This window comes from Sorghum bicolor, chromosome 8 (assembly GCF_000003195.3).
Source record: "Sorghum bicolor cultivar BTx623 chromosome 8, Sorghum_bicolor_NCBIv3, whole genome shotgun sequence".
In the NCBI taxonomy this organism is placed as follows: Eukaryota; Viridiplantae; Streptophyta; class Magnoliopsida; order Poales; family Poaceae; genus Sorghum; species Sorghum bicolor.
The window spans coordinates 51,618,606-51,690,694 of NC_012877.2; the positions used below are offsets into that span (position 1 = coordinate 51,618,606).

At 44.6% G+C, this 72,089-nt stretch overlaps 4 protein-coding genes and 1 long non-coding RNA gene across 11 annotated transcripts; 1 reads left to right on the plus strand and 4 right to left on the minus strand.

Annotated features, from left to right (window-relative positions):
* LOC110437601 (uncharacterized mitochondrial protein AtMg00810-like) lies at positions 17,513-17,890 on the minus strand. Its single transcript, XM_021466080.1, has one exon. It carries the CDS (start codon positions 17,888-17,890, stop codon positions 17,513-17,515), a length of 378 nt encoding a protein of 125 aa, XP_021321755.1.
* Positions 20,475-21,433, minus strand: LOC110437602. Its single transcript, XM_021466081.1, has 2 exons — positions 21,226-21,433; positions 20,475-21,106 (listed from the first exon to the last, which is right to left on the minus strand). The coding sequence occupies exons 1-2, from the start codon at positions 21,431-21,433 to the stop codon at positions 20,475-20,477; spliced, it is 840 nt and encodes a 279-aa protein (XP_021321756.1).
* LOC110429570 lies at positions 23,691-28,232 on the plus strand. 7 transcript variants are annotated; one of them, XR_002446662.1, is made up of 8 exons: positions 23,874-24,029; positions 24,151-24,258; positions 24,615-24,735; positions 25,716-26,033; positions 26,228-26,268; positions 26,351-26,408; positions 26,628-26,775; positions 27,704-28,232. It is a non-coding gene; the product is annotated as an uncharacterized LOC110429570 (long non-coding RNA). The 7 variants fall into 7 exon arrangements; XR_002446668.1 differs by having other exon boundaries at positions 26,359-26,408; XR_002446663.1 differs by having other exon boundaries at positions 24,615-24,729.
* Positions 39,818-41,858, minus strand: LOC8067205 (polyol transporter 5). Its single transcript, XM_002443214.2, has 3 exons — positions 41,634-41,858; positions 41,207-41,553; positions 39,818-41,106 (listed from the first exon to the last, which is right to left on the minus strand). The coding sequence occupies exons 1-3, from the start codon at positions 41,773-41,775 to the stop codon at positions 40,147-40,149; spliced, it is 1,449 nt and encodes a 482-aa protein (XP_002443259.1). The 5' UTR covers positions 41,776-41,858; the 3' UTR covers positions 39,818-40,146.
* LOC8067206 (probable stress-associated endoplasmic reticulum protein) lies at positions 45,434-48,367 on the minus strand. Its single transcript, XM_002443215.2, has 3 exons — positions 48,198-48,367; positions 46,553-46,709; positions 45,434-45,727 (listed from the first exon to the last, which is right to left on the minus strand). The coding sequence occupies exons 1-3, from the start codon at positions 48,198-48,200 to the stop codon at positions 45,681-45,683; spliced, it is 207 nt and encodes a 68-aa protein (XP_002443260.1). The 5' UTR covers positions 48,201-48,367; the 3' UTR covers positions 45,434-45,680.

Sequence of the window (72,089 nt, forward strand, 5' to 3'; positions counted from 1 at the left end):
TCTTTCTCTCGGGAGATCTCCACCGACCTATTGGATCCAGAATAACGTAGTACCACATCGCCTATCGACCCAAAAACGCATAGAAGGGGAGGACTATATAAGGAGACCCCCCTGGCCCCTGGAGAAGACATGAAGAAATCATCATAGAGATTGAGGGGTGCCCTCGAAGGAAAACTTCTTCTCTAATTAATATTTCTTTTTAGGCTTACCAACCAATGTAAAGTAGAAATAGATCTTCTAGTTTCTACTAGACTGAGAGAGATAGAGTGGAGGTGTAGATTGGAGGAAGCCCGGCCTGTCGGTGTCTACTCCAAGCTTGTACCTGCGGGATCAAGTTCTCCTAACCCGAAGCTTGCTCCTAGGATTCTTCAGTATTTCGACTTCTAAATTCTAGTAAGTTCTTGTTTTATTGTTCTTATGGTTTATGAGTTTACTTTAATCTCTTCGCGTAGAGTTTAGAGTAATCATTGCTGGCGTAAACATGGTGTTTAGGCTGGGGTACTCATAGATATTCCCTGACTAACTGGACCGTGGTAGTAGTGAGGAACGTGACAATTCCGAGTTACCTTTGCAGATCACATCTCGTTAGCAGGAAGGATAGGGTTTATAGGTGCGGGTTGAACATCCTTTGTGGTGTCTAGATTCCGTTAGCCTCCCCATTAGAACAGTAGATCATCCTTACCAAGGTTAGAAGGAGACTACGGTTGCAGTCTTCTCTATTTATTACTCACATCGAAAGACATTCTTTGTAGCCTAAAGGGATAGTAGCAATAGATTTGGTTAGTCAGATGCACCCTTTCTCCCAGTGGTAAAAATATAAATACGATAACTCTGGATAACCTCCCGGGTGAAATGCTCACCGATATCCGTGCGCTTGCGGATCGTTTCCTTATTGCGTTACCAAATATCAACACTCAGCATCTGGTGATCGAGCGTCTTTGCGGACCTCTCTGCGCACGGGTCCGGTGAGTACCGGACGCGACCGGTGCTCACTTGACCACGTCCGGTGGTCTGCAGGTGACCGTTAGAGATCGACGCGCAAAAGTGAAAAGGGGGACACGTGGCCATTTTCTCTGCACCGGTCGCAGGGCTTGAGCGTCCGGTGGCTCCCTGCAGCGCGTCAGGTGACCCATGTTTTGCCCAGTGAAGGAGCCAACAGCTCTATTTGTTTGAGGGGCTTATAAATACATGTTGGCCAGATTGGGGCTCACTCTCTTAGCATTCTAGCATACTTGACATCCTTGTGAGCCTAAGCAAACACCTCCCACTCATCTCCTTCATAGATTAAACATCTTTGTGAGATTGGGAGTGATTCCAAGTGCATTTGTTTGAGTGATTGCATCTAGTGGCACTTGGAGATCGTTTTAGCTGTGGTTTTCTTGTTACTCTTGGTGGTTGTCGCCACCTAGACGGCTTGGAGCAGCAGAGGAGCATTGGCACGAGTTGGTGATTGTTCGTGGCCATCTCCCGGTGATTGTGAGGGATTTTGTGCCTACCCCGGCGAAGAGCCAAAGGCAACTCTAGTGGATTGCGTATGTCATTGAGCTACCTCACTTGTGGGTAGGTTCTTGCGGTGTTCTAGTGAGGACGAGGTTTGTGCTACACCTCTTAGCCGTCGAACCACCAAGTGTTTGATCGACACAATGGGGACATAGCGTGCCGGCAAGCACGTGAACCTCGGGAGAAAAATCGGTGTTTCAATTGTGTTTGATTGGCATTCTCCCGGTACTTGATTGTTTATATTGGTGATTGGTTCATCCCCTACGCGGCGGTATAAATATCTCATCCTATCCTTTACTTACCGCAAAGTAGTGTGATTAGTTTAGTTGCTTACTTTGCCTTGTGTAGCATAGTTCACTAGTGTAGCTTGTAGTGACATAGCTCTTGTGTGCCTAGTGATCATATCAACTAGAATTGTTGGATAGGTGGCTTGCAAACACCCCATTAGAGCTAGAGCAAAAAGCTTCGCTTTGTTATCTACTAACCTCTTGCTCTAGTGAGTTTGTAGAATTTTTTAAATAGGCTATTCACCCCACCTTCTAGCCATATTAGGACCTTTCAACAAGCTCTTAACATATCTCCTTAACAATTCAATTTTGTTGATTCCTTTTCTATCATGATTGTGCCACTCTTAGATTTTGCATGAATGAACTTGCTCTTCTGGTTCTCTTAACATTTTGTAGGCCAAACAATGGAGTTCTACATTTTCTGCCAACAACACTTCAAATGGTGCCATCTTAAGACTTTTTCTGGTAGGTGTTATTATAGGAACATTCTACATATGGTAAGATCTTATCTTAGCTTGTTCCATATTGCAACGCACAAGCTCTTAACACATCTTGGATCTGATTCGTTCTTTCTGTCTTCCCATCTGCCTGTGATTAATAAGCTGAACTGAAATTCAGCTTGGTATCTACTGATTAGTGAATTATCAAAATTGTTGAGCAAAAAGCATTATCTTCCTCTTATCGCTTCTTGGTTAGAGAACTTTGTGCAATTTTATTTATCTTTATGTTTCCTTCTTTGTTTCTAAACATCTAATTTTGTTCTGCTGTAATTTTTTCGCCTTTGGTAATTAAGGTTATGTTTGGATCCACAGGATTAACAACTAGTTAACTAATTTTTAATCCCTAAAGATCCAAATTAAATAAGCAGACTAATTGCTAGTACAATAGACGATGGACTAACTATTAGTCAATTAGTCCATACATATAAGAGCTAATAGGACTAGTTATTAGTCCTAGTGGCTCTAAAATTGTCCTGAATATGTCTTTAAAAAAGGGTTAAACAGCAGCACGCGAGCGCGCCACCTGAGTACATGTGCATTCACGAATGGCACACATGATTTCGATCGGCCACACACCGCCGAGAGGCTGTGTCTGTGTGAGGCACTGCTTGCCGTCAACACATGCCTGCCGCCTGCCGCCGACCCTGTCGATATAGATCCGAATGACAGTGCTGAGCTGGTGCCGGTGACTGCATGCATCTACATCTTTGGCCATGCATGGGGCCTTTGTACGTTGAGGTGGCCTTCGGCCTCCACATCAATCTGTTGAAGCATCCATGGTGCCGGATATTTCATAATAAATTTAATAAAACTAATTTGATATTATTATACATGTTGATATATTTTTCTATAAATTTGATCAACATTAGAGAAGTTTGACCTGGGACAAATTCAAGATGAACTAATAAGAGTCTTGTTATCTACTATATTCGCATCTGCCCCAATTTGCCAAAATTTAGGAAATAAAATTTACGTGAGTAGTGTTTGGTTTATGACAAACCAAAAGGTGAGGTTAATTACCAAAACAATCCAAATAGTCAGCTAAATAAATACTATGCAGCAGGGACCACATTTTTAGATCAATGTCCTTAATTAGCACATGAAAACTATGCCAAGCCCTATTTTTTTTCCTTTGCAATGAAGTTAAAGTCCGTAGCTGAAGATAATGATGACCTTAATTTTCCTTTCAGACTCTTGGGACACAAAAAAAAATGCCCATGTGAGGTTATTGATTCTTGGGAAGTTCAAGGACTAGCCACCAGCTCCGATCTGACGATGCGATGTGAACATTGAAATATATTCCGTGTGGTAGTCTAATCCATCATGTCCGAGTAGATCGATTGTACGACATCTAGCGCAGCTTTTGGCGAAGGAAAAAGCTGCTCAATCGTACCAATGTCTTGCACGAGGCTTTGGGCTGGTTTAGTTTCTAAAATTTTTTTAGATTTTCGATCATATCGAATCTTTGGACGCATACATGAAGCATTAAATATCAACAAAAACAAAAATTAATTGCACAGTTTAGCTGTAATTTGCGAGACGAATCTTTTGAGCCCAGTTAGTCTATATTTTTGACAATAATTGTCAAATACAAACGAAAGTGTTACAGTAGCCAAAGCCAAAAATTTTGTGAACTAAACAAGACTTTTGTCTAATTGTCTTTGCATCGATCTTGCTCGAATCATGACGACGGAGCAAATGGCTGGTGGCATCTCCGTCTTAGCTTATCAACTGAATGTGTCAAGTCTCTTCTTATAACAAATCAATCAATAATAATTTCTAATAATAAAATTGGACACAATGTCGTGCCGCTTTTTGTTCACTAAAAGGAACATGGGTGGACGATTGTGTTGTCTGCCTCTCTCTATTCTCACAATATAATTAATAATTGGTAGATCCAGAGGAGAAAATGCATCTAGGTTGGCTTTGCTACTGCGGGTATTCCTTCCTGTGCCGTATCGGTCATCCTCATCCTACTGCATCTTGGCTAGTTTTGCTACTGCGGATATTCCTTCATGTGCCGGTACTCTCAAGTGCATTATGGCGAGCCCCTCTGTTGGAATCTCATGGCATGCTTAGTGAGAACCTTTGCTAATCTTGCCTCACCTGGCCAGCTTCTCCCAACAAAGAAAAGATAACGTTCACTACTACAGAATGAGGCATTGGTTGATGCCTAAAATGGCCAAAAACCTCGGCCATTTTGCGGCCCGGGGTTAAAGACCCCTTTAACACCGGTTCGTAACACGAACCGGTGCTAAAGGGTCCTGCCCAACGGCTACTGACAGGTGCTGTCGGGGCAGAGACCCTTTAGCACCGGTTCGTATTACAAACCGGTGCTAAAGGGGTCCCTTTAGCACCGGCCAGAGCCCCGGGCCGAGGCAAACCCTTTAGCACCGGTTTGTGTTACAAACCGGTGCTAAAAGGTAACCCTTTAGCACCGGTTGTTGCTCTGAACCGGTGCTAAAGGTCCGGTTTATAGGCCGGCTCCCTCCTCCCCTCTGCCCATTTGAAACCGAGAGCACCATTGTTGTTCTTGGAGCTTCTTCTTGCTTGTTCTTCATTTGTTCTTCATCTCCAACGCCCATCGTTGATCTTCTTCGACTCCGTCATCGTCTCTTCGCGCTTAGAGGTGACTAACTTCAGCCTTTCTTATCTTTTTCATGTTGTTTTTGGCTTGTGATGTTCCCATCATTTTTTAGCTCAAATCCACTTTGTTATTTTGAATCATTCACATGAATTAGTATCCATATATATATATATCATATTTCATGGTTGACCTAGTTTTAATATATTTTGCAAGAATGAATTATAGTATATTTTTATGATCATAGAAAGTAGGATAGTTCAAATTAATTGGTTTGTTAATATCACTTGATTTATTTTTATTACTACATATAATGTCCATTGTATCATACATGTTTACTAGTAAATGTGGAATTTATAATTGTTTTAAAATTGAGTATGGATAGTAGATGGCAACCGTGACCGGGTCTTCCGTCTCTCAACGGGTTCAAAAGCGATACCGTCCGGAACTCCCTCTCATTACTTGTGGCAAGTGTGGGCAGAAGATTTTGATGGAGTACAAAGTGTCGAAAGAGGGAGTAAACAAGGGTCGTATATTCTACAAGTGTCCAGATCGTAATGTGAGTTATTTCCAGACATTTGCTTATATATGTGCATATTTTTTTAAATGATATTAATTAAACTTTTGATTCTCTCTTTTAATTTCAGTGGGACGGTACCGGCGGATGTACAGGTTGGTACTGGGAGGAAGAATACATTGAACACATTAAGAAATCTTTTGCACAGGTGGTTGAGGCTGAAGGTGGTGAGGCAGTGAGCCGACGAAAGAAGTTCAATGAAGTTGATCAAGCGAATGATCTATCTATTATAGTTGGGATCGGACGCGAACTAATTATGTTGCTTAAGTGCATTTTAGTTTTATTTTTTTTAATGCTAGTTGCGATTGTATTTGTTGTAGCCAAGCTTTTCTAAATTAATCAACTATGTATCTTAGACATGTTGTGCAATAAGATGAGAAACTATATGTGTGCATGGTTTTCATAATATATATGTTATCTTTAATGCAGATGGTAACACGTAATTGGATGTATAATGCCGATCGGCGCTCCGAAGAGTTCATTAATGGCGTGCACTATTTCTTAAGTGTGGCCGAGTCAAATAAGAGGGACGGTTTCATGTGCTGTCCATGTGCCGTGTGCAAGAATTTGACGGAATATTCTAACTCAAGAACTCTTCATTCACACTTATTAAAGTCTGGTTTCGTACCAAACTATATTTGTTGGACCAAACATGGAGAAAGCGGGATTATAATGGATGAAGGTGAAGAAGAAGAAGAAGAAGAAGAATTGGACCATGCCAATATTATTGCTCAGTACGGTGGCTTCAATGATGTTGCAATGGGGGGAGATAATGAAGAAGAGGTGGCGGCAGAAGATGATCGGGGCGATGATGCTTTTGGTGATGCCATCCGTGATGCACAAAGAGAATGTGAAAGTGATAAAGAGAAAGCCAAGTTCGAGCGCATGCTAGAGGACCACAGGAAATCGCTATATCCCACCGCTGAAGAGGGGCAAAAAAAGCTGGGTACCACACTAGAATTGCTGCAATGGAAGGCAAAGAATGGTACATCTGACAAGGCATTTGGGCAGTTATTGAAGATCATAAAAAAGATGCTTCCGAAAGGCAACGAATTGCCCACCACTACGTATGAAGCAAAACAGGTTGTCTGCCCTTTGGGATTAGAAATCCAGAAGATACACGCATGTCCTAATGACTGCATCCTCTACCGTGGGGAGGAATACGAGAATTTGGATGCATGTCCAGTATGTAAGGCATCACGGTATAAGATTAGACGAGATGATCCTGGCGATGTTGAGGGTGAAGAACGTCATAGGAAGAAAATTCCAGCCAAGGTTATGTGGTATGCTCCTATAATACCACGATTAAAACGTCTGTTCAGAAATAAGGACAATGCAAAGTTGTTGCGGTGGCATAAAGAAGACCGTAAGATAGACAATATGCTGAGACACCCTGCCGATGGATCCCAGTGGAGAGCGATAGACAGAGAATTCTCAGATTTTGCAAATGATGCTAGAAACTTGCGGTTCGCCTTAAGTACAGATGGTATGAATCCTTTCGGTGAGCAGAGCAGTAGTCACAACACTTGGCCAGTTACTCTATGTATCTACAACCTTCCTCCATGGCTATGCATGAAGCGGAAGTTTATTATGATGCCGGTGCTTATCCAAGGACCGAAGCAACCTGGCAATGACATAGATGTCTACCTTAGGCCATTAGTTGAGGAACTTCAACTTTTATGGAGCAAACCAGGAGTTCGCGTGTGGGATGAGTACAAACAAGAGCACTTTGACCTACGAGCATTGTTGTTTGTAACAATCAATGATTGGCCAGCTCTGAGTAATCTTTCAGGCCAGTCAAACAAGGGATATAATGCATGCACACATTGTTATGAAGACCTTGACTGTGTATTTTTGAAAAAATGTCGAAAGGTCGTGTACCTTGGCCACCGTCGGTTTCTTCCTGTGAACCACCCAGTACGAAAGAAAGGCAAGCATTTTAAAGGCAAGGCAGACCACCGGACCAAACCTCTCAATCGAACCGGGGATGATGTACTTGAAATGGTCAAGGATATAAAAGTGGTATTTGGAAAGGGACGAGGCAGCGAACCTATTCCCAAGGATGCTAAGGGACACGTACCCATGTGGAAGAAGAAATGCATATTTTGGGAGCTACCTTACTGGAATGTCCTAGAGGTCCGCAACGCGATCGACGTGATGCACCTGACAAAGAATCTTTGTGTGAACTTGCTCGGATTCATGGGTGTCTACGGGAAGTCTAAGGATTCACTTGAAGCACGACAAGACTTGCAGCGCATGAAAGAACGAGACAACCTGCATCCAGAAAAGACAGATGATGGACGTCATTACTTAAGCCCTGCTAGCTACACTCTGAGCAAAGAAGAGAAGGAAAGCATGTTTGAATGTCTTAGCAGCATCAAGGTCCCATCTGGATTCTCCTCCAATATCAAGGGAATAATTAATGTGCCAGAAAAGAAATTCCTGAACTTGAAGTCCCATGACTGTCACGTTCTAATGACGCAATTGCTGCCGGTCGTTTTAAGAGGAATTCTACCTCCACACGTACGTCTAGCCACCGTAAAGCTATGTGCATTCCTCAATGCAATTTCTCAGAAGGCAATCAATCCAGAGCAACTAGCTACTCTGCAGAATGATGTCGTTCAATGTCTCGTCAGCTTTGAGTTGGTGTTCCCTCCATCCTTCTTCGATATCATGACACACCTCCTAGTTCATCTGGTCAAAGAGATTCGTATTCTCGGTCCTGTGTTCCTACACAACATGTTCCCCTTCGAGAGATTCATGGGTGTCCTAAAGAAATATGTCCATAGTCGTTCCCGGCCAGAAGGAAGCATTGCCAAGGGCTACGGAACAGAGGAGGTCATAGAGTTCTGTGTTGACTTTATTCCAGACCTTGACCCAATTGGCATTCCTGAATCTCGACACGAGGGCAGACTCAGCGGAAAGGGAACACTTGGGAAGAAAACATATATTGGTACGGGAAACGATTACTTCAATAAAGCACACTACACAGTTCTCCAGAACTCCTCATTGGTGGAACCATATGTTGAGGTACACAAAGATTACCTACGGTCCCAGTGGCCCGGGAAGAATGAAGCTTGGATAATGCGTCAGCACATGGAAACTTTTGGCGATTGGTTGCGCAAAAAATGTCAAGGTGATGAAAACATTGATGAGCAGCTTTATTTGTTGGCCAGGCAACCATCATGGCATGTCCTCACATACAAAGGGTACGAGATAAATGGTAACACATTTTACACAGTTGGCCAAGATAAAAGGAGCACCAACCAAAATAGTGGTGTACGCGTGGATGCCACGGATCCAAATGGGAACAGGCAAACATATTATGGACGCATAGAAGACATATGGGAACTAGTCTATGCAGCTAATTTTAAAGTTCCTTTGTTCCGGTGCCAATGGGTGAAGATGACCGGAGGTGGGGTAACAGTCGACAAGGAGTATGGGATGACAACCGTGGACCTTAACAATAGTGGGTTCAAAGACGAACCATTCGTCCTTGCTGCAGATGTGAGTCAGGTGTTCTATGTCAAAGATATGTCTACGAAACCAAAGAGAGGAAAAAATGATGACCACTCAATCATCAATGAGCCAAAGAGCCACATTGTCCTTTCTGGGAAAAGAAACATTGTCGGAATTGAAGACAAGTCAGACATGTCAGGCGATTACGAAAGGGATGATCGAATTCCGCCCTTCATAGTCAACAAAGACCCAAGCATTCTGTTAAACAATGAAGATACTCCATGGTTACGGCAGGATCATAACCAAGGGTCATACGTCAAGAAGAAGTTCACTGTTGTGTCGGCTTGACTGTTCCATTTGGGACAATCTAGGGTTCGGTCAAAGGGTGTGTTTGTAAAAACCAATGCTTTGACTTTGGTCAAACTTGGTCAAATAGCCCATTTGATGACTTGAAATGAAAAAAGTTTGAATACAAAGTTGTTAGAGATCATCAAAATCTATATTTTATATATTGTCCATTTTTCCATTTGGATAATTTTGAGCCAATTCTAGTTACATTTCTATAAAATCCAAGACGGGTTTCGGTCAAACTTGGTCAAATGACAAACTAAATTACTTCAAATGAAAATATTTTGAATACCAAGTTGTTAGATATCTTCAAGATCTAAACTTTTTATATACACAACTTTTCCATTTGAGAAAATCTAAGTTAACAATACCCACCAATTCTAAGTTCTCACACAAACTATATGAAACTATATGTGTCAATTGTGGATTTTCAACTACACCTTCCCAAAACTTTGTCAAATGCAAAAATGGTCTATATATGAAATGTAGATTTTGATGAGTGGAACAATATTGGTATTCATGACTTTTCCATTCGAGACCATGTAGGGTTCCGAAACCGCTGCGTGGCTATGAGTTCCATGAAAATTCAAAATTCAGTGGTTCAAACTTTTCCAAATGAAAAGTTGACCATTAGACAAAATGTAGAACTTGATGAGTGTAGCAAACTTTGTATTCATGACTGTTCCATTTTGGACAATCTAGGGTTCGGTCAAAGGGTGTGTTCATCAAGATATATATTTTTATATGATTTTTTATTTGATGAAAATTATACCCAAGTAGCATTCCTAGTAATAAATAACAAAAATAAAAAGTTTTACGTCAATATGTTGTGAAAATAAATTTCCAGTTCATTGGATATAGTTTTTGTAAATTTATTGGCATAATATATTTTTGCATTAACAAAATACTAAACATTTCTTACAAAATCATTGTAAATTATAAAAATACAATAAGATATTTAAGTTTAAAAATTTTCATGTGTACATTAAAACAAATTACAATATATGTCACTATTTAAAAAACATTATGCAAAATATTTAATTTACTATACAATTTATAATATAAACTGTATATATAAAACAATTGAAAAACTCTAAACTAAAAAAATGGGCCTTTAGCACCGGCCCATAGTGGGAACCGGTGCTAAAGGGTCCTGAAAATTTCAGGACCCCGCCCGAGCCCGCCTAGGACCCTTTAGCACCGGTCCGTGGCTGGAACCGGTGCTAAAGGGTCTGCCTCTATATATGTGCGCAGGAGCCCTGGATCTGAACAGTTCCTTCGTCTTCGTCGAGCCGAGCCCTTCGTCTTCGCCGCCGCCGTTCGTTCGTCGAGCAGAGCGACGCCGCCGCCGTCCACCACCGTCTCCAGCGCCGCCGTCGACCACCGTCGACCACCGTCTGCGCTGCCGCCGCGCGCCGCCGTCCGGCCCCACGTATACACTGCACGCTCTCTCCTAATTAAACCAAGATTATATATATATATATATATATATATATATATATATATATATATATATATATATATATATATATATATATATATATATATATATATGGCACTACTAGTACTGCTGCGCAGTTTTTATATATATATATATGGGACTCTACAATTTATTTAGTGATTTGCATGTATATATATATATATACACTAAAAATAATAATAAAATGCTAGTATATTAAGTATATATATACATAAAAATTATAGAGTATACATGTGATAGTAATGTGAATGCTAGCTAGTATATGTAATAGTTTTAGTATATTATTCTAGCTAACTGCTATAGTATACATGTGTAATGTTTTGAATTGTTATAAATTATAGTATATTTGTAGTATATTAATATTATTCTTGTATTATTTTGTAGTATTATATTTTAGTAAATACTTTATGAATTAGATTTAGATTATTCTAGTCTATTACTTGGCTTAATATATTCTAGTAGTGTTTACCTACCAAATTTATTCTAGTAGTGTTTTGTATATATTATTGTTTGTACTATATTATTCTAGTATTGTTTTTTAGTATATTATTCTAGTGTATTACTTGGCTTAAAAGATTCTAGTATTAATTTTTAGAGCACTCCATTCTAGCTAGTATACATTGTAGTGTTTTGAATTGTTATAAATTATAGTATATTTGTAGTATATTAATATTATTCTTGTATTATTTTGTAGTATTATATTTTAGTATATACTTTATGAATTCTAGTCTATTACTTGGCTTAATATATTCTAATAGTGTTTACCCACCAAATTCTAGTCTAGTAGGGTTTTGTATATATTATTGTTTGTACTATATATTATTCTAGTATTGTTTTTTATTCTAATGTATTACTTGGCTTAAAAGATCCTAGTATTATTTTTAGAGCACTCCAACACTTTCATTTGTAGTAGTATTAGTGTATTGCTTATCTTATATAGAATATATATATATGTATGGTTGCAGACATAGAAATGGCTGATCGTCCTCATGATGATCCTGATTATATGGAAGATGCCATTCAAAATATGATCGACGACGGTAGTCAGTACTTTGCTGATTACCACGACATCATGCAAGGTAATCCTACTGAGCAACAAGAGGGCAATGCCCCTGAGCAACAACTTGTCGTGCAACAAGAAGAAAATACTGGCGAGGTATGTAAATGTAAACATATATAAATAATGCATCTCTTACATTAGGTTTTAGACTTATTACTTGGTTATTAATTTAGTATTTTTGTTTATATATGTACGTGTAGCCTTCTGGATCGACCTCTACGGGGAGAAGCGTACCTCCACGAGGACCAAAGAAGCCGTTGGAGGGCCGCTATGTAATCTCTGAGTTTGAGATAGCTACAGGCAGACCACTTGGTGAGCATGCAAATAAATATGTTAATCACTGTGGATATCTTGTGAGAGATCAAATACCGATCAGTTGTCGTGAATGGAGAGAGAAGCGAGGTGCTCCTGAGATCAGTTTTGTCTCTGATCGTGACAAGGAGTTAGTTTGGAAAGCCGTCACAGACGTTTTCACCTTCGACACCAACGATGAAGAGTTGAAGGTGCGAATTTATGACTGGACTATGAAGAAGATGGCAGTACTCTTCCAGAATTGGAAGAAGTCTTTGTACAATAAATATGTCAAGAAAAACGAGACTCCAGATTTCAACCTCAAGCAATATGTAAAGCTGAGGGCCTTCTGGGATGACTTTGTGCAGTACAAAACATCAGAAGAGGGCGAGGAACGAGCCAATAGAAACAAAGAGAATGCCAGTAAAAAGGCATACCACCATCATATGGGATCAGGTGGTTATAAGAGTGCTGCTCCCAAGTGGGACCGAATGGAACAGGAGATGCTTGCTAGGGGGGTCACACCCGAGACAATAGCAAAGAATTGGAGCGAGCGCTCCAAGCATTGGTTCTACGGTCATGGGGGAAGCGTGGACCCAGACACCGGGACGCTAGTTTGGGGCCAAGAAATCTCTAGAGCAGCAGAGAGACTAGTCCGTGCACGTGAGGCGGTTCAGTCTGGTGAGTTCAGGCCTAACAGGGAGAAGGATGAACTCACCTATGCGCTTGAAAATCCTGAGCACGGTGGGCGTACGAGAGGCTATGGGGCAGTTCCGTGGCTGCAATCATTCCAAGCCGATCAAGATACCTACAGAAGCCGCCAGAGAAAGAAGGATGAGGAGGCAGAGCGGATCCGCCGCCTGGAAGCTTTTGTTCTGCAGTCACAAGAGCGCGAGAAAGCTCGTGAAGAATGGATGCAGGCAGAGATTCAAAGGCAAGTGCAAGCAGCACTTAGTCAAATGACGAAAGGGCAAGGTACATCACAGCCTGAGGTCAATGTTAGCCCCCCAGGCCAGTTGAAAAGCAGCTGCGCATCCACGGAAGTACCAACCATTCAGGATGACACGAAGCTACACTTCCCCGTGGATGATGTCACAGAGGCTTTTACTACCTGTGAGCTGCATGTACCAGATGGGAATGCCACCAAAAAGGTGGCTATCGCTGTTGTCAACCCTATCGACCGAACGGGCACTCCAAGAATCCATAATCGACCAGTACCTGGTGGATATGCTAGCGTCTCGGTTGATAGGGTTGAGAAAGGTTGTGGCAATGTGCCACTAGACATAGAAGGGGGAGACGGAGAGAAGACCTTAGGTGAAGCTGAGAAGAAATTTATTTGTTGGCGCAAGCGCTTCATAATTATTCCTCAGCATAGGTTTGTGTGTGATTTTACTTCTATATTATTTATTATGTATTGAAATTTAAAAAAAGTTTACTCACAAAACTTGTAATTGTTTTCTTTGCAGGGACTCCTCCAACCTAAGTCCAGTTCTCTCCCCAGCGCATCATAGTGCTGCGGGCGGTGACAATGCTGGATCTCCTCCAACACCTGCGGCGGCCACACCGACCCCGCCACCGCCTCCACCACGGTCTCCACCTCCTCCACCGAGGTCTCCAACTCCTCCACCGCGTTCTCCAACTCCTCCACCGCGTTCTCCAACGCCAAAAAGATCGGCCCCACCCCCTCCACCGCCTGCACCGCCCTCTCCAAAGAGTGCACGGTCGGTCCCCTCGCCTCCAAAGCGAGGTAGTAAGAAGCGGTCCGTCCAAGAAGGACCGAAGTCATCGGTCCCACCTCCAAAGAAGGCTGCCTCAGCAAAGAGAGCTAAGACGCCAGAAAAATTACCTTACGAAAAGAGTGAAGAGGAGGTAATTGCTACATCTAAAGCTGAGGTCCAACAATTTTTTGATAAAATAAAGGAGGAAAGGAAAAAACGGCTTAACCCAGAAAAGTCGTACTTTTATGTGAAGCCATCGGAACTGAGGCAGAAGGTGGCGGACCATCAAAAGAAGCAACGCGAAGCTCAGAAAAAGCCAGCACTTTCGGACTATGAGCGGTCTCTGGTCAAGTCTTCACAGCCTACTAAGAAGAGAGTAGGAAAGGGGGTCCCACAGCTCGGAGAAGTATCAAAACCGGTGCCCCCTTTGATTGTGCCAAATCAATACGGCTCAAATGAAGACTTGATGCCAAAGAAATCCTTAGCGTTGTCTGAGCTAGACTCGCTTGAGAGTTACTTTGGACAGAGCGGTTTAAATATAGAAGAAATTACCGCCATTCTTGGATGTCATACATTTGAAAAAGCCGAGGTAGTTGATCAATGGAGGGCAAGATATGAACCGGGCAGGAGTCTATTCGACCCTAAGCGTTTACACGAGCTCGGCACACAAATGTTTGCAATAAACAAATGGTGCATTGAGGCGTCTAAAAGGGGAGAGAATTGGATTTCTGTTCGTATTAGACAACATCACTACTTCCGTGGAGATGACCTCATATACGTGCAGTTCGAAGAATTGCACCAATTATGCCACCTCGACGCTCTTGACAAATCTCTTGTCAGCTGCTTTTGTCTGTAAGTATTTTTCCTTTTTATTATACTTCTAACTTCTTTAATTACATGTATATAATCCTTACACACTTAGGATTTGTATGTATATATGCAGGCACCAAATGAGAGAGCTCAGAATGAGAAATGACAATAGTATTGGGTTCGTTGACCCTTATATTGTTTTCAAGGCTCCGCAGGCAGTGTGGACAGCAGATTATGAGACAGAAATCTGCACCAATCTTATGAGGTTCTTTGTAAACCAAAAAGAAAAACAAAAAATACTCTTCCCCTTCAACTTCGAGTGAGTTATATAGTTATTAAGTGCATGCATATTTTATTTTACATTATAGGACTGACCCTATATATGTGTGTGTAAACAGCTTTCACTGGATACTCATGGTCATTGAAATTCCCAAGAACCGATTGATAATCTTTGACTCAATGAGAAAACCACAAGAAAATTATCAACAAATGGTAAACATTATTCAAAGGTACGTAATGTCGATCTCAGCTACAAAAATATCATAATATGACTCTGTAATTATTAGTTCACGATCCACAATGGCTGTGTATAGGGTTTGGGAAAGATTCATTGACCGTGAACATCTCAGTGGATGTAAAGCGCCGCTTAACATAATACATCCACAAGTAAGTTCTACTAGCTAACAAACTTTCGCTAACTTTTAGCCTTCTTATTGTCGTGGTTATGAATATTTATATATATATATACATCGTACAGTGGTGTTTAAGACAAGAAGGAGGGAACAATCTATGTGCATATTACGTGTGCAAATTCATGATGGCACAAGTCAATCAAACACCCACAGAGACGCTCAGAGTACGTTACATGTCTCTTTTCATTATCTCCTGAATTATATTGAATAACTTAGATAACTAATACCTTTTTTATTTATTTCAAATTAAAGACGGAATGGCTGAGGGAAAAGGTCCTACAACAAGACCGAATCAAAGCTATCCAAGAGACGATAGCAGGATTTCTCCGCGACCAAGTGATCAATCCAAACGGCGAGTTTCACTTCAACGGCAACGAAACTCTTATACCAAACAACGATGATCATTTGTATCGTTTGTAGACATTGGGAGAACAAACTCTATGTATATATGTGTTACGAATTTTGTACATATAAAACTATATATATATAAAGCTTTTTACATATCTATTTAATTTTTGATGTGGTCTATTCATTTTATTATAGGCAAAGCTTAACTATTAAGCTTAGCCTATAATTTTCATTTATATATGCTTAATATGCGTGTAATATAAATATATTATTGTATCAGCAAAACATGTATTGAAAAACCTATTATTATATATTATATATAAACAATAAACAGAACCGAAGAAGTGAACTAAAAAAAAGAAAAAGAAACCCTTTAACACCGGTTGGTAACACCAACCGGTGTTAAAGGGTCCTGCAACGTGGCAGCCCTGGCAGGACCCTTTGTTAAAGGGGGGGCCTTTAGCACCGGTTGGCCGAACCGGGACTAAAGGGTGGGCCTTTAGTCCCGGAAGGGCAGCACCGGCTCGGGAACCGGGGCAACAGGCCCTTCCCGACCGGTGCTAATGCCCGATCATGCAGCAGTGGTTGCTGACACGGGCGAGCCAATTTTCTCCTGCTCTGGCAAAGAAATTCTTATTGGGGTGAGCTAGGTTGTCAGGTACAGCAAGAGTTTATGAACCTACCAAACAGTTGTCCTTGCCCAATAAAGCAAGTTGAGAAAAACTTCAAGGAACTAAGCCGCCCCTAAATTAATGCAGGGAATGCTTCTACTCATGAGTAGTACACTCACTCTATCTCAAATTATAGGTTCTTTTGACTTTTTTTTGGTACATAGATTTTATGTTATGCTTACGCATACGTTATATTATATCTAGATGTATTGTACAATTGATGTATCAATGAATATCAATAGCAAATATAAGTCTACCCGTATCACTCTTAATTGGATTAACTAGATATAGTATATCAGCCGATGTGGACTAAAATCAACTTAGGAGACAAAATTTTATGATGCCAAATATTAAAGTTGGTGACTTTTTTATTTAATCACGTCTCCTATAGTTCTGACGCCTGAACAGTTTTGTCCTGGGCTTTCCATATAAAAAAGTTATGATTTGTTTATTATGATTTGTGCTAATACATTTGAACAATGGAATGGAGATATGATGGAGCATATCCCTTATTTAATATATCTAAAAACATTTAATGTCCCAAGTATTTTTTTAGTTCACAATTTGGAAAACCTTAGAAAAACTTTTTAAACACCGTTGACGTGGTATATACCAAAGTCCTAGCTCTAAATATGTTTTTTTAAACGAATCAGACAGGAGTGTAGAGAACGAAAGTAGGAGCCAACAGAACTGATTCATTGGCTAGCTGACCGTGCAGGGCGCCATAACTGACTCAGCTAGGTGATCGTGGTCACCGTATACATGTAGACGTGCTAGTTTATCTAAACATAGTCTTCACACACCCCCGCAGTCTGTTGCTTAGTATTTACAACGCAAAGACTGGATCTAAAAGCTTCAAATGTTGATGTAGGAAGACCCATAGTAAGCACGTCAGCATATTGTTCACCTGTTGGAACATGAAGAACTCGTATCTCGCCAGCCTAAACACGTTCTCTGACAAAGTGTATGTCGAGCTCAATATGTTTTGTGCGTTTGTGATGCACTAGATTGGCTGACATGTACACTGCCAAGATGTTGTCGAAGAACGCAAGGGTGGCTTTGTCGATGCTGCAGTAGAGTTCGCCGAGAAGTTGCCGGAGCCAAATGCATTCGGCTGCGGTGTTCGCCAGGGCGTGATATTCAACTTCCGCGCTTGAACGTGACACCGTGGGCTGTCGCTTCGATGACTAGGAGACAAGAGTGTCACCGAGGAAGACACAAAACCCGGAGGTCGATCGTCGTGTCTCAGGACAGCCCGCCCAGTCCGCGTCTGAGTACACGGTAATGTTGAAGTTGGATGAAGCGCGCAGGAGCAAGCCGTGCGACGTCGTGCCGCGGACGTAGCGAAGAATGCACTTGAGGAGCGCAAGATGAGGCTCGCACGGATCATGCATATGCAAACATACCTGCTGCACAGCGAAGGCAATGTCCGGGCGTGTCACAGTCAAGTACTGAAGTGCACCGGCCAGATGGCGGTAGCTTGTAGCATCTTCAATCTCCGCGCCGGTGGCATCGAGTTTGCCCTTAGCGTCGATAGGTGTTGCGGCCGCCTTGCACGAAGCCATGCCTGCACGTTCTAGGCGTAGCGTGCTTGAGAGAGGTAGAAGCCCTCCTTGGTGCGTCGCACGTCGATGCCGAGGAAGAATTTGAGATCACCCATGTCCTTGACAGCGAACTCAGCGTGGAGGTTGTTGACGATGTCCTGGATGAGTGCCATAGAGGAACCGGTGATGACGATGTCGTCCACATACAGAAGAAGGTAGACGATGTCGCTGCCACGGCAGAGCGTGAACAACAATGAGTCAGAGCGGGTTGAAGTGAAGCCGAGAGTTCGAATGAACGCAGCGAACCGCTCAAACCAGGCTCGGGGTGCTTGTCGAAGACCGTAGAGCGATCTGTCTAAAAGACAGACGGCGTTGGGTCGTGCAGCGTCGACAAACCCGGTGGGTTGCTGACAGAAGATCTGTTCCTTCAGATGCCTAGGGAGGAATGCGTTGGATACATCGAGTTGCTTCGTAGACCAGTTCCTTGATGCTGCGATTGCGAGCACAGTGCGGATGTGGCGGGCTTGACGACAGGGGTGAATGTCTCACCGAAGTCGACGCCCGCACGCTGTGTGAAGCCGTGGACCACCCACCTAGCCTTGTAGCGCTCGAGTGTTCCATCTGGTTTGAGTTTATGCCGAAACACCCATTTGTCGGTCACGATGTGCGCATTGGGTGGACGATCCACCAGTCGCCATGTTCGGTTTTTTTGAAGGGCTTCGAACTCGGTAGCCATGGCGGCATGCCAGTTGGGGTCTTTGAGAGCACCACGAACAGATTTAGGGATTGGTGAGGCAGTGCTAGAGATAGGTGGCGATGTCAGGGTCATGGCGTTGCGTGGATTTGGTTTGAAGGTCCCGACTCGGGATCGAGTGACCATATGGTGTCCCTGTCTTGCGGGTGGAGTTGGGTGTGTGTTTCGGGTGATGGTAAAGGAAATTCGGAAGGTGCTGATCTAGGTTCGGTGCTGGGTGTGGGGTGAGGCGTAGCAGAGGTAGTGGGCACATGTGAGGTGGAGGCGCGGTGTTGGCGGATGATGCACTAACTGATGAATCGGATTCAGAGGCGTGAGAGCCTGAATGATGACAGGCGAATCCGCTGAGTCCGGTACTGTAGCCAGTCTCGCTGTTGCCGGTGTAGTCTGAAATTGATCAGAAGAGAAGGGGAAGGTGGCTTCGTTGAACACAACATGCCTAGAGGTGATGACGCGTCGGTTGTTTAGATCAAGACACCTATAGCCACGATGATCTGCTGGGTATCCGAGGAGGGCGCAAGGAGCAGAACGTGCGCTTAGTTTGTGTGGGGTAGTGGCTGTTTGGTTGGGGTAGCATAGGCACCCAAACACGCGAAGCTGACTGAGATCAGGAGCACGGCCAAGCAGGCACTGATATGGTGTGATTGAGCCGCTGGATTGATAGGGTCGACGGTTAATGAGATGGGTGGCAGTGTTGAGAGCTTCTACCCAGAAGGTTCGGGGCATGCCTACATTGAGGAGAAGACTATGGACACAGTCGTTCAGCGTCCGAATAATGCGCTTGGCCTTTCCGTTTTGCGAGGATGTGTATGGACAGGAGAGGCGAAGCGTGGTGCCATGGGCAGCAAGATGTGTGCGCATGGCCAGGTTGTCGAATTCACGGCCGTTGTCAGTTTGAAGGGCAAGTGTATTGGCAACTGAAATTGAGTGTAGACATAGGCGTGAAAGGCAACAATACAAGAATGAACTTCTGATTTTGCTCGCAAAGGGAATGTCCATGCATAATGGGAATAATCATCTAGTAAAACTAGATAATATTTGAAAACGAAAAAACTAGACAACGGAGATGTCCATACATGGAAGAAGAAAAGGACAGCCGAACATGCTTGCCCAGCTGGCATGCGTCACAAGTGTTATTCTGGGACTTTGTAAACTGAAGATCAAGAACAGCCAAGGTCTTGTGGAAGTTGTGACACCCGGGATGGCCTAAGCGCTGGTGCCACAGATCCATGGTGGGTGCAGTGGTCACCAGAGCCTGAGGTGTGGTGGGCGTCAATGGGTACAACTCGCCATTGCTGTTACATCGGAGAATCTCCGCCCGCATGAGGAGATCCTTAACAGAGAAACCAAAGGGATCAAACTCGATAGAAATGTTATTATCGCGAGTAAGGGAGCGAACAGAGATTAGATTTTTAACGAGGTTTGGGGAAACCAGAATATTGTTGAGGTGGAGGGGTGAATTGGTTGTGGCAATGTGAGCACGCGCACGGTGAGTGGTCGGGAGCGATGCGCCATTGCCAATAGTGATTGGTGTGGGGGAATAGACTGGTTTAAGATGGGAGAGATTACCGGTGCTTGAGGACATATGTGACGAGGCCCTCGTGTCGAAGTACCATTCGGCACTCTGAGGTGGTTGAGCGCCGGAGTTCACCAGGGCGACGAGCATGGCCTGGTGATTCCAAACATCTGGAGGAGCGGAGCTGGAGGCGGCGCCGATGTGCTGGGTGTTGCTGGGCAGTCGAGGAGCGAAGTACGCCTGATTGGCCTGGGTTCCAGGCCGGGGACCGAGAACACCAGAGGCCGGGACACGGAATGGCATTTGCCATGCTTGCACCATGCCCGTCCATGGGTTCATTCCGATTGTCCAGGCCGGAGGGCGGGGGCATTGTTGTTGTACCCACAGCGTCCACGGCCACGCTTTTTGCCACCGCAATTGTTGTCATTGTTGCGAGGTGGTGCGCCTGAACCATGGGAGGAAGTCCGCGAGCCTGGGTTGTTGGAGCCGCCGTCACCCGCTGCTGGAGTGGTGGAACGAGGGGCGCTGCTGTTGCCGCCGCCGTTACTGGATCCGTTCGATCCGGATCTGCTGGAGGCCATGAGCGTGTGTTGCCCGGCGATCTTGTCGTGTTCAGCATCAAATTTTTCCTCCAGCAACATATATGAACGTGTAGAAAGGAAGGTATGGGGAGGTTGCTTGGAGGTAATCGCTGGCACAGCGTGACGATACTTGGAAGACAGGCCGCGAAGCATATTAAGCACTTGAGAGGTTTCACGAACCGGTTGACCGACGTCGCGCAGTGCGTCGGCAAGGCGCTTGAGCTTTCCGGTGTAGGTGGTGATGTCCATGTCGCCCTGGACGATGGACCGGAACTCCGCGTCAAGGTAGACGGCGTGATGGAGTTCGTTGTCACGGAACTGATCATGGATCGCGTTCCAGATGGTATGCGCCCACGCCCGCGGCGCACGCACAATCGCGCGGAGTCCTTGGAGATCGAGTTGTAGAGCCAGCCGATGATTCACTGATCGGCCATGACCCAATCGGGATCACGGCGGTTGGCGGTGGTGGGAACGTCGGTGAGATGAGCGGTGAGGCCTTACTTGCCAATGACGGCGTCGGAGAAGCACCGCCATTCGGCGTAGTTTGACTCTTGAAGATCTAGCTCGACCGGAACGTGATGACGAATGTTCACGGTTTGGAGGACAGTCGAGGGAGGAGGTGGTACGACGATCTCGGTGTAGGAGGCGCCGTCGATGGAGGAGGGAGAGGCGGCGTCGTCGACATCGCCATCGAACAGGGGGTTGAGGTCCATGACGGCGTAGGTTGGCTGTTGTGCAGCGGAAGAGGAGATGAGCGCCGGCAGTAGTGGCAGCGGGTTGAGGAGAAGGATGGAGACCTAAACTGCTCATACCATGTAGAGAACGAAAGTAGGAGCCAACAGAACTGATTCATTGGCTAGAACAGCTCATATACACAAGTTTACATGATTTATCTAAACATAGTCTTCAACAAGGAGAGCTAACGTTATAGTGGATATATAATAGAATAATTTATCTGGGATTGTTTTCCTATCCATGCACGATGCACACAGGAGGCGGGTGACGAACGGAAGAGGTGTAGAGCGGGGGGTGGGGGGGGGGGCTGCTAGAGTACGGCTGTTCTACAGGAGTCATCGCAGATGTTTCCCGCCTAAGGCCTTGTTAGTTCTCGAAAAAATTTCGGATTTTGGCACTATAGCATTTTTGTTTTTATTTGACAAATATTATCTAATCATGGATTAACTAGACTTAAAAGATTCATCTCATGATTTACAGGCAAACTGTGTAATTATTTTTTATTTTTGTCTATACCTAATGCTTCATGCATGTGCTCCAAGATTTGATGTGACGGGAAATCTTAAAAAAAATTTGGTTTTCGGGGTGAACTAAACAAGGCCTAAATTTCTGCTCCCATACTAAGGCCTTGTTTAGTTTTAAATTCTTTTTGCAAAATAGACACTATAGTATTTTTGTTTGTATTTAACAAATATTGTCTAATTATAGATTAACTAGACTCAAAAGATTCATCACGCAAATTACATGTAAATTGTGTAACTAGTTAAATTTTTATCTATATTTAATGCTCTATGCATGTGTCGTAAGATTCGATGTGATGTGGAATTTAAAAATTTTATAATTTATAAAATTTTTTGGAACTAAACAAGGCCTAACCAAAAAGTGTCATGAGAAAAGTGGAGACCAGGGCTCAACACATGTATAGCATCCAGGAGTGGACACAGCTCAACAGTCAACATGCAGCAGTGCGTGGAGGACTGTTTCATTGATTTGCGTGCGAAACTAATTAAAAGAAACTCATAACTACCAAACCGAGTATCTAAATAAAATTCTGATTGCACAATTATATTTCTTATAATAAATGCTTCAAAACAAGATTCCACATGAATATATTTAGATAAATTTTAGTTCTGAACATTAATTTTACAAAGATAGAACATTTTTTATTAGGCAGAAACAATGTTCTAGGTTCAGAGAATAATGTTCTACCTTTGTAAAACAATGTTCTCCTTTTTAAAAATAGTATTCTAGTTTTTAGGATAAAGAAATAGTATTAAATATACATAAAAATAAGAATATAACATAAACAAATAATATAAAATCTGGAGCACAATATAGGAAAAAAAATAAAAAACACCTAACAGAAAACAATTTAAAAGAACATCATGTTGTGTTGCCATGGCCCATGGACAACATTGCACATCCTTTGTTCCAGAAATTAATTAGCATAGGGCATGCATGCACAAACTAGAAAAAAATCATAACTACTAAACCAAATATTCAACTTAAATTCTGATTACATCATCATATTTTTTGCAATGAAACATTTAAAATAAGATCCCACATGAATATATTTATGTAAATTTTTATTAATGAACATTATCTTATTCTCAAAAGAGAAAACAAGAAATAGGTAAAGCTTCTAGTAATGTGTTCACATGGATAACTTGTTCCAACAGTACTGCTTTATTTCAGTGACCTATTCATTTGTGTTAAGCTTAACTCGTTCATTTGATTACTTAATGTTTTTTCTATACTGAGATGCCCAGATTATGTGTTCTCTATGGAGCGCAGTACCACCTACATTGATGTTCAGGTTCCTGAATGACAAGGCAACAACATCTACCGACTTTGACCGACTCCACTCTAGTCTTCATAATTTTCGGGTGTGTAAAAAGGTGAGCACTTTGACAGTAAACAAGGCTACTTTATACTTGGATGTGCTTGTTTTAAAATTAATTTCTCCCCTAAACTATCTGACAGCTTCCAGGAGAAGAAGCGGGTGCCACGTCCCCCTAAAATCCTATGACCGTTGGATTTTCCGTTTAACGTCCCAGATCTTTTGAATTGGATTTTACCGGAAGCGGCTCCTCCTGATTCTCTTTAAACTTTTTCTCAGCTTCTCTCTACCTTGTTTGGCTTCTCCTCCGAATCCGGTCAGCTAAATATAACAACTAGCTTCTGCTTCTCTTTCTCGACTCTTCTGCTTCCTGAATCCCGACTCTTCTCACCCCCGTCTGCTATCTCTCTCCGGCACTCTCCCGAGAAGGCGGATGCAGGCCGCCAGCCGCGGCGGCGCGGGACGAGCGCCCTCCCCCGACACAGCGGTGTGGAGCCGTCGCGGCGGCGCTAGGGCGAGCGCGCCCCCCGGCGGCGGCGCGGGGCGAGCGCCTCCCCTTCCCCGGCGCGGTGACGCAGCGGCGCCCCACAGGCGAGTGCGCCCTGGCCCCAGGTGCGGCCTCTCTCCCTTCCTTCTCCTCTCCTTACTTCATTGGCTCCGGAGTCGAGCGCAGCGCCGGCGTGCTCCCTAGCGGTGGCTGTCGCCGGCGACGGAACGGCGCGACCGGACCCTAGGTACGCCAACCCCTTCTCTTCTCTGCTTGTTGTAGCCGAGCACCCAGACCCTAACTTTCCTCAATCTCTTATATTTCTGTGCCTCCATTCACCCTCGGATTTTGTTTTGCTCATACTGTAGGTTTTGTATATTCATGCTTATTTATTCTACCCAAATCTGGAGATGGAGCTCAAGGCACAAGCACAGCCTAGGCCATATCAACGAGCGTCAGTAAGATTTTTGGCAACGGTAAATTCATCCTACAGGCATCATGTCAAATCAATTTTGAAATAATCATTACTCCGTTAAAAGAGCTATACATGTCGAGAAAAGCTTCCACTAAAGAATTTTTGAATAATTAGCATTGAATTGAAAATTTGATGTATTTGATTGCACATGGCAGCTACGTGACCATGTTCATAATGAAAATAGATGCCTCTTGTACGAAATGGTCTTACATTGTCTTGTTTATATGGCATCCTATATTGTGCTATTGAGTGTTTATGAATTCCTAACTGAAGCTAATACAATTTTTTAACTGCTAGCAAAATAGGTTTTTGCTAAGGATGTATTTACTAAAGTAAGCATTTTTTTGGCTCTTGCAGGGACTACAAAATTTGATGATGCTTGCATGCTACGATCTGCAGGATGAGCAAAGTCTGTAGTTGGCGCTTGTATTGCAGATTCAGGTCTCTGGACTTCTCCAATCAAGAGCAACAGGTCAGGGTATGTCCGATTTCACTTTTCCTCTGTGCTCACTTATGCAGCTAAATATTTGTACTGTAGGTTGTTTATAGATTATAAACATTACCATGCTACTTCACATTGATGAAGTTGTTTCCTTTTAGTTTTTTTCTATCTATGTTCTCCTTTTCCAATCATAGATGAGGATTTTGCCATCCCATAAATGATAATATGGTCATGATGCGTCATGCTCATAGTCTCATATGTGAGGTCTCAGGTTCTCATTCTATATGAAACAAATGATTGATGTGTCGTATGACTGCTCCTCCGTGAGGCTTCAGGCTCTCATTTTGTACATAGTTTACCTTTATGGCTTCCCTTATCAAATGACTGCCAATTTGATCGCGGCATATTTTTTCCTTGGCAATCTTCTATGGAGTCGGCATAAAGATTTGTTTTGTCCTACTACCGAATAAGAATATCATGAATTGTTTAAATTTAGTTTAGTAGTTGTTTTTACTAGTGAGGATTACTATATGTTCTAGAGCCTTCTTCCCCTGTCAGGGATACATATTCTCAGATCATTAGAGTATCAGGTTGTACAACTACCTCTCTACACTTCACAGAACTAAAGTCATTTTCAATTTTCTATGTTATTGATTCTTCAGATCCACACATAGATGACTCTTCAGATTCCTCTTTTCCTAGTGGGACAATTATTAGAAAAACGTGAATATGTCATTTTTCTCCCATACAGTGCATTTTTCCTAACCAGTATACAGAGAAGGTGTTCTCGTGTTGACTGCCTCGGTGGCCTATATAACTTAGGTAGCATTATTTATTATTCGTGTCAACTCTGTCTTTGAGAAGTTCATTTCTTTTACCGTGAGTCAATGTGACAATGCAGCATTTCAATGCAAATCACTGAGGCTTTATGTGCTAGGAAAGAAAGGATATGAGATGTCTGTTATGCTAAATTATCGGGATTGGTCTTGCTGATGTCATTTATTGTGAATTGCAAGGTCACTCCATACTTGGATAGCTTGGAGCCAGGAATTCTCAGCTAAAATGGTGTGTAATGCTTGAGTGAACTCCATGTCCTCTCCAAACCTATCACCAATGAGGGCTCCGGTGTGAGTGGTCTTCATCTATGGGACAGCAAATGAGGGGATTAAAATGGCGAGGACAATAGTGATGAGCGCCTAATTCACTTCAGATGTAAAGCACCAAATCTTCTTTAACCTAGAACATCGTTGCCCAAGCCTAGAATGCCTCCCCTGTCATCGAACATCTGGCTCAACTTCCGTTCAGCGCCTACTACATCCGCATTCGTGCCTCTGGTGAGCAGTCACATTTAATTTCATTGCCCTTCTACGATTTGGATATGTTTGTGTTTCATTTTCTTACGAATTATAGTTTGTTTGGTTGATGTTTGGTTTCAATCTCTTCGATCAAAGGTTTATGTGTATTTTCGATTATTGGACTCCCATTAGTGACTTCTCATTTTTGTCATCTTAATACTGATTTGGTTCAGGTGTTCCTGTTGTAAATGAGTAGAATTCTGCTTTTCTCAAGGTACTGATGCATCCTATAGTCGTTGTGCCCCCTTAATATCCACTGAATCCTAGGATTATCCATTTTGATATTTATTTGCAAGGGACAAAGTTTTATCATGACGACTGCATGCATCCAAGATGGTGTGGCTAGGGAATGAGGTAAGCACAAAACCATCTCCCTTATGCTAAATAAATTCCATCCTGAAATATCATTGCATTTCTTGGTATCCAGGAATCTTCATAGATCAGTTGGTGTAAAGAAAACAATCATTTTTGGCCTTCTGCTATTTTAGAGTTCTAAATATAGATGGATTCCTTTACTGCAATTCCATCTAAATTATCACTACAAATATGGCACTAAGATTCTAGGTATCCCAGTTATTTACAGTGGTGGCAGAGACGGAGATTGAGAGTGGGTATGTGCACTACCACATCGAGCAGTGGCAAACAGGAAACATCTGCTGAGGGAATCACAAGGGTTGTAGGTGGAATGAAGTACACAAAATGCTGACATCTCTATTTATGGGTAAGTTGGTTGCTCCTGCCTTGGATGTATGAATGCCTTCTTATAGTGAGACATGCAATCTATTTTAATATTATAGACACATATTTACATAAATAGGGGAATGAGCAAGCAAATTTCCAAACACCACTTTACTTTAAAAAAAGATTTCCTAGAATTTAAACTGCAGAGTTACTAGGCTGAAATTTTCCCAAATCATATTAACGTTTCATGTTCCTGTTTGTAAATACAAGAATTTAAACTAAACAATATAAGCCAGATGATATGTCTAGCAACTTTTTTGTGTATTCTTGCCTGCTACTGCTTCAGTCTAGCACCAAATAATAATATATTTTTTCACTCTAAGGTCGCATCTTACTATTCTAGCAAGGTACCACTTAGATACTATAGCATTGTAATTAGTGTTTTAATAAAAAAATGGATCTGTTGCTAGAAAACTTTTGTTGGTGACTGTTGGAAACGGTGGTGAATTTTAATAGTTTCAGTGTTACTGTTGTTGGTCACGGTTGTGGAAAAAGATGATGAATAATTTAATTCTGCTATTTTTTTATCATGATTCAAGTGAGGAACTCATAACATTACTCCCTCTATTCCCTTCAGGTTGTGGTTCATGACAGTGTACAATAATGGCATTGTTAAATGTGTTTACGAACATGACTTTTTTATAAAAAGAAATTGTTGACTACAGTAAATAATACCTAAAACTATGCTTTCATGACATTGGATTTGTTAAGGTTTTAAATAGTCTTGTTATGCGTTGGTTATTACAAACGCCACACATTTTACCTATATGTATTGCTTTCAAACCTCGTGTCCCATTTTTTCTATTTTTATAGAGTCATCCATCCTTTTTTACACTCTACAATAATTGCTGAAAAATAATGATGGGTGCTAACTATCCTAAAGTGACTAACAATGTCTCCATGTTCAGGCACATCGATGGCGTAAACATGAACAGACCAAAAATAGAAGCAACAATGTTCATGCTTGAAAGCCAAAGTAAAGATGTTGGTTCAACAGATAGTTGTGGGTAACTTATAATGTTTAGTTTTAAATCTAGGAAAACATCTTTAATGAGGGTTGTTAACTATATTTGTAGTTATGTTGACAAGTGCCTAGGTGAGATCATTTCCATTGCAAAATGCCAGAAATGGCACAACATGCTTGGAGGCGATCTTTTGTTTGCCCTTAAGGGCATATACCCTCACCCTCTTCACCATTAGATTCGCATTGAGAAGTGTGCAAATATACATCTCAATACAGATTCGCATTGAGATATTTACACCTCAATGCGAATTCAATAGTGGAGAGAGAGAGAGAGGGCACATGCCCTCAAGGGCACATTTAACTTTACCCAGCATGTTTGGCAGTAACGAAACAAGGATTTCTATGGTGGTCCTAACCAATTCTAACTTATGCAATTCAGTACTATCCATATTCAAAACATGAGGTATGGTTCAGAGTATTTGCCAAGAAATTCAGTATACAAACATAAATGTATCAAAAGCACTATATTTGACAACAGTAGCAATGTTGATTGGTCAGATCAAAGAGATGGTGTGTGGTGGCCCAAAAGAGTTATTTAGAGTTCACCAATTCAGTAATGACAAATAGTTGATCATACTTTTTCCATAACGTATGTATTATGTATGTTGGCACAAAAGCAAGCTTGTTCGCTTGGCAGAAAAGCCATGATAGAAAGTACTATTTTTGCTGATTTGTTATGAGAGAAAAATACTGATAAAATGACTTGAAAAATTCGGCAGATAAGCTCAAGCGAATGAGATATGTACATCCATTTTGCTATGCATCCAATAACGTGTCTAGATACATAGAAAAATAGATTAACCAAAAAAAGTTAGAGTGACTTATAATTTAAAATGGAGAGAGTACTACTTACATACATAGTTACAAACAGAAAAATATGTTAATAATATTCTTGAGAGAAATGTGTATTGAGATATCATATACCTTGCATTTGAATTCTAACTTCCACCCGATTCTAAGTTCTGTCCACATATCTCTTTGCATAGCGGCCAATAGCAATTAGTACTCAATTCATCCTCATTTATAATACGTTTGACTTTGTTGAAACCAAATTTGACCACTTATCTTATTTAAAAATTTATGCAAAATATTACTTTTTTGTCATGGCTTGATTTATTAATAAAAGTTCTTCGAGAATGACTTAAATTTTGCTATCTTTGCATAATCTTTTTGAATAAAACGAGTGATTAAATTTAGAGTCAAAAAACTCAAATGTGTTATAGTTTAGGATGGAGGGAGTATTTCAGTTTAAAGCTCAGTGCTCACCACGGAATAAGGCAGATACGAGGATGCGCAGCGCCAGAGACTGAGTATAAGGAGAAATCGACGTGGTGGGCGGCCGTATTGCACTGTGGCATCCGAAACCCTAACACGGGTGGCATGGAAGGGGTGGAATCCGGCAAAAATGATGCCCTAGATGCCAGCGCGGACGGCGGAGGACGGGGCTGCGGCTGACGCGGGAGGCGCTGAGAACAGTAGGCAAGAGCGAGACCGGGGGGGAGGGCGACCAGAAATCTTCCCGTCCGAACGTTTGGAGGGGAGACGTCGTCTGATGATTCCCGCGTTTGCCACGTAAATACGTTTCCTTTTTATTTTCTTTTGTTTTTTGTTTTTTGTTTTTTCTTTCCTTTTCTTTTCTTCTTATTTTCTTTCTTTCTACGTTTCTTTTCTTTTTCCCTTTTGAAAGGATCAAGATGCCCAAGAGGGGGGTGAATTGGGCTTCTCTAAAAATTTAAGCAACCTATAAGCTCCAATTCAACCCCTTGTGCCTAGTGTGACTTAGAGAGCTACCGGATAAAAAGTTTTGCAACCTAGTTCCAATCCTATTCTAGCATGGCAATTCTAAGAATGTAAAAACACAAAGTAAATGCTAGAAAGTAAAGGAGTAGTGGAAGAAAGTGCTCGGTGATGTTTTGCCGAGGTATCGGAGAGTCGCCACTCTCCACTAGTCCTCGTTGGAGCACCCGCGCAAGGGTCTTGCTCCCCCTTGGTCCGCGCAAGGACCAAGTGCTCTCTATGGGCTGATTCTTCGAAACTCCGTCTCGGTGAATCGCCCAAAACCGCTTACAAGCTTGACACGAGCCACCCACAAGAACTCCGGGTGATCTTCGTGCCTCCAATCACCACCGAACCGTCTAGGTGATGGCGATCACCAAGAGTAACAAGCAAAGAACTCTCACTTGACCCAAACAAGGCACTAGAGAGTGGTGGATGCACACTTGACTCTTGGAACTCACTAGAGGAGGATTCTCTCAAGAATTCACTCAAATCTCAATCCTCTCTAGGCTCTTTGCAACTCTCTTGCTCCACAACAAGTTTCTCTGATGTTCAAATGGGCAAGAGTGCTCTCATGGACGAGGTGGAGGAGTATAAATACTATCCACGAAGTCTAAAGGTCGGCCAACCGTTTTCCACTGAAAACGGGGTCACTGGACGCACGTTATGTTGCACCGGACGCACTGCACCGAGCGTCCGGTGTGACATAACGGCTACCTGCGCTTTTCTCTGACAGGTCACCGGACGCTAACTCGCAGCGTCCGGTGCACCGTCCGGTGCTCGGGGAAACTTTACATGTTCCCTGCGCATGGGACCGGACGCTACCCGGCGCGTCCGGTGCTAGCGTCCGGTGCTCAGGGGAACTTTGCAAGCTCCCTGGGTAAGGGACCGGACGCTGCCCGGTGCGTCCGGTGCCAGCGTCCGGTGCCTAACCCTAAGCACCAAACAGCTCCAACGGCTAAGGACCTCACCGGACGCACTCACAGAGCGTCCGGTGCCCCTTTGGGCACCCAAACCTCGTCGAAACGCGATCGCTCCAACACGAAGTTAGTTCCTCTCGATCTAAGGACTATCTCTGAGCTGCCTAGTGCTAGGTTTACCAAGTGTGCACCACACCTAAACCTAAAGCCTTGCCTAAGTCAAGCTACTAGATCAAAGCCCCTCTTAATAGTACGGTCAAAGAAAAACAAGGTCCTAAACTACTCTAAGTGCCCTTCTTCACCATGTGGCACTTAGACCTAGTCTAGTCTTGACGATGTCCATCCATCCTTTGAAAACCGAAACGATTTCCACTATTAAGTAGGCATGTACGTCCCTGTCCATCGAGTACCTATATACCATGACCTTACCTATGACTTTGCCTCTGCAAAACACACGTTAGTCACAGTAATCAATAATGTCATTAATCACCGAAATCACTAGGGGCCTAGATGCTCTTTCAATCTCCCCCTTTTTGGTGATTGATGACAACCTCGAGTATGAAAAGAGTTGAGGTTTTCAAAGTGACTTGGTTTCAATAAGCATATTACAATAAGAATAAAAGGATTAGTAATGCTTATATCAACCAAGTCCAATACCCTGCATCCAAATATGTGAGTGGTATACGACAGGATATAAACACTAGGCTCATAAGTACATCGGAGTAGAAACGCGGAAACAAAAGGTAATATGAGCCAAAACACATGACATTAAGAAATCCCATAAAGCACAAATCATGTCTCATAACCATAGTATCTCACACAAGTGCAATGCAAAAAGGTAAACATGATGCATGATAAAAAGCACACATAAAGAGTATCTCAAAAGAATAAACTCCCTCTCTAGCTCCCCCTAAGTCCCTAACTCTCTCATACGGGGGGTTGCTCAACATAGACAAGCTCATTAATATAACCATTTAAAAAGGCACTTTTCACATCCATTTGAAATAACTTGATATCATGACTAGATGCATATGCAAGTAGGATACGGATTGCTTCAAGTCTTGCCACCGGTGCAAAAGTTTCACCGAAGTCAAGACCTTCCACTTGTGGAAAGCCTTTTGCCACAAGTCTTGCCTTGTTGCGCACCACTTTGCCTTGATCATCCTTCTTGTTCCGGAAGACCCACTTTGTTCCAATCACTCTTGCATCTTTGGGTCGCTCTTCAAGTGTCCATACTTGATTGCGAGAGAAGTTGTTCAACTCCTCTTGCATGGCCATGATCCAATCCGCATCACGAAGAGCTTCCTCTATAGTCTTTGGTTCATCTTCAAGAGACACAAAAGCGTGATGTTCAATAAATAAAGCATGTCTAGAACGAGTAGTTACACCACGTGATGGACTCCCGATGATGAGATCTTGAGAGTGATCTTGGAGGAGATGTGATGTTCTTCTTGGTGTCACTTGAGGGGTTGGTTGGGGAGCATCAACATCTTGTGCTTGTGCCACCGCTTGCTCATGAGTGACTTGGGTGTCTTCATGAGCATCTCTCACATCCTTGTCTTCATCTTGTGGACCTTGTGAGGTGGATGGTGGCTCAATGACTTGCACATCATCATCATCTTCTTTAGGCTTGATGTCTCCCACCGGGATGTTCTTCATGGCATCCCTCAATGGTTCACCACCTACATCATCAAGATTATCACTTGCTCCTTGGGAGCCATTAGTTTCATCAAATTCAACATCAAATGTTTCTTCAACCATGTTTGTGGCATGGTTAAAGACCCTATATGCTTTGGACTTTGATGAATAGCCAACCAAGTAGCCAATGTCACATCTTCTTTGGAACTTTCCCAAGTGTTGGCGCTTCTTGTAGATGTAGCACTTGCACCCAAACACTCTAAAGAATGAGACATCGGGCTTCTTCCCATTGAGCAACTCATATGGTGTCTTATCTAGGAACTTGTGTGGAAAGAGCCGGTTTGAAGCATAGCATGACGTGTTGATTGCCTCGGCCCACATCTTCTCCGAAGTGTTATACTCATCTAGCATTGTTCTTGCCAAGGTGATCAATGTCCGGTTCTTTCTTTCTACAACTCCATTTTGTTGTGGTGTGTATGTTGAGGAGAACTCATGCTTGATTCCCACTTCATCACAATATTCTTCAATGTTGGTGTTGTCAAACTCTTTGCCATTGTCACTTCTAATTTTCTTGATCTTCACATCAAATTGATTTTGGGCATTCTTTGCAAATTTCTTGAATATTGATGCAACTTCGGCCTTGTCTTGCAAGAAGAATGTCCAAGTGTACCGGGAGAAATCATCAACTATGACCAAACAATATTTGTTGCCTCCAAGACTAGCATATGTGGTTGGTCCAAACAAATCCATGTGAATTAGCTCAAGCACTCTTGAAGTAGAGAGATAGGCTTTGGTTGGATGAGTGTTTGCAACTTGTTTTCCCGCTTGACATGCACTACAAAGCTTGTCCTTTTCAAATGTCACATCCTTCAAGCCTCTAATCAATTCTTTCTTCATCAACTTCTTGAGTGTGCCCATTCCAACATGTGCTAACCTTCTATGCCACAACCACCCAAGTGAAGTCTTGGTGAATAAGCAAGTCTTGACATTAACTTCATTGGATGAGAAGTCAACCACATATAAGTTGTTGTGCCGGAAGCCTTTGAATATCACTTCATTGTCATCTTCCTTGGTCACAATTACTTCCTTCTTCTTGAATAGGCATTCAAATCCAAGGTCACATAATTGTCCAACCGAGAGCAAATTGAAACTCAAAGATTGCACATAGAGCACATTGGTGATGGAGTTGTCATTTGATATAGCAACCTTTCCTAGTCCCTTGACTTTCCCTTTTGAATTGTCACCAAATGTGATCTTCTCTTGATTGTCAACATCTTCATCAAGAGAGGTGAACATCCGGGGATCTCCGGTCATATGTTGAGTGCAACCACTATCAATTACCCAATGTGATCCACCGGTCTTGTAGTTCACCTACACACAAGAGATCAAGCTTGAGATTTAGGGACCCACATTTGCTTAGGGCCCTTGACCTTCTCTACTAGTTGCTTTGGCACCCAAATCTTCTTTGTCCTTTGCTTGTTTGGTGGCCCCATGAAGCTAACCTTGACCTTGCCACACTTGTCTTTTCTTACAATGTAATGAGCATTGAAGGCAAATGGTCTTGCATGCTTGGGCAAGGGTGGTGGTAGTGGTGCCTTACACTCATGAGCAAAGTGTCCTTCTTGACCACACTCAAAGCATCTCTTTGGTTTTAGCTTGCTTGATTGATCATGAGTAGCTAGTGACTTGATGAGCTTTGTTTGATGTGCCTTGTAGCCAATTCCACTTTTGTCCATCTTCATGACGATGTTCATGAAAAGCTCACTTTGAAGGTCCTTCCCCTTTGTGAACTTTGCTAACCCCATGGTTAGGTGTTCCTTCTCTTTCTTGAGCTTGTTGTTCTCTTGAGTTAGCCTCTTGATGATTGGGTCATTGTTGCTTGCTAACTCATCCAAGATGAATATCTCATCTTCTTCTTGCTTGTCATACATCAAACCAAGCTTGAGATATTGATTTTCTTCTTTGAGCAACTTGTTCTCATATGCAAGCTTCTTGTCTTGATCAATTGACTCAATCATATTGGTCTTGTGCTTGACTTGTTCTTGCAACTCTTTCTTGAGCAAGACAATTTCATTCTTGAGCTTGATAGTGTCCTCATAACTCTCGGCCACTACCACTTTCTTGCCCTTGCAATCAACACATTTGCTTGTGCTCTCCACAAGTAAGTCATCACAAGATGTGGCTACATCAAGCTTAGCAACATTGTTAGTAGCAACATGTGTTTCATCAATTGCAAGTTCATAAGCAATCTCAAGGTTGTCATAGTTTGCTTTTAGAGTTGTTAGTTCTTCTTTCATTGCTCTATATCTAGTGATAAGCTCATCATGAACACTCTCAAGTTTATCATGTTTTTCTTTGAGCTCTTTTAGAGAAAGTTTGAGCTCCTTGAGCTTAGTGGTCATGATCTCATTTTGTTCTCTAAGCTCATCACTAGAGTTAAGCTTTGCTAGAAGTGTATCATTTTCAAGTTCAAGCTTTTCATTTTCACTTCTAGTCTTTCTTATGACTTTTGTGTATTTGTTTAGCAATTTTACAAGTTCATCATAAGTAGGTGATTCATATTCACTATCACTTTCACTACTCTCATCCTCACTTTGTACCTTCCGGTCACCTTTGGCCATAAGGCATAGGTGTGTAGAGGATGTAGATGATGGTGAAGATGATGGTGATGGAGCATCAATGGCGATAGCGGCAACCTTCTCATCATCACTTTCATTGCCGGAGGAGTCACCACTTGAGCTTTCAATGTCGGTGAGCCAATCACCAACAATATAAGCCTTGCCATTTTTCTTCTTGTAGCGCTCCTTCTTGCCACCTTTCTTCTTGTATTGCTTCTTGTCATTTTTCTCATCATCACTTGAGTCATCTTGCTCTTTGTTCTTCTTCTTGTACTTGTCCTTCTTGGGCTTTGGACATTGATGAGCAAGATGACCAAGCTCACCACAATTGTAGCAATCCATCTCAGAGATGGGTTTCCTCTTGCTACTTGTGAAGAACTTCTTCTTGGAGTCAAAGTTGACTCCATTCTTGTTGAGCTTCTTCAACATTTTTGTGGTTCTTCTCACCAAGAGGGCAATGGATGCATCATCATCACTTGAAGTTGATGACTCAACTTCAATCTTCTTGGCCTTGCCCTTGTGAGAAGCCTTGAGAGCCAAGTCCTTCTTTTCTTTCTTTGCCGACGAAGAGCCATCTTGAGGGTTCATGTGCATGTACATCTCGTGAGCATTGATCTTCCCCAATATGGTGGTTGGTGTAGCGGTGGAAAGATCGCCTTGATGAAGCACGGTTACTATGTGCCCATATTTCTCAATGGGAAGCACACATAGTATCTTCCTTGCAACATTCGCCGTACTCATTTGTGTAAGCCCAAGTCCATTTAGCTCCTCTACAATGACATTCAAGCGAGAATACATTTCATTAGCATTTTCTTTAGGAAGCATTTCAAATGTATTAAGCTTGTTCATCACTAGGTGATTGCGTTCCTCGCGTTCACTCTTAGTTCCCTCATGGAGCGCACAAAGTTCCTTCCAAAGTTCATTGGCGGTTTTGTGGCTCCGAACACGGTTGAACACCTCTTTGCAAAGACCTCTAAAGATGTGGTTTTTGGCCTTTGCATTCCACTTCTCGTTTTCTTGCTCTTGTGGAGTAAGAGCGGTGGCTCTTTCCGGAGGGGCAAACCCTTCGGTCGCGGCTTTTAGGCACTTTACATCGCATGCCTCAAGGTATGACTCCATCCGTATTTTCCAATACGGGAAGTCATCCCCATCGAACATGGGTGGCGGTCCATCCCCGTTAGACATCTTTCTCTAGGCGGTGAAGCCTAAATAATGAGCACTAGGCTTTGATACCAATTGAAAGGATCAAGATGCCCAAGAGGGGGGGGTGAATTGGGCTTCTCTAAAAATTTAAGCAACCTATAAGCTCCAATTCAACCCCTTGTGCCTAGTGTGACTTAGAGAGCTACCAGATAAAAATTTTTGCAACCTAGTTCCAATCCTATTCTAGCATGGCAATTCTAAGAATGTAAAAACACAAAGTAAATGCTAGAAAGTAAAGGAGTAGTGGAAGAAAGTGCTCGGCGATGTTTTGCCGAGGTATCGGAGAGTCGCCACTCTCCACTAGTCCTCGTTGGAGCACCCGCGCAAGGGTCTTGCTCCCCCTTGGTCCGCGCAAGGACCAAGTGCTCTCTATGGGCTGATTCTTCGACACTCCGTCGCGGTGAATCGCCCAAAACCGCTTACAAGCTTGACACGAGCCACCCACAAGAACTCCGGGTGATCTTCGTGCCTCCAATCACCACCGAACCGTCTAGGTGATGGCGATCACCAAGAGTAACAAGCAAAGAACTCTCACTTGACCCAAACAAGGCACTAGAGAGTGGTGGATGCACACTTGACTCTTGGAACTCACTAGAGGAGGATTCTCTCAAGAATTCACTCAAATCTCAATCCTCTCTAGGCTCTTTGCAACTCTCTTGCTCCACAACAAGTTTCTCTGATGTTCAAATGGGCAAGAGTGCTCTCATGGACGAGGTGGAGGAGTATAAATACTATCCACGAAGTCCAAAGGTCGGCCAACCGTTTTCCACTGAAAACGGGGTCACCGGACGCACGTTATGTTGCACCGGACGCACTGCACCGAGCGTCCGGTGTGACATAACGGCTACCTGCGCTTTTCTCTGACAGGTCACCGGACGCTAACTCGCAGCGTCCGGTGCACCGTCCGGTGCTCGGGGAAACTTTACATGTTCCCTGCGCATGGGACCGGACGCTACCCGGCGCGTCCGGTGCTAGCGTCCGGTGCTCAGGGGAACTTTGCAAGCTCCCTGGGTAAGGGACCGGACGCTGCCCGGTGCGTCCGGTGCCAGCGTCCGGTGCCTAACCCTAAGCACCAAACAGCTCCAACGGCTAAGGACCTCACCGGACGCACTCACAGAGCGTCCGGTGCCCCTTTGGGCACCCAAACCTCGTCGAAACGCGATCGCTCCAACACGAAGTTAGTTCCTCTCGATCTAAGGACTATCTCTGAGCTGCCTAGTGCTAGGTTTACCAAGTGTGCACCACACCTAAACCTAAAGCCTTGCCTAAGTCAAGCTACTAGATCAAAGCCCCTCTTAATAGTACGGTCAAAGAAAAACAAGGTCCTAAACTACTCTAAGTGCCCTTCTTCACCATGTGGCACTTAGACCTAGTCTAGTCTTGACGATGTCCATCCATCCTTTGAAAACCGAAACGATTTCCACTATTAAGTAGGCATGTACGTCCCTGTCCATCGAGTACCTATATACCATGACCTTACCTATGACTTTGCCTCTGCAAAACACACGTTAGTCACAGTAATCAATAATGTCATTAATCACCGAAATCACTAGGGGCCTAGATGCTCTTTCACCTTTCGGTCTTGCTGTTAGTTTTCTTCTCTTTTTTTTCTTTTTCTTGCTATATTTTCTTTTCTTTTTCTTTTTATCTTATTTCCTATATGTTAGTTTCTCTGTTTTGTTTTATATTCCCTTTTTTCTTTTCCTGTTTTTTTTGTGATTCATTTTTATTTTCTTTTTTGTTTTTGTTTTCTATTATTCTTTTATTTTGTATTTTTTATATTTTTTATTTTCTTTGATGTTCGCTGTTCTATTTTTCTCCTTTTTTTTGATATTTTCCCTTTTATTTTTTTAATTATGTTTCCTTTAATTTATGTTTTATTTATTAATCTTTTTTTGTTATTAATTTTTTTTATTTTTTTGCATAATTTCTTTTCTGTGTTATGTGTTTATTATTGAGCATTCTAAATTTTTAGTACACATGTAATGTTCTAAAATATATTTAGTGTTCACATAGTATATATATATATATATATATATATATATATATATATATATACTTAGTGTTGTTTTATCATATATTTGGGATGTTTACTTAGTATGCATGTGATGTTCTAGTATGTGTTTAGTGTTGTTCACGTATTATATATGTAATGTTCTAAGATATATTTAATGTTGTTCTATGGTGTATCTACGAATGTTTACTTAGTATATAAGTACTGTTTTATGATTTATCTAGGAATATTTATTTACTATTAAACATGTGATATTCTATGATATTTTTAGTGTTGTTCACGTATTATATATGCGATGTTTTATAGTGTATTTAGTGTTGTTCTGTGGCGTATCTGGAATGTTCACTTATTATCTATGTGATGTTCTATGATATATTTAGTGTTGTTTACGTACTATATGTGATGTTCTATAACATTCAATCACGCATTTAGTAGAATGTTTCTTCTATACAACATTCTCAATCATATGCCAAATCCTAGCACTGCCTGGCATGGTTTCTGCTGCTCGAAGCCTTCACAACATAGCCATGTCTGAAGCTAGATGAGCTCAGCTCTAGACAGGGGGAAGGCATGAAGGAGGTGGGTGAGGTAGAAACTATGCATGTCGGCAGTGCCGGGACAGCGACAGCTTGGCTCTCGGCACGACCCTAAGCGCGAGAATGGAGACGACACGATATTCAGAGCAGAGATGGCGACGGTGTGGCTCTCGACGAGGAGATGGTGACGGCGCGGTGCTCACAATGACGGTCCGCAGAGTGGAAGACGGCATCGGTGATTTCATCGTAAGGATCTCTCGGCAGGACCTGGGCTATGATGGGCCTTGAGTTTGTATAGCCTGTTAGTCATTTTGCTATAGATATCACAGAATCAGCCACAGACGGTGCAGATGACCTGACTGCAGAGTACAGTCAAGCAGCGCGATTGGAGAGGATCTGATTCCAAATTTGACTACTCGTTTTATTTAAAAATTTATACAAAATATTCCTTTTTTATCGTGACTTGATTTATTAATAAAAGTTCTTCGAGAATGACTTAAATTTTACTATATTTGCATAAATTTTTTGAATAAAATAAATGGTTAAATTTAGAGTCAAAAAAATCAAATGTATTACAGTTTTTGGATGGAGGGAGTATTTCGGTTTAAAGCTCCGTGCTCACTGCTCACCGTGGAATAAGACAGATACGAGAATGCACAGCGGCCAAAGACCGAGTATAGAGAAAATTGATGCGGCGGGCAGCCGCAGTGTACTGCGGCATCCGAAACCCTAGCACGGGTGGCGTGGAAGGGGCGGAGTCCGGCAAAAAGGACACGCTGGATGCCAGCGCGGACGACGGAGGACGGGGCTGCGGCTGAGGCGGGAGGCGCTGAGAACAGCAGGCGAGACCGCGAGAGCGAGCCGTCGGGCCAGAAACCACGAGCGCTGGATTTGTTTGGGCCTCTTCTTTGTTTATTGGGCTTTAGGTCTTGGGCCATAGTAGTAAGAAGAAATTGGACTCATCGTTATTTTAAAATGTAAGGTGCACGCACTTTTAAGATTCAATGTTCATAGGCTCAAAAAAAAAGATTCAATGTTCGTGATATTCTACCAACACTTAAATAACTTATCATTTTATAGAGTTTGTAATATAAAATCGATGCCATGAAGTTTGGTACCAAACTGCTGTCCTGCAACTATGTTCTTTTGCAATATGCAATGTAGTACTACCTCCGTTTCTTTTTCTTTAATAACGTTTCTGACAGCAACTTTAGTGTCATCATTTAACCTGTCCTGTTTGATTTGCAATGTTAAACTTTAACTATCAACAACTGCGAATGGAGAGGAGCTGTGTTGCTGTGGCCGGAGCCCGGCCAAAACAAGATATATATTTACCGCCTGAAACATATCATCACTCTCCACCACTTGAAGGGAACAATCTTTTGAAGAAAAATCCTTTGATTTCCTTACCCTTGTGGAGAAAGAATACAAAATTTACAATGTGTTCCCATGTCCAACATCGAGACCCCGCTCAAACAATCGATTTCAATATGCATGTGTCATCATGTTAACTACCAAGATCAAAACCAGCTCCAACAATGGCAAATAAACCTGCAATGGCACCGAATCCAGAACTGAACCAATGGCGTGGTTGGATCAGATCAGCGCATGTGAAAATGAAATCACTTGGTGTGGAAGAGCTCCTCCATGTCCTCGAGGCTCCGCCCCCTGGTCTCCGGCAGGCAGGCGTAGACGAACACGAACGACGCGGCGGCGATGGCGGCGTAGAGGTAGAACGCGCCGGCCATGGTGATGCCCTGGTAGAGCGAGATGAAGGTCATGGTGACGACGCCGCTCATGATCCGGTTCATGGCGGTGCCGAGCCCGGCGCCCTGCCCACGCAGCCGGAGCGGCAGGATCTCGGAGCTGTACACCCACGCCAGCGGGCCGAGCCCGACGGAGAACGCCACCACGAACGCCACGACGGCCGCCACGCTCACCGCGGCCACCGCGGCGTCGTCCTTGGCCCCCGCGAACGCCGCGAACAGGGAGCCCAGGACGAGCAGCGCCGCCGTCATGCCGCCCGTGCTGACCAGCAGCAGCGGGCGCCGCCCGACGCGGTCCGCCAGCGCCATGGCGACGAGGATGGAGCCTGCCTTGGCGACGCCGAACAGGACGTTGAGGCTCAGGAGCAAGGTGTTGGACGTGACGCCGGCCATGGCCAGCACGCGCGGGCCGTACAGCACCACCGAGTCGATCCCCGACGCCTGCTGGAAGAACTGCAGCGTCAGCACCATGGCCAGCACGCGCCGGACGCCGGCCTTCGTCGCCACCTCCTTCCACGCGCCGCCGCCGCCGACGCCGCTGCTGCTGTTCGTCACGACGTCCTGGATCTCGAGCAGCCGCTGCTCGGCCTCGGCGGGCGTGTCCGACGTCCTGTCGAGCACGGCCTTCGCCTCGGCGACGCGGCCCTTCATGGCCAGCCACCGCGGCGACTCCGGCATGGTGAGCACCCCGGCCGCCAGGAACACGGTGGGCACCACGCCCGCCGCGAACATCACCCGCCACGACAGGTGCACCGGCAGCCCCGAGAAGGCGAGGTTCGACACGTAGCTCAGCATCACCCCAGTGTTGATAAAAATCTTCAAAAAGAAGCAACATTTCCGCCGGAAAATTAGCACACGCAGTTGCTGCAAAATCTGATGAATTGCCAAAAAAAAAAATCTTTTTTGTTGGTTACACCTCAGGAAGTGAGGTGAGGAGGCCGCGGGAAGACGGCGGCGCGATCTCGGCGGCGTAGACGGGGGCGATGACGAGCGCGTAGCCGACGCCGACGCCGGCGACGAAGCGGCCGACCATGAGCAAGGCGTAGCCGCGGGCGAGCGCCATGGCGAGCGGGCCGACGAGGAAGAAGGCGTTGGCGAGCACGATGGTGAGGCGGCGGCCGAGGCGGTCGGAGGTCCAGCCGGCCAGCAGCGCGCCGACGAGGGAGTAGATGTTGATGACCCCCGAGAGCACCTCGATCTGCGCGTCGCTCACCCCGAGGTCCTCCGCCATGAAGATCTGCGCGCCGCTCGTCACCGCCACGTCTGCCGCCGTGCATCAGCACAAAGAGTCAGCATAGTTGCAGAGTTTGCCAATCTAGTACTAGTAGAGAGGGAGAACATACTGTAGCCCATGAGCACGGAGGTCATGGAGGCGAGCACGGCGCAGAAGAAGGGGTACTTGTTGCGCTTCGGCGGCGGAGGAGGCGTCGCGTCGGCGTCGGGCTTGGCGAGCAGCGGCGCCGCGGCGTCCGGCCGGTGCGCCATGGCTGCTGGTTGAAGCTGCAGAGTGACCCGAGTGTGTGTTCGCAAGAAGATTGTAGGGACGACTGGAGTCTGGACTCTGGAGGTCGTCGCGCACGCAGATATGGATGCCGGTGGATGACGTGGCAATGCACGAGCCACGCGGCAGGTGCCGTGGAAGGTGACGCGGGCGTGGGTGCGCGCGTGCCCTTGAGCTGTTTGATTCGGGCTTGTTCCCTTGCTGAAAAGTCATAACTATTGTGAAAAAAAATATTAAATGATTAGTTGATAAAATAGATAACCTCAAGCAAACAGATTAATACTCTAGTCTATTTCAACATATAAATATACGATTGCATCTAAACAAATATTAAAGTGGATTAAAAAGGAAGACTTATTTTGGTACCTATTACTTATCTAAATTTTAGTATTCTCTCACATCTCAAAATAAATCAATTTCTATAATAATTTTTTTTGCGAGCAATTTCTATAATAATTTGTCTAAAAACAAATCGATTTCTAGAATGATTCTAAGTAAACCATCTCAAGTTTGACCAACTTAAAAAGGATAATAATGTTTACAAACCAAATAAGTGTATTATAAAAAAAATATTTTATGGCGTACCTACTGATATAATTTGATGTAATAAATATCGATGTGCCTCTTCTAAAAAATTTGTCAATTTAAAAATAATTTGATTTAAGATAACTGTATAAGTAGATTTAATTAAAACTCAAATCACTGTATTGTGTCTGTTTGATGAGTGAGTGCTCATGACGAATAAAGCATTTATTGGAATTAATCTTATAAGTACTGCTATGCATAGCTTAGCTTTTTTAGGTTTCTTTTCGAAACTAGTCATCGTAAGGTGCCGTTTTCATTATCTCTACAGCTGATGCAGCCCTGCCCATGCATCCCGGATGCAAAAGTCCAAACCTACTTTGGATCTCCTCAAGATACCTGTGCTGTTGGATTGCACATGCAGCGGAGATCAATCATACCACGGAGGCACTGACGCTGATGTCTTACGCCGTGTCTGACTGAAATTTCAAGCACACATGCATGTGTGCTGTGTTTTATTCGCAATAAAATATTATTTACTGTTTTTTTATTAAAAAATATTGCTGGATGGCGGGTAAATTCGATAGGTAAATTCAAATAAATAGATTATACAAAAGAAAAACCTAAGCTACGATAAAATGCTGACAAATTCAGTAGATATATCTCTTGTATCTACTACGACGTAAGAAAAAACAAAGAAAGAAACAAGTTGTATACAAAACGAACACGTTCAAAGAAGGACGATGATGGAATGGGAAGCTGTACCCTGACGTGTTTAGAGTCAAATTATATTAGAGAGGTATAAAGTAAGTTCACACAGTTGTGGACATAGTTTTATAGCAGCCAGAAAAGCAACTCAACGGATTGCGAGACTTAGGGAGTGTTTGGTTTGGGTTGTTAAAGTTTAATAGCTACTGTAGTATTTTTATCTTATTTGACAATTAGTGTCTAATCATAGACTAATTAGGCTCAAAAGATTCGTCTCGTAAATTACTCTCTAGCTGCGTTTTTAGTTTTATAAATAGTTTATATTTAATATTTCATGCATGTGTCCAAACATTCGATGTGACGAACGGTAAGCGATGTTTTAGAAGTATATAAAAGCATACATCAGTGTATGACTAACTGTGGATACCAGCGATGTGGAAATACATACTAATCTCTGGTGACAGGACGGCTGATAGCAATGGCAAACATTAACTGAAAGATATGATTGGAATGCAGATTGTAGAAATGAATAGGAAAAAATATAGAAATAAAATGTCAATGCATTTTTTCTACAAAATACATGAGTCATATGTATAAATACACACAAGTGTTAGCACCTCCATGAGACTGAACACAGGCCTTGTTTAGTTCCAAAAAAAAAATAGCAAAATAGACACTGTAGCACTTTCGTTTGTATTTAAAAAATATTGTCCAATTATAGACTAACTAGGCTCAAATATTCGTCTCGCAAATTACAGGTAAACTGTGTAATTAGTTATTTCTTTTATCTATATTTAATACTCCATGCATGTGCCGCAAGATTTGATATGACGGGGAATCTGAAAAATTTTCCTGATTGGTAAAACTACTATGTGAGTCTATTGTTCGAAGAGTAATTATACAAGAATCTAAAAACATCTCTACCGAGTCAAAAGACTCGAACTCGTCTTAGAAAATTCCAACACAAGGAACCTAATGAAGTAAAAATAGCATCTTGAATATCGTATGGAACCATGAAACACACAAAATCGAAAGGTCGTTTGTATGAAGCATGAGAAAAATGCAAGAGTTTAATGAGTGACACAAAGCAAATCATTCTTATAAGATTTATTTTAGCATAAGCCATGATATATACAACTACTAGAAAATAGATGATGCAAAGCGGACCTATATTTTTGCGGGTTTCGCGAGAATCTGCAAAAATTAAGTCCATTTACAGGTTCGGTTTGCTTACATCTCTACCAAATTTTTTTTTTCTGTCATCTTGTTCAGAACTCAAAATTTAAGTGGACCTATCTACGAGCCCACGAATTTTTGCGGATTTCCCAAGATTCTGCAAAAAATAAGTCCATTTACATGTTCGGTTTGCTTACATCCCCACCAAAAATGTTTTTTTTTCTGTCGTCTCAGTTTATTGAGAACTCAAAATTCCCACGAATTTTTGCGGGTTTTGCGAGAATCTGCAAAAATTAAGTCTATTTACAAGTTTGGTATGCTTACAACCCTACCAAAAATGCTTTTTTTTTGTCGTCTCAGTTTGTTCAGAACTCAAAATTTTCTTTTAAAGATCTTATCTGAAAATTTCCACTATGATTCAAATCCTCCAAAATTCCTTTGTTTTCCCTTTTGTCGAAAAGAAAGGAGGCCAACACGGCGTAAGTAGGGTTTCTTTGAGTTAATTGAAGTAGATGAAACCGTTACCCAAGTGCTGTGGGCTCGGATTATTGCCTGACTGCAAACCTGGTTGTACGAAACAACGAAAGGATTTGCATGTGAGACTTTTTCCCATAGTCTTTCATAAAAAAGAACGCCCAAGTAACATTTCCTTGGTCGCGTACACACATTTTCCACGTTTCCTGCTGTGCGTACAGCACGCAAAGGATGAGTGGCAACGTCGGAGCAAATCTATAGATATTTTCGAGCGCGTCGCTACCTTGCAAATGTGACGGGACCGTCAGTCCTTTTGCGATTGCAATTTTGAGGGAACGCAACAGCTGAACAGCATGTATCTGGCCGGACCGGACCGGACCACAAATCAGAGGAAGATATCTAGTATTTGCTGCCCCGCCTAGACAACCGATGGATGCTGCCAAATTTCATTGCCAGCATTCCAAAGCACTGGTAATAATTTCTCATTTCTTTTGTATTTGATTGATAGGTAATTTCTTGAAGGTCGTGAACTCGTGATTCGGACATGCATGGGATCGTTAATCGTCAGTCTTACGGTGATCGTTGTTGATTCGCCGTACAACAGGGCTTTAGGAATCACCAGCTGGTCCAGATCACCCACCTGATGCCTGATGGGCATCTTGGTGACCCATGAAGATCGCCGTACGGGGTGATGCAGTCACAGGGACACAGGCATCAAAGCCGCGCGATGAGCATATATATAGCTACGCAGAAAAAGAGAAATCATCCAGCTCGGGAATTGCAGAGCCGCTACTATTCTTCAGATTAAGGTTCCTCTCATACTCTTTGAAACTTTCAGCATGTGCATGGTTCCAACATCAGTTTAAAACTCTTTTGATACTCCAAACAAAACAACAGTGATACTCGCACTACATGATACTGATATCATCCAGGAACAAGTTTGCTACAGAAAATAGATACTGCCTCCCAGCTCCTGAACGGATAATTTTCTGATCTCAGCTCAGTGAATTCAGGCCAACCCACCGCTGGTCGCCGTCCTGATTATCTGAAACAATGCTGCAAATAGACCAAGAGAATGTGGAGTCAGACTTCTTGTTAGATCTAAGACCACTGCATTCTCAACACGCACGCACGCACTCACACCCACACACACACAAACATAAATTTCAGTTATATGATGTAAAACTAGCACAGAATCATGTTTCACATGTGAAGCAGCATCATACTTTAAAGTTTCACCATGTCAAAAGTTTACACTAACAAGGGTCAAACAGTATATTACAGCCACTAGCAATAATGCATTGCATTTGAAGCATATAATACATTAGGCAAGTAAATTTCCAAAATCTGAATACCAACTTGGTTACTTGACTATTATAACATACAGTGCAGTGAATAGTAGTTAAACCAGCCCAGAATTTTGATATCCTCAATAGCATGCCTAGAAACCTGGTTGTAGTACCCCATTTTGGTCTGGGTGATAAACTCTCAACAGGCAATGCATGGATGTTTAGAAAATCATATAGCCCATCCAAACATGCAATAATGTTATGAAAATCAACATGCTCTATCCAAATATAATTGCTAGATAACTGGTCAGGCATGCACCAACATCCATCCAGAAGACTTACATGAACAACAAAACAGAGAATCACTTAAAATAACTCCAGGAATGAGTCAAACTTGCTATATTTATGCATGCAGTGCACTTCATGAAGAAAACATTATTTATCAATGGCCGGTCACATGGTTCTAAAAGCTGAAGGGTTATGCATTATGATGTGTTGACGTTTAAATAACCATAAGCTGAAAAGACTAAAAAAACTCCAAAATGCAAGAGATACAGTTTCAAGGCTAGCAAAGGCTTGGTGCGATGCTTACATGATCCAATGACCACAAAAATGAAGAATCCAAGCACTATCGGTCCAACAGGGTAGTCATTTCCCTTTTTCACCGTAGTCTCAGGCACAGAACCCCTCTTTGTGATGTTCTTCTGGAACTTGGCGCTCTTCCTGTCAGCAAGACGCCTTGAAGTAGTCTGGGAGAATGTAAATGGAATTAGTTTAGCATGAAGAATCAAACATAACAGTTTCCTGTAACACAAGCAGATACTACATCTACATCTTAACTTTTTTATTCTTTGTTATCAAAATAGAAGATTTTAAACATATTCTGCTATAAAAATAGATTTTAAGCCTATTCTGCTATAAAATAAATAGAGTGACATTCTGACCCACTTAAGAGTTAACCAGTTAAGAGGAAAGGGAACACTTAAATCATGTAAAATCTGTTTACTATATTCACTTTCAGGGTCCCAACATGTGCATTTGGTACCAGACACCAGAACAAAATGAACAATATTAATTCTCTCTACCCTTACAGAATGGCCAACTTCACCTGTCAATACCTAAAAGGCTATCTGTACAAACAAAACAATCAAACTGAAATTATGGAATTTCAATAGCCAGAAACAGTAGCCACAATTCTAAACAGACAATAACAAACACCATGGAGGAGGATAATGATTTGCTATCAGCCTAGATCACTGTGACTAACCATGGAGACCAAACAGGAAAATAACCTACTTATATACTGAGAGATTTTCTAGAACCGTACTTATAAAATTAATAAGAACTAATATTTGTTCTTGTGAACAAGTCTTAAAACAGTGCAGAATAACTCCAAGCTTCTAACTCCATTGTAAGGTATCTGATAATTACACTAAATGGTATTGCATGAAAATTTTCAAAGGCTTAAAGAGGCAGACATGCTAGTCATAGAATTGAAAACCTGCAACTGAAATGCCACAGCGCGCACGGAATCCAAATTAGTATTTCTTATTCCCTGAGTTTAACTGTCTATATATAAGTCAAATAATCATATTTAAAATTTATGCCCAGTTGCATAATCATTTCACTATTTGCGACAGGGGGGAAATATATGATATTCTCGTTTTCAAGTTTTGTAAAGTTCACAGGTAAGAACCAGCAGCAGAGCATTATAAAGTGTTAGAGGAACAAATTTCCAGTATCAATTATGGCACATCCATATCATTTATAAGATCTCCTCCACACAAAAAATGGGGTTAGCAGTGAGCCAGTGACATTGATTCATCCCCAGGCCCCAGGGTGGATTGGAAGAGAATCAACCCAACCCCTGGATCGCCATTCCTATGGATTGATATCTTCCCCAGTGTGGACAGCCAAGGCCAACGGAGAGACACTAAACATATAATCCTATATCCACACAGCCACACCCGCAGTCGAATTAAGCAGGGATCCGCACCGATCCACCAAATTGCCATTCAAAATCCCCAAAATAGAGACGCAAATCAGAGGAGACTCCACCAAATCAGGCCCGCGCGAACCCAAATCGGACAGCAACGGAACCATCATACGCATACGCATACGTTATATGTACACACACACAACATTCCAAAATCACAAAAGGGAAAGAGAAATCATAAGTTGTGCGCAGAATCTAAGATCCCCCGAGGGAAGACAGGTGAAGTTCCGATCCCTCTTACCATATCCGCGTGCCGCCGGAGGTGATCTCGCCGGAGACGGGGGCGGAGGCGGTGTTTTCGACTGCGCGAGGCGAGGCGCGGCGCGGCGCGGCGCGAGCGGGTCGGGTCGGAGAGGAGAGGAACGAGGAGCAGGGGAGAAGATGTGCGCGATATGGGGGCTAACGCGAGGGGTTTTATGCAAGGTTCCCTCTTCTAACAGTAACATGCTGCTTTAGGACGTGGTCGGGCTGACCTGGCGGGATGCTATTGGGTGGCATACCCGACTCGTCCGCTCGGAAATCGGGACAGGGACCGTTCGTTTTTCGGTCGAGATTCGTGCTTGGAATGCCCCGTCTTGCCTCACAATGTAGACTTTATTATAGAGTCTAAAATTATTTATTACTTTGAATAATATGGACTTAGAGTCTAAATAAGACTTGAAGTCTTATTTTATCTACCTCTTTCTTCAATAAATATGTTGTCACATCAGCAAAATATCATAAATAATATGTAGTTAATTGTCTTGGACTCTATGATAAAATCTTGCATTGTGAGTGCCCTAATACATCCTTCGTCTAAAAAAACTATTGTTGTTGACTTTAAGACATCTTATTTGAACATCCGTCTTATTTAAATTTTTTGTTAAATATTGTCCATTTTGATATGACTTATTCGATTATTAGAGATACTAATAAGATCTATTTATTATATAATTGGCACAAAAAATTTGAATAAGACGAGCAGTGAAATATGATATCTCAAAGTCAATAACATCTATCTTTTTGAGACAGAGGAAGTACATAGTACGCTAAGTTAAAGATCGGAGTTTGGAATTGTTGTATGTCTGGCCTGATCCTATCTGATATCTATCTTGTTTGTGTCTGTTCTAATCTTGATTTGATGACGAGTAAGTGACACATTCATCTAGTGTTTTCGATAAATTTAGCGAGAATTGGTGGCAACAACCAATGATCAGGGTCATTGAGCGATGATCTTTTATTCATCAGATAATACTTTGTTGTCAGTGAGAAACTTCACCGCTAGGTTTTGCTACAACTAGCTTCCAACGATTGTAGGATGCATGGAGTAGTAGACTAAAAAACTTGAATGAGACACTATAGGGTGTAATGAGGATGAATATTCCTATGCCACATTGGGTAGGATTTTAGTGGTTATTGTACACACATAGAGGCATCATTAGAGCACACTTGGGTCCTCATGTACCCATAGTGGAATAGTTTATAGAATAGTTTGTTACCTTAAGCTTATCTGTCGAATCTGTTAGCCATTTCGTAGTATTTTTTTTCTCATAATAAATCAGCTAACAATACTTTCAGCTAAGTGAACAGGATTTTTTTTTCTTTTTTCCGCGATCGGGGGATATAGTCCGTTTTTTATTAAGAGGAGTGAATTACAAGTCAGCTATAAGAGAGCCCTCATAGCTCAGATTACAAACCACTAAGATAGTAATGAGTAAACTGGAATAAACAAAGGAACCAAAAAAGGTACATAAGAGAGAGCGACTACCCTCAACACCAAGGACCTACAACTGTGCTTGCAAAAGAACATCGCAATGGTCGTCAACACAGAAGACCGTCCAGCAGCAATGACGGCAAAGCATCCACCAACGAACCAAACAGCAGCAAAGCATCCACCAACGAACCAACAGGCGGCCAAGCATCCGCCGAGTGTTGGCACTTCTTAACGCAACCACCGGATGTCGGTGATGGCGCCAGAAATGCTTGGTGTGGTAACTCTATTAACTATTGGATAATTCCGCAAGCGCACAGAAGGTACCGCTGTAGCACTTCACCTGGGAGTATTCCAAGGTATCGTAATTTATATTTTCCCAAGGGAAAGCAATAGCTAGAAATGCTTGTAAGAAAAGAGATCCTATCTCAACTTAGTTACAACTAGTGCAGAGAGGTGGTAACGAAAGGTGAAGGAAGGGATGATGATGATCCAGAGATAATCAAAAAGGATAACTACAAGATAACTAGAGTAGAGTAGCTAGGTGGGAGGACAACGAGTGAGTACAGGTTCCTAGGATATCTAATTCTACTCTCGTGAACTAATCTTAATCAAATAGCAGAGACACACTAGATTGATACCTTACTAATGGCTGCCAGGGATAGCCGAGCTGGTAAGACGCTTAAAAGGTTTTTCACCTAACCCCTTACCGAAAGCGACTATTGGGCTTATGGACGCCTTATCTTTTAAGAACTAGCTCGTACGTGAGGAGAACCTAATGCCGCCCACGATCTGTCACCTCCTAGGGAGTGCGCCCCTACTTTCCGTCCGAGCCAGCGACACCCAAAGGCAAGACCTAGCCTAAGCACCGCGCTTACGCTAACTCTCACTACTCTAGCTGTGATCAAACAACTATAGCACCTTGCTAAAGGCGATGGGAAACAGCCACGAGCTTGTTACAGGATCACAATCTAATATGTAACTACTAAAGGACAAGATAGAACACTACAATACTATTGCAAGAATAATATTGCACAAAGTAATACTTAGAAAAGTAGAAAGAGAATATATTAAGAAAACAAGTCTTACAGGAGAAAAGATACAAGAGCTATACCAGACTCTCCAGAAGACGACTCCAGAGACCCCGAGCTTCGCTCGACTCAACTCTAACTCCCACACTAGACTACTACTACTACTACTACTCACTTGTATCTAGCTTGGATTCTTGAACCTTGAATTCATCATGCCTTGGAAGGGTGAAATCAGCCTCTATTTATAGGGAGAGGTGGAGTAGGGGCTACTCCACCGCCACGTCATCGATCCGTGTGATCATGCCTCTCCACCCTTGGATCAAACCGACTTCACAACCGCCATTTGATCAACGGCAGGGGCAAACCAACACGTGAGACATGTGGGGAAGGTCGGTGGGAGGCCACCGACCCTGAAACCGCCTTACATGTGGGGTCGGGCGACCCCACTCCTGACCACCTGGGCCCACCAGCAGTGTCCACAATGGTCCCTTATGTCGGTGGAGTAGGTGGCACACCTGGGTCCCACCAAAGAGGGGTCGGGCGACCCCCTCCCTGTGGGCCCAGGGTGTCACCTGTTGTCCCCTCGATCTCCTCTTGATGATTCTGATGTTGGCTTTGTCAAATAATGTCTTGAATTTGTTGTTCCTGCATAAACAAGCTAAGAGTACAAGTGGAACTAGTTATGGATAAAATATGTTCATGTCATGTCATTTCCCCTTGCAACCGAGGCATGTTGACGGTGTTTTGTATGTGGATTTCTATGGTATATCCACCGTCAACACCGAGGTAGAAGCGAAGATACCCACTACGGCGAAGCATCGGTAGCGGTGAAAGAGCCAGGTCACTCTAGACAGCAAAGACTATCCAAGAGGAGGCTTACGACACGACGGCAAAGCATCCGCCAACGAACCAAACAGCGGGAAAGCATCCACCAGGAGAGAGCAGTAGTGGCCAAGCATCCACTACGATAACCAACGACGACCAAGTGGACAAGGTCAAGCGTTGCAGGACAGACCAATGCGAGTGGAAATGAAGCACAAGAGACACAGTGATAGAGGGACACCCCGAGGAGCGACGGCAGGAAGGCCAATTCTTTAATGACGCCTTCAGGAAGGGGAGAACGCCCATAGAAGCGACTATGGACGTGTCGTCACTGGCCTTAGAGGCATCTAAGGTAGGGCTTTCGCCTATAATACGGTCGTGGTGGCATAGGGGCATGGGGCTCCAAGAACGACACCTCAAGGAAGGTATGTGGCATCGAGATGTCACTGTCGTCCGCCTGGCCACTGTCGGGCTAGGCTTTCGCCCATAACTCCATGCCAACCACCACACTGGACACCAATCTGCCCACCGTCCTAGGTCATGCACCGAGCTGAGCCAGCAAGAGGTCGTCGGCTCCCCAGCTAGAGGCTACGAGGCTAGCGGTCCACGCAACTCCAAGCCGCAGGATCCAACGGGCGCAAGACCCAGGCCGCGGAACCACCACCGGGCGCAGCTCGGCGTCACAGCGTCCCAACAGCTAGCCTCATGTGCGACAAAGCCCAAGGACAACCATCGCTGCAAGGTGAGAAGGCCGCCCCCCACTGTGGGGGCCAGATCTAGACCTAGAAAGGGTGGATCCAACCCCGCCAACCCACCCGTGAAGGAGCAGCCACGTAGAGATGGGGGAGGCCGCCACGCCACAGCAGGGGGAGGCGCCACCACCAGCCTGAAAGGTCCTTGTTTGGTTTTGGTAATGGAGTGACAACTTAGGTGGACTAATAGTGTTTATGTGAGATACACAGGAGATTAGTCCACAGGTGATTATGTGATGATGAAGGAGCTCATTGCATATGAGACATGACATGGAGTCATGTGACCAAGGTGGAGAAGATCAAGATGAGGCTTGGCTCGATGGACCGGTTGCAAGAGTGAAGGGCAAGTCAAAGGCTTTGAAGCGAGGGACCGTGTGTGATGATGAAGCTTGAGCAAGACTTGGTGCCGATGGACCAAGGCAACGGTGAAGAGCAAGTGAGGTCAAGATCGATGAACCAATACGGTCACGTGATGATATGAAAGTGGATCATATAATTTGGTGATTGGTTGGTGCATGTGTAGCATAAACATTAGAGGAGATGGAATGGAAAGCGCAAGGCAGAGGTATAACCTAGGGCATTTCCATTTCATCGATCATAAGTGTGTAGAGAAGTTTTATGACCAGATTTAGGATAGATGGCCATAGTATCAAGAGGAGCAAACTTGTTTGCATATCGGTCATCTAAGTGCCACCTGAGCGATCTAACTTTGCATACGTGTTACGATCGAGTGGCGTGGCAAGTTGAGAGGCTAACTCTTTCAAAGAATTTTTTGTGAAAATGCTAACACACTTGCACTTGGTGGTGTACACTTGATGGTGTTAGCACATTTGCAAAGGAGGAGGAGTTCCAAGGGTAGAGAGGGGTTTAGGGTTCCTCTCTCCCTCCTACTGAGCTTGCGAGGCGGGATTAGGCGCTTTTGAGAAAACTAAGTGTATATTTTCTATTGCACCGGTGGGAAGTTTGGAGAAGTCGCGGGAGTGTTTTTTCTGAGAAACACTCATCGGACGCTGGTGTTGGCAGCATCAGATGCTGGCCCGAGCATCCAGTGTGCTGTCAGTTTTTGGTGTGGGCATAGAGTGTGCATCGGATGCTCGCATCAGACGCGAACAGGAGACTGTTCTAGCGTCCGATGCCCCTACGTGTTTGTAGGGTCCGGTGCTAAGGGGTACGTCCGGTGGTACGTGTTCGATGACCCTACGTGAAAAATACCCTCTCTATGTACGGGTCCGGTGTGCACCGGACACGTCCGGTGTGGACCAGTAGAGCATCTGGTGTTACTACTTCAGGCGCGAGTGCGAGTTAGCCATTGGCAGCAACGGTTGAGTTCAAACGACTAGTGTCACGTGGCTGTCGTCTGACCACCGAACGCTAGGTTTGAGCGTCCGGTGGCTCCCTACAGTGCGTCCGATGCCCACGACTTTTGCCCAGTGAAGGGGCAACAACTATTTTAGCCTTCGGGGCTATAAATAGAAGTGGTGGCTGGCCTTGGCTGATGCTGAGCACCCTTGGGACTTAGTATCCACGCTTGGGGAGTGCTAGTGAAGCCTCTAACTCATATATGCTTGATAGTAATCATCCGATTGTGTGAGTGAGCGATTCTGGTGTGTTGCATTGAGAGATTGCATCGAGTGGCACTAGGTGTTCGTGTTGCAAGCCGGTGGTGCTTGTTACTCTTGGAGATTGTCACCTCCTAGATGGCTTGGTGGCTCATGACTCCATCGAAGCATGCAAGAAGATTGTGCGGTGCTCCGAAGAAGAGATTGTGAGGGGTACGGTGCTCACCCCACGGTGATCGCGAAGAGCAACTCTATTGGATTGTGTGTGTCATTGAGCTACCTTACTTGTTGGTAGGTTCTTGCGGTGTCCTAGTGAGGATGAGGTTCGCGATGCACCTCTTAGCCACCGAACCACCAAGTATTGGTCGACACAACGGGGACGTAGCTTGGTAGCAACCAAGTTAAGCTTGGGAGAAAATCATCGTGTCAACATTATTCTTCCCGTTGGTTTGCAAGTCCTTAACACAAAGCTTATACTTACTTTCATACACTTGTGCTTGTGTAGTTGGTCTTGTAATTAGTTAGCTTGTGTAGCTTGCTAATTACCTTCTTGCTTGTGTAGCTAGAAGTAGTTCCCCTTGCGTGACTAATTTGGTTTGTGTAACCTTGTTAGTCACATTGCTTAGTTTGTGTAGCTAAGTAATTTGCGCTCTCTAATTTAGCATTGGTTGCCTTGTTATTGAGCATTGCTAGTGAGCTTAGGAGCTTTGTGCTTTTGCTTACTAGTTAGTTGTGTGGAAGCTCCCCGTTTTGCAAAGTACTAGTGGCATAGGTTTGTGTGACCTTGCTCCTAGAATTGATTAGGTGAGCTCTTGCTAAGGTCACTGTTCGCCTAAATGGCCGTTTAGACCGTTTAAACGCCGTGTAAACGCTACACAATGGTACACCGTTTCCGTTTAATCATCTGTTTAGTCCGTTTAATTGACCGTTTAGCCCGTTTAATGGACTGTTTAGCCCGAATAATGGCTAAACGGTAGATGACCGACTGTTTACCGTTTAGCGTTTAGGAAAACATTGGCTAAGGTAGCACCTTATTTGCTTGTTTAGTATCTTTTACAAGGTGCTAGAGAACTTAGATAGAGGGGTGTAGTTTTGGCTAGACCGATAGTTTTAATTCCGCATTTATTTCAGTTAGCTGGCGTAATAAGTTTTAGAAATGACTATTCACCCCCCTCTAGTCCACCATCTCGACCCTACATAGCCGCGGTGGCTGGATCTGGACCTAGGAGCACTAGCCAGCCAACCTGGGGGGCCAGAACCCAGTGACTCACTATGCGCCTGACCCAGCTAGAGGCAACAGCGGATCCATGTCTAGGGAGGGTAGATCTAGCCAGAAAGGCTCGAAACTCCACGCCAGACGGTCGGCTCGCCGGGGAGCTTGGTGGAGGGGAGGGAGGCAAAGGAGAGGGGAAGTAGGGGAAAGGGAGAGAGGCAACGATGGGTGGCCGCCACCGTCGTGCACAGGCAGGCAGCGGCGGTGGCCGACGAAGGGGCAACGGGTGGCCGCGGGGTGCCGGCGGCAGGGCCCCTCGAGTCATCTGCCTCTTCTCACCAAGTGAACAGGATGCCTTGCGAAGTTATTGTTGGTTAGGTCGTCTTACAAGATTGGTGGGAGGCAGCCTTTCTTCTATTGCTAGGTTGTAAGCCATAATTAAGCCATATCTATGACTTTGGCTTCATGGAGCACTCATGCAACCAATGAATGTTGTTCGACTTGTGACCAATTCTGGATTTCTAAAGGCACAATATTCATGCAGCCTAAGGAGATCCTTTGTTTAAGCGTATTGCAAGTTTCATTAATGTTCGGAATTTTTATCCATGAATCATGCTTGTTGTTCCTAGAGCTAGACTAAGAAGTCTCTAAACCCTAAACCCATACTCGACAAAGGATCTGCACAATGTGCATATATAGGAATATTAGTGGGTGGTGAATTCCTTGTCCTCTCCTCGATTGTTAGCATCTTGCAAGCAACTTTAGAAGTACATTGTCCATTAAAAGTTAGCTTCTAGCACAAAATACATGGTGTTGTGTTTGCAATGATAGAGGTATGCAAAAGGATGTCCCAAGAATGTTGCCCAAATAAGGTTACAATTTTTTAGCATCCCAAGTTTTTGTATTAGGCCTCCTCAAATCTTTATAAGGTATTTGGTAAAGTCTTTTCTCAAGATTTAATATTTCATGTATTTACCTCCAAAAGTGAACTCCAAAGTTGGTTCCATATAGAGGTGCCACTAGTAGAATCAGGCTCATAGCTGGCGCCCCCTTTTTATACCGCAGGCGGTTCTAGTTACGACGCGCCTGTGGTATAAAAAGGGCGGTGTCAGAGATTTTCGGCCGCCTGTGGAAACGTTTATCACAGGCGTTGACTTAAGCCAACCGCCAGTGTAAATGCTCCATTTACACTGGCGGTTGGCTTAAGTCAACCGCCTATGATAAACTGTTTCCACAGGCGGAAATGGAGCATTTACACTGGCGGTTGGCTTAAGTCAACAGCCTGTGGAAACAATTTAACACAGGCAGTTGACTTAAGCAACCGCCTATGTTATCTCTGTATAAATACCTCTTCTTTCTCCCCGACCAGAACAGTATCTCGCACCCACCTTCCATTGGGGGCGATTTTGGAGTTCCAGATTTCTCAAAATACAAGGGGGGAGGTTTTGATCTTCATTTCTAGGAAGGAGGTTGCTAAAAGAGGTTAGTTTATGTCCCTATTGCCTCAATTTGCTCATTCTAGCTCACGGAGTATTGTGTCAATGAAAGACCTTACACTCACCAACTACAACTCACATGATTGTCATGTCATATTGACTACTTTTCTCCCTATTGCCATTAGGGCTACAAACCCAATGTGGATAAAGGTTGCAGTTACACGGTTGTGCTACTTCTTCAACAGGATCTCACAGAAGGTGATTGAACGTGATGAGTTGGCGTCTCTTAAGGAACTCGCAGTGGAGACAGTTTCACAGTTTGAGATGTGTTTCCCCCCAACATTCTTCGATGTGATGGTTCACCTTGTGGTGCACTTGGTTTCACAAAGGCATTGGGTGTCATGTATTTGCATGAGATGTGGACGTATGAACATTTCATGTCAATACTAAATGGCTATGTATCAACTCGTGCTCGTCCAGAGGCGTCTATGGTAGAGGGGTACTTAACCGAAGAGGCCATTGAGTCCGGAGGTCCATTCTGCAATAGGGTCCTAAAAGACCAGGTTGCAATAGGTTTGCCTCCGTCACGACACGAGGGTAGGCTGAATGGAAGAGGTAGGATGGGAAAGAAATCATACGTCCCAAAAGATTACAGTTCAGTCCTCGAAGCACATCACAGCGTCCTGCATCAACTCTCGATAATGGAGCCTTTGATCAATCTACACATTGAAGAGCTTCAAAAACATAATCATGGGCACACAAATGAATGGATAATGAAGGAACATAAGAATCAGTTCACCTCATGGCTAAGGGAGCAGGACATTCCATATGGGGAAACACTCGAGGATCGCACCATCAAGGTCTTGGCATCTGGGCCATCACGCCAGGTCACGACTTGGCAAACCTATGACATTAGTGGCTTCACGTTCTGTACCAAGTCCAAGGACCAAAAGAGCATGGCTCAAAATAGTGGTGTTCGATGCGACGCCTTAGACTCTAAAACTGGTGAGGAAACAACTTACTTTGGCTTTGTTGAGGACATATGGGAACTAGACTATGGTACATTTCAGATCCCTGTATTTCGGTGTCAATGGGTTGAAGACAAACATGTCACAGTGGACAACTATGGGATTAGAGTTCTAGATCTAAGCAAGGTAGGCTACAAAGATGATCCATGGATAATGGCTAACCGTGCTGCACAGGTCTTCTATGCTGAGCATGTCCTCTCTTCTAATGATAAGAACAAAATTACGGACCATCCAAAGCACATAGTTTTCCCTGGAAAGCAACAAGCCATCGGAGTTGATGGTGTATCTGACTTGGATGAATTTAACCAGTTCAGTGACATGTCTCTCTTTGTAGACGACCATCCAGTAAACATAAGGAATGTTGAGCGAAGCATTCCGCAGAGCTCGTTGCTCTGGGTGCGTCACGATGGACAAGGAAGAACAGTAGCTGCTTAGATTTTATTTGTTATTTGCCACGTAATCTATTTATGATAAAATGTGTACCTTATGCTATGTGCCCTTCTCTATTTCTACATGTAAGACCCTATACTTATTTCTACATCTAAGACTTACCATGTCATAACACTTTGATATCGTATTGGTCTCAAACTTTTACTAAGGATTACTAGTGCCATTGATATTCAATCCACCAAGTTTGGGATTATTCTAATGTGGTTTGTTACTTTATCCGGTTTAATTGAATTTCCGTGCGACGTCACCCACTAATTAGCGCTTGAACTAAGTCTACCCCTGAAATGACTCCAAATGGTGCCAAACTTCTCCACAGGGTCTTATATACCATAGGAAATAAAACTTCCTTGTGGTTGGTGGAAAAACCTAGTGGGATCTAGGTGTAGTCCACCATTTTTCATCTCATTTAGCACAAAGAAAAATGTAATAATAGCTTGCATGACCAGAAAATCCTAAGATCTTGTGTGGGGTTATCATTTGAATGTAGAAGCTTGCCAAAAAAATTTTAAGACATTTGGAGATAGGCATAACATACATGCTTCACAAACGTATAAGAGTCATTCCACCGAACTACACTCAAATATATGGGTTCCTCATATTTATATTGTCAACGATAAATGGCACAAAGGAATATATTTTTCATAGCATTTACACACTACAATAAAGCTAACAAAATTGGATTTACATTTTTCTAGTATTCCTAGAGTTATTTATGTATTAAACAAGATATGAGGCACATATTCAATTTAAATCATTTTAAATAAAGCTGCAAGCAAAAGTACCTCAAATATGAAATTTCATATTTTTAACATGTGTATCTGGTCAAGAGAAACACAACAAAAAAAATTCACTAATTTAGGACAAATATTTTTAAAGATATGATTTTTTGAATCATTTAAATAATTTCTAAAAATATATATAAGGAAAACTTTAAATAAACTGAAAATACATTAGTACAGGCGGTTGACTAAGCCAACCGCCAGTACAAATGCATTAGTACTGGCGGTTGTCTTAGTCAACCGCCAGTACTAATGCATTAGTACTGGCGGTTGACTAAGCCAACCGCCTGTAGAAGGCGGTTGGCTAAGACAACCGCCTGTACTAATGCCAAACTATATAACCCTCGGTCTTCTCCGTCCAAAAATTTTCTAAGTCTGGTGCCCTGTTCATTCAAACTACGTCGACAGGCTGCCGAAAATCCACGCCGCCGTAGCCGCCTCGCCATAGCCGCCGTAGCCGGAGCCCTCCGCCGTCGACGTCGAAGCTGGACCCTCCGCCCTCGACGCCGTAGCCGTCCGGTGGTGAGCTTCTCCTCCTCTCTCTCTTTCTCTCTCTCTCTCTCTCTCTCTCTCTCTCTCTCTCTGCACGTCTGCGCGCGACGGCAGGGCGGCAGCGGCAGTGGTGGGGCCGGTCCGAGAAAGGGCGCGCGCGGTGGTGGCTGCGCGGACGGTAGTGGTGGTGCGCGGGCGGGCGCGGTGCTGGCTGCGCGGACGGGTCCGGCCGATGGAAGCGGTGCGCGGCGGCGTGTGGTCGACGGAGACGCAGAGGTTAGGGGTGACCCCGACACGTGGGGCCCACCTGCCGGAGAGAGAGAGGAGGGGAGAGGGAGTCACGGGCTGGGCCGGGAAGGGGAGGGAGGGGAGATTTTCTCTTTTTTTTACTTTAGTAATTTATTTGTTTAGTAAAATTGAGTAAAACCATAAAAAATAATAAAAATTTAGAGAATATTATTATGTAATTTACATGTAATTTTATTTATAATAATTATTTCATATGTGATTATGTTGTATAGAAATATATGTATGTATTATAGAAATATATGTATGTATTATTTAATTATTATTTCATATGTGATTATGTTAAATACTTGTTATTTCATATGTTAAATACTTATTATTTTATATGTGATTATGTTGTATAGAAATATATGTATGTATTATTTATAATTATTATTTCATATGTGATTATGTTGAGGAAATATATGTATGTATTATTTGTGTCTATCCTTTTATAAATACTTGTTATTATTTCTCTTTGTATATGTATTAGTGTATGTATTTCTCTTTATATATGTATTTCATACCCTAGGATACATAAATTTAATTTTATGCATAAATTACATAGATTTCTGCGATGTGTTCTCCGCACAAGGACGAAGCACTGCAGTTCCAACCCACGGAGCAAGTAGAAGGGTCATCCGACCCTATGGAACAAGATCGTGAGGTCACGAAACAAGTAGAAACGGGCAAAGCATCATGATCGTCCTATGAACAAGAAGCTAGCGATGACATGGAGCCTCTAGAAGTGAGCAAGACTCGTCGTGAATTGGCACGTGACCCCGATTACAATCCAGAAGCCGATGAGGTAAATTAGAGACATTCACGATTTCATGTAATTAAATGATTTCTATTCATAGTTTCTACATATAAACACACCCATAATTCACATGTCTATACTCAGGAGGCAATGTCTCAGTTTAGAGAGATGATGTCTCATGAGAAAGTGGCACACGAAGACGCACCAGAACCGACGACCGCAACGACGAGCCCTCAGAGGCCATGTCAGTCTAGGAAAAGGAAGCGGCTAGGTTTGAAACGATGCAAGAGAGGGTTGAACCAATTTCCAGATGACACATATGCCATCACAGATGTGAGCCCTAACGGACAGCTCCAAGCTCCAGAGGAGGCCCTACCCAAATACAGGAACGCAATTGGTTTCTGTGGGGGTATAAACCCCTATACCCTTACGGCTAGACTTGGGCCAGGAGGCTTGGCCCATCACGAGACAGTTTGAGGCTTGATCCAACTGCTCGGAGTCTCGCACAAGGAAACAAGACGTAGAGATCAAGCAGGATTCTAGTCGGTTAGAATAGGAATAGATATCGTACTATCTATGGCAATTGTAACCGACTAGGATTAGTTTCCAGATCGGTAACCCTGCCCTCTGGACTATATAAGGAGAGGCAAGGGACCCCCCTAGGACACATCATCTCAACTCAACACAATTCACAACAATACAATCAGACGTAGGACGTAGGTATTACGCCCACATGGCGGCCGAACCTGGATAAAAACCTTGTCCGTGTCTTGCGTTACCATCAAGTTCGTAGCTTGCGCACCGTCTACCGATAAACTACTACCGTGGGTATACCCCAAGGTAGACTGCCGACTAGCTTTCGTCGACAGTGGCGCGCAAGGTAGGGGCTGTGCGTACAGCTCTCCCGGCAAACAAGATGGTCATCGTTCTAGCTTCCGCGGCCGTGGCTGAAGGCCTCATGTTTACCGTCGGCCAGATCACGTGGACGACTCGTGGCGGCGGCCTCGCGACCACAACTTCGGAGGAAACCCAGATTCAATCTGGGGCAACAGAGGCATCGACTCCGATCACGCCGATTCCGAGCACCCAACCCCCACTCCCTCGTTACGAGGCAAAGAGGGTCGACAACTCGGATCTTCTCTAAGCCCTTGATCGCGGCGACCTCAGGCTCCTCGAAGCCTCTAACTTGGTAGATGCCATCTCGCGCAAACCCGATCAGGTGGCTTCAATAAACTTTTTCGATTCCTGCCGGCCAACTTGTGTCACCACGCACGAACCGCTGGAGACGTCCCTAATGATAACGTCGACTCCCACGGGACGGTCCGTCAAGCTCAGGACAGCTCAAGACCAGAATTGCCCTTATGGTCTAAACAACTCAGCCGACCACTATTCGCGGCACACCCAATCTCTTTTCAGCAGGACAGGCTTGTCGCTGGGACAGAGCAGCCAAGCAGCTCGCCATTATGTCAACATGGTATCCATCCGAGTCCTGCCGGACGACAAGGCTACCAGTACGAACTCCAGCACAGGGTCTGTCCCTACCGAGGTTTTACACTCCGAGGATGAAAATTACGACCTGGATTTACCACCATATCCTCCGGGTTTTTCTCCTTTCTCAGTCTTTCCACCTTGGCGAGGAGATTTTATCTTTAACGTCAGCAATGACGAACCAGTCGTCGACGGCGAAACAAACGAGCAGAAGCAACTCCGCGAGCAGGGGAATGCCGATCGTGCTTGGCGGCGCATGGATGAGGAATGGCAACTTGCGCCACACAACCTCAGTGATGCTTTCGACATGGTCGGAGATCAGCCAGTCTACAAGACGCCAAGCACTAACGTGGCTGTTGCCATGGCAAACCTGGACCGGCTCCCTGATACCCCGGAGTACCAGGGCGTCCGATCCAGCATACGAGCACATCTGATCGCCGCGATGGGATAGACAGCCACCTTGCTCAAAAGGGTCCAAGCCGTCTTCTACACGGAGGTTTCTTCCGACCAGACTCATCGCAGTCGGACTTCACCACGACCCAGTGGGCGCCATCATAGCCGCTCCCCCGACGGTCGCAAGAAGGTCGCTGGACGCGACAACCGAGGTCAGGACACGTGCGGTTACCGCGAGCAGAGGCGCGGGCATGGTCAAGAAGTAAACCAGGACTGGGATCTGCACTACAACATCCCTCTCAAGAATGCCCGCGACCGCATCAACAGGCGCGCTACGAAAAGAGCGATACACGAAAATCTGCGACGCATTGAGTATGATGCAGCACACGGCCCCCCGGCCTAAGACAGTTATCTTCACACCTTCGCCAAGTCGTATGGCCCCGTAATTTTAAGCTCGAGAAGCTTAAAAAATATGACGGCAAGGAAAACCCTAAAAATTGGATTACTCTGTACGAGATCGCAGTCCGGTCAGCAGCAGGAGACGAGCACGTCATGGCAAATTACTTCCCAGTCGTCCTTGACTAGGCTGGCCATCAGTGGCTCCTCGGCTTGACCGAGGACTCCTTCGACTCCTGGGAAGAGCTCCGTTAGGCGTTTATTGACAATTTCATCGCTACCTGTGAACAGCCTGGGAACAAGTACGATCTCAAGAGAATAAGGGACAGGAAGAACGAGCCCTTGCGCGATTACATCCGACGGTTCTCAGATATGCGCCTTAAGATTCCAAAAATTTCTCACGACGAGGCCATATAAGCTTTCTTCAAGGGTCTACAATTCCACGAAGCACTAAGGAATAAGCTACAGCACAAAAGGCTGACCACGGTTGCCAAGCACCTCGCCACGGCAAAAAACTATGCTGACGCCGATGACGCAGAAAAGCTCATCAGAGAAGATGCGAGAGGCGCTGACCAGCCTCCTCGACAAGACAACAGTCGTGGACGCTTCGACAACCGGAACCCTCACCGCGGTGGCAACCGCGACCACCGAGAAGGTTGAGACAGGCGACGTGACAACCGCGACGATTTCAAGGGCAAGCGACCTTGTGACCACGACCACGAGGTGAACATAGTCAAGCGCCCCAATGGGCGATGAGACTACCAGGAAGACTATGACAAGACGCTGAAAGGGCCATGCTAACTCCATCCTAAGTCCAATCACACGATGGAAGAATGTCGCGTCCTCAAAAGCATCTACACACAACAGGCTGCTCAAGGGGATCCCGCCAAGAAAAATGGGAAACAGGACAGACATGGTCACGAAGACGAAGACGACGACCAGGATAGGGACCCACGACACCAGTATGTCAGTCCCACCGATGTGGTGCACTCCATCTTCGGAGGCAAAGTTTCCATCGAGTCTAAACGAGAGAGAAAGCTCCTGAAGAGAGCCTGCCTCAATGTGGACAGCGCAGACGGCCTGGTCGCCGACCCAAAGTTTCCTTCCTGGTCGCACAGGGAGATCTCCTTCAACAGGAAGGACCAATGGGCCGCCATCCCAGAACCAAGACGCTTCCCTCTGATCCTGGACCCTTGCATCAACAGCGTCAGATTCGAGCGAGTGCTCGTTGACGGGGGCAGCTCCATTGACATCCTTTTTCCGCAACAGCTTGCCTGCCCTCAGGCTAACCCTAGCGCAACTAAAGTCATATGATGCTCAGTTTTGGAGCGTCCTACCAGGCCAAAGTTCAGTACCCCTCGGGTAGATAACGCTGCCCGTCCAGTTTGGAATGTCGGACCACTTCCGCACAGAGTTCGTCAACTTTGTAGTCGCCGACTTCGACGGTACCTATCACGCAATTCTAGGCCAACCATCGCTGACCAAGTTCATGGCAGTTCCACACTACTCATACCTGGTCCTCAAGATGCCAACAGAAAAGGGCGTCCTAACTGTCAGAGGCAACGTCTACACCGCATACACTTGCAAGGAGGAAAGTTTCAAGATCACTGAGGCAATCGATCTCTCGATTCGCATGGCAGAAACCGACCAGCTCCGACTACCCGAGCAGGAGACTCTGAGGAAAAACTCAAAGTCCAAAGAGCACAAGGAGGTACAGCTGGTCGATGGCAGCCCCTAGAAGACGGCTCTCATCGGAGCCAACCTGGACCCTAAATAGGAAGACACGCTCGTCAGGTTTCTAAGGGACAACGTAAGCGTTTTCGCATGGAAACCCGCAGACATGCCCGGCGTCCCACGAAGCCTGATCGAGCACTCCTTAAACGTCTCGAAGACCGCAAGACCTATCAAGCAGAAACCACGACGGTTCGCTCGTGACAAAAAGGAGGCTATTAGGACAGAAATAACACGGCTTTTAGCAGCCAGATTCAGCAAAGAAGTGTATCATCCCGATTGGCTCGCCAATCCGGTTCTTGTAAGGAAAAAGAATAATGAATGGAGAATGTGCGTTGATTACACTGATCTCAATAAACACTGTCCTAAAGATCCTTTTGGTCTCCCTCGTATCGACGAGGTGGTGGACTCAACGGCCGAATGCAAACTCCTCTCTTTTCTAGACTGTTACTCTGGTTACCACCAGATTTCACTAAAGGAAGACGACCAGATCAAAACATCCTTTATTACTCCTTTCGGTGCATATTGCTACACCACCATGTCCTTCGGACTCAAAAATGCTGGAGCCACTTATCAACGAGCCATTCAGCAATGCCTCCACGACGAGAGTCGCGACGACCTCATCGAGGCTTACGTCGATGATGTTGTATTCAAAACAAGGCATGCGAGCACTCTGATCGACAACCTAGACCAAACTTTTAAGGCACTAAATAAATACAAGTGGAAGCTTAAATCCAAAAAGTGTATCTTTGGGGTTCCTCTGGTCTACTACTCGGCAACGTCGTCAGCCGCGACGGCATACGGCCGAATCCTTCAAATGTTAAAGCGGTGCTTGATATGCGACCACCCAAGAATGTCAAGGATATTCAAAAGCTCACCGGATGTATGGCTGCTCTCAGCCGGTTTATTTCTAGGCTGGGAGAAAAAGGCCTTCCTTTCTTCAAACTTCTAAAGGCGTCGAAAAAATTCTCCTGGATAGAGGAAGCTAACGCTGCGTTCACCCAGCTCAAAACTTTCCTCACCTCACCACCTGTCCTCACAGCACCTCAACCTAACGAGGACCTGCTCCTTTACATAGCAGCAACTGATCGGGTTGTCTCCACGGCAATGGTGGTCGAGCGGGACGAACCAGGCCACGTCTACAAAGTCCAGAGGCCTGTATACTTCATAAGCGAAGTCCTAAACGAATCTAAGACTAGGTATCCTCAGATACAAAAGTTAATCTACGCCATCCTAATGACCTTAAGGAAGCTGAAGCATTACTTCGACGGCCATCGGGTCTTAGTAACTACCAGTTTTCCTCTGGGGGACATTTTGCGCAACAAGGACACCAACTACAGAATCGTAAAATGTCCAATGGAGTTATGCCCATTCTCCTTGGATTTCCAGAGTCGCACTACCGTCAAGTCCCAGGCCCTGGTCGACTTCATCGCAGAATGGACGGACCTCAATGAGCCCCCCCTTCGGATATCTCCGACCACTGGTCAATGTTCTTCGATGGGTCCCTATACATCAATGGTGCCGACGCCGGGATACTTTTTGTTTCACCAAACAAAGACAAACTCCGCTATGTCCTTAGGATTCTATTCCCGGCATCTAACAACGTCACCGAATACGAAGCATGCTTGCATGGCATCCGACTGGCTGTCGAACTCGAAGTCAAACATCTTTACGTCCACGGTGACTCTGCCCTGGTCATCAACCAGTTAAATAAGAAATGGGACACAACTCACGAGAGGATGGACCTCTACTGCAAAGAAATCCGAAAATGGGAATCCAATTTTATGGCATAGAATACATCCACGTGGTCCAGGATAAGAATCAGGCAGCAGATGCGTTGTCAAAGATAGGATCATCCCGGGCTCAGATCCCGCAAGGCGTTTTCGTCCAAGATATTCACACGCCGAGCGTCAGCACAGAACTGGTCGACAAGCCACCCAATGAGGCAATGCTCATAGACTGGCGCACTCCCTTCATCAAGTACTTATCGGACGGCTCGGGATTTCAAGATAAAACGGAGAACGAGCGCCTTATCCGCGATCTAAAAAATATATGCTAGTCGACGGCAAACTTATGCGTAAGAACGCAAGCTCAGAGGTACTGCTGAAATGCATATCCCAAGATGATGGCATCAAGCTACTGGATGACATATACGCCGGGTCCTGTAACAACCACGCCGCCTCCAGGACACTGGTCAGAAAGGCTTTCCAGGCAGGCTTTTACTGGCCAACTGCAGTCGCCGACGCCGAAAAACTGGTCTGACATTGTGAAGGATGCCAGTTCTTCGCCAAGCGGACCTACGTACCTGCTCACGAGATCTAGACAATTTTGTCATCTTGGCCGTTCGCCTGTTGGGGCCTGGACATGATCGGGCCATTCAATCCGGCCCCCGGCAACTTCAAATTCGTGTTCGTGCTAATTGACAAATTCTCAAAATAGATCAAGTACATGTCATTGGTCAAAGCAAATTCCGAGAAGGCTGTGGAGTTCCTAAATCAAATCATACACAGATTCGGGGTTCCTAACAGCATAATTACCGACCTGGGCACTCAGTTCACCGGCCCTACATTCTGGGACTTCTGCGATGATAGAAGCATAGTCATAAAGTACGTGTCGGTAGCCCACCCGCGGGCAAACAGCCAGGTGGAGCGAGCAAACGGAATGATCATCGATGCTTTGAAGAAAAGGTTGTACACAGAAAATGACAGAGCACCAGGACGATGGATGAAAGAGTTACCGACTGTGGTCTGAGGTCTCCGAACACAGACTAGTCGCAACATGGGTGCATCACCCTACTTCATGGTTTACAGAACCGAAGCAATGCTTCCTTCGGACATAGTCTTTGGATCTCCAAGAGTTGAACATTTCGACCAACCTTCGGTCGACCTCACCAGAGAACTCGAAATCAACTGCACAGAAGAAAAGCACTTAATCTCATGCCTTCGAACAGCAAAGTATCTCGAATCTATTAGGCGCTACCACAACAGGAACATCAAAGACCGCTCCTTCGTGGTCGGTGATCTGGTACTCAAGTGGAAAACAGGCCAGGAAGGAATGCACAAGTTATCTACACCTTGGCAAGGACCCTTTGTGATCGCCGAAGTCCCTCGACCTACATCTTACAGAATGGCGTACCCAGACGGAACACGCTTGCCCAACTCCTGGCACATAGACAAACTGCGCCGTTTCTATCCCTAAGTTCCAGAACATTTCATTTGTAAAGTTTTATGATGAGTAAAAATAAAATTTGTCTTTCTTGCTATATGCTTTTTCATACGCAGAACACTCGACAAGTACCGCAATTACACCACAGGCTGCAGGTCTTCAAAGGCCGTCAACTCAACTCAGTGATACATCACTCAAACAAATTCACAACACTCAAACCATGGTTATGATAAATCAACCTTTATTACAAACTTTATACACAAAGTTTACAATAAACACCACTCTGGGCGGTATCTAGTCTACTCCTACAGACTATTTTACAGGCCTACTGCTCGGGCTGATCACCCACACGGCTCTGCTGCTCAGTCGAAGGGGTCGGGGCCACCGGCGTCTGGCTGGTCGAGACCGCAGGCGTCGACCGCCCATCTCCTGCAATGGACGCTCCCGACAACTCCCTGGCTGACCTGTCTGATCTAGGTTGGTTGAGGGGAGTCGACATCCCACAATGGTTTATGTCGCCGATCACTGTCGACGACAGGTCGAGCAGGCCGACGCGAAGGTCATCGGCCTCCTGTGGCCCAACCTCCTTGGGGTACCCCCTCTCTAGCCGGGACAAGTCAACCAGGGGGTAGTGAGCACGTACCATGCTGAGGACGTGCGCTCTAGCGAATTCTCTGGCGTCCTTGACGAACTGCTGCAGCCAACCCCACGCTTGTTGTGCCTTCTCGGCCGGAGTCAGCCTCGGAGCCCGGGGCTGGTCTTCGGGGAGCTCGGGGCTGATCAAGTCGAGCACCAGGGCTACTCCTTTCCAGATCTTGATACAATTGGTCTTCCAGGAGTCCCGGTCCTTGATCAGCTCATCGAGGTGCTTCTTGGTGTTGACTTTAAGCACTGTAACAGAATTTTCAAAGAGAACCAAGCAAGCAGTCATTACAAACACGACAAGAGGAACATTGTGTAGTCAACAAAGGGTGACACAGCTCTTACCAGCCCATTCTCGACTCTTGTTCTTCAGGTCCTCGCCAGCCCAGCGCTCGGCCTCCAGCGCGCCGGTACGCTCCTGGTCGAGTCGCTCCCTTTCTTCTCGGAGGCGCAAAATCTCCTCCTCTAGATCTGCAGAAATAGTCACTGGTCAACAAAACCAATCGCGCAGTTAACCTACAGCTGCTCGAAACGCATGACTCACCTTTCTTCTCCCGATCCTTGTCGGTTAGTCGCCGGTTAAGACCGAGCAGGCGCTCCTCCTGAGCCGCCTTCTCGGCCGCCTTCTCGTCGGTTTCCATCCGAAAGCGGTCCACTTCCACGGTCAGGGCTTTATTCTTGGCCATGACCCCTTCAATTTGGTCCAAGCACCTCTTTCGGTACTTCACCGTTTTCATTGTGCCCTGCAGGAATTACATGTATTGAGAAGCAAACAACAGTACATACACATTTCGGGCAAAACACAAGAACACTTACCTTGACTTCTTCGACGAGCCGCTTGGCAGCGCGCTCTCCTCTGTCTCGGCAAGCTCTTCATGACCGATGAAGTGGTCCCCACGTTGGCGCCACACGAAAACGTGTTGGCGACCATCCTGGGGGCGCCCCTGGATCTCCACCACCTCATCGTCGGAGGTCGCCTGGCCCTCTTCACCCTCCGCGCTACCCCCAGCAATGGTAACAGGTATCACAGGACCCTTACCCTGACCAGGGGAGCCCTTTGGCGAAGAAGGCTCCTCTCGGGGTGGAGTTGGGGCCCTCCTTCCTTCAGCGGGGGGGGGAGTCGGGGCTCTGTCTCCCTCCTCCGCGCCACTTCTCGGGGGAGGCATCCTCGCAGCCTCATCATCCTTTGCAGGGGTGCTCGCTTCGGTCCTCGCCCGAGCCGCGCCCTCCTCGGCAGTCTCCGCCGCAGTCACTACCGTGGGCTGCTCCTCGGTTTGTTCCTGGGTGGTCTGCTGGGCGGTGTTTTCTACGACAACCGCCGGCTCGGCCATTTTTTGGCCGGCGACGTTGCCCAGATCAACATCTAACGCCGCACTGACAAAAGAAGATATCATGCTGACGTCACAACATGCAAAGCAGAAAAAAAAGAAGGGGGAAGGAAGCACAAAAGCAAGTTGTTAAACTCACAGGTCGGAGCTCCTGTGCATCGCTGCGAAGAACCTTCTCCGGGTCCTACCGGTCGCCGCTGCCGCTTCTGCCCTCCCAGGGCGCGTTGGCTCGGCGTGTGGGGCAGGAGGGTCACTGGTCATCGGGCCAGAAGTGGTCGGCGCGAGGTCAGGCCGACTGCGCAGTCTCCGGACCAAAGATGGTGCAGCCTCCTCCTCATCATCGTCGTCGTCGGTGATCCTCACGAGCCGGCGACGCTTTGGAGCCTGGCTGGTCTCCGCCGGCAATGCCTCCGTAGGGGATGGTTCTGCGGCCATTGTCCTCTTCCCAGCTACCCTATCTTCAGTGGTCGGCGCGGGGTGATTTTGTTCCTCCTCACTGCTGGTGTATTGAGGACACCGAGCAGCATCCCCCTCCGACGGGTCCATCCCTGCAGGATTCTCCATCCCAGGTGCCAGTGACACATACACCGCGCACCAGTCCACGTCTCCTATCTACAATAAAGTGTACAACAAGTCATCAATAAAGAGACTACAGTGTTCACGTAACAATACAGATCAAAAAAGGAACTTGTTTACCTTAGGAGCTGGTCGTCCTAGCTTGAAGGCGTGCATCCGGTCACCACTCCGAACGAAGTTATCATCAGACAAATTGAATAACTCGTTCATCAGCTGTTGGACCTCTGCCTTCTCCAGACCATCCGGACACATTCTGGTCGGGTCTTGGCTCCCTGCGTACTCATACACCGAGTGTATCCTCCTCTGGCAAGGCATCACCTGACGCACAAGGAAGTTCTAGACAAGGAAGTTCTGGGTAAAGAATATGAACGCTGCATTGAGCTTTTTATAACAGCAGCTCCACCTCTACCACTTCCCGCATTATGGGGAAGTGGGCGGATCTTGCAGCGGCTACGGCGCTTCAGTTTTCAATACTTATCACAGTTAATATGGTGACTTTTCCGCATAATTGATGGTTCCCTTTTCTTGGGCTGCGCAAAGAGTGGCTGCACAATTACCAGGCGCGCCTTTTTACGCAACAGCCTGACAATGTACCAGGGCACTCTGTCACATCACACATTAATACGGCGATATGTTCTTTTCAAAAAAAGAGAAGTGGGGTAGTTGGTGGAACAAGCGTGACATACTCGACTGACTGCACCGACCACCGAGCATCACAAGCTCGGGGACTGGTCGACTAGTCTGCTCATTTGACATCTCGACTGACTGCACTGACCACCGAGCATCACAAGCTCAGGGACTGGTCGACTGGTCTGTTCATTTGACATCTCGATTGACTGCATCGACCACCGAGCATCAAAAGCTCGGGAACTGGTCGACTAGCCTGCTCTCCTAGCATCTACATTGCTTGTACCGACCACCGAGTGTGGTACGCTCGGGGACTGACCAATCATTACACTCGTTTGAAAGCCTGGGGACTGTACCAAGCACGTTTTGATTCCCAACCATGCTCGGGAACTGGTCGATCATGCTCTATGGCATGCTCGGGGAATGTGCTGACTACCGACCTTGCTCGAGGACTCATCAATCACTCCCTGCACTGTGCTCGGGATTTGCTTCGATTACTCTCCAACCACAGCTTGGGGACTGATTTTCTCAATTACATATGAATTGGACTGGATAATTTTAATTTTTTAGACCTTGCTACAAGGCTCATACTTCGCCTTCCAGCAAGCTCGGGGACTACATCGGTACGATGCATCTGGCGATGCATTTCAGTATCAGATTTTCTATGTGGTTTTTTCCTTTTAGACCCTGGCACCACGTGCCTACGTCACCTACTACCAGGCTCAGGGACTAAGTGGGCACACTTCACCTTGCGGTGAATATGCTTGCTTTTTGAAAGACTATACTTTTCAGAAAAGTAAAGTGGGCACACTTCATCAGGAAAAAAATATTTTTTGATTAAGAGCACCATGCATTCTTCGAACAACCTGCTTCTTCGATGTCAATGTTGGTCAACTATCTTTTAAGTTCGTTAAAATACCGTTGCAACTGTTCGGGCGACTTTCCTGATTATCGAAGATGTCAAGCCTCACTGGTCGAAGAAGCTCAAGACGGCGTGTTACATCACAATACATGGTGCTCGGGGACTAGCTGTGGGGGTATAAACCTCTATACCCTTACGGCTAGACTTGGGCCAGGAGGCTTGGCCCATCACGAGACAGTTCGAGGCTTGATCCAACTGCTCGGAGTCTCGCGCAAGGAAACAAGACATAGAGATCAAGCAGGATTCTAGTCGGTTAGAATAGGAATAGATATCGTACTATCTATGGCAATTGTAACCTACTAGGATTAGTTTCCAGATCTGTAACCCTGCCCTCTGGACTATATAAGGAGAGGCAAGGGACGCCCCTAGGACACATCATCTCAACTCAACACAATCCACAGCAATACAATCAGACGCAGGACGTAGGTATTACGCCCACACAGCGGCTGAACCTGGATAAAAACCTTGTCCGTGTCTTGCGTCACCATCAAGTTCGTAGCTTGCGCACCGTCTACCGATAAACTACTACCATGGATATACCCCAAGGTAGACTGCCGACTAGCTTTCG

Bases quoted from the DNA above. Each gene is read 5' to 3' on its own strand.
- LOC110437602 (XM_021466081.1), bottom strand. From the start codon at position 21,433: ATGGACCTCAACCCCCTGTTCGATGGCGATGTCGACGACGCCGCCTCT. The intron at 21,107-21,225 runs GCAAGTAAGGCC...TCGATCTCCAAG, and splicing joins CTTCTCCGACGCCGTCATTG to GACTCCGCGCGATTGTGCGT.
- LOC110437601 (XM_021466080.1), bottom strand. From the start codon at position 17,890: ATGGCTTCGTGCAAGGCGGCCGCAACACCTATCGACGCTAAGGGCAAA.
- LOC8067206 (XM_002443215.2), bottom strand. The intron at 45,728-46,552 runs GTAAGCATCGCA...GTCTATTTGCAG, and splicing joins TTTTGTGGTCATTGGATCAT to CATTGTTTCAGATAATCAGG.
- LOC8067205 (XM_002443214.2), bottom strand. From the start codon at position 41,775: ATGGCGCACCGGCCGGACGCCGCGGCGCCGCTGCTCGCCAAGCCCGAC. The intron at 41,554-41,633 runs GTATGTTCTCCC...GCACGGCGGCAG, and splicing joins CTCCGTGCTCATGGGCTACA to ACGTGGCGGTGACGAGCGGC. The intron at 41,107-41,206 runs GTGTAACCAACA...TTCTTTTTGAAG, and splicing joins TCCTCACCTCACTTCCTGAG to ATTTTTATCAACACTGGGGT.